A 71,838-nucleotide genomic window follows, 5' to 3' on the forward strand; every position below is an offset into this window, starting at 1 on the left:
AAATCTGTTTTACTCATTTACAGGACGATGCTCAAAACCTAATGCTAGTGCTAGAGGCGATTAGTGCCAGAATAGCATGGCATTAGAATGCACAGAATGTTCTAATGGTTTTAGCAGCAATGCAGACCACATATAAATGCATTTAAATGTGGTCAATAGTAAGCCCACCATATGCTTAAATGAGAAAAAAGAGCTGCCGGTGCTTTCAGCGTCACAAAAACCAATGCCTGATCCAGGGCAGCATTGAGAATTGGTTGAGAGCAGGGATGTCTAATGATACCCCTTCTCTCCATCCAATCTGGCCATCTTGCCCCAAACAGGGTTCCTAAAACCTTGTAGTCCAGTGGTACCCTAAACCCTCCCAACCCCCTCCGAGGTAGAACACCAACCCAAGCCCCCACACCCCCCTCCGAGGCAGCAGCCCAACCTCGAGGCTGCAACCTGACCCAGTCTCTTCCCCTTCCCTCAGCAGGACCCCAGTTAAGCCCCCTCCCCCCCCCCCCCCCCCGAGGAAGGACCTAACCTCCCTGGTGTCCTATGGACCCAACCCGCAGTCCCGAAGTACCGACCCACACTAAAATGCTTTACTGCGGCTTGATAAAAAGGGCCCTTAGATACCTGACCACAGTTTTTGATGCTTTTTTATAGAATAAGTATAAAATCTTGTGCATACGTTTATAAAATTAGAAGGATAGTAGGTGACATAGAATATTCCGGTTTATCCTTGACCATGGCAGCCATTGTTTAAAGACTGACCATTAGGCTGTAAGGTACACAATTTCATGTAGTCAGTCTTGTAAATGCAAGCTGAATAAAACGGCTGGCTATTTGGTTCCTGACAAGATTAAAGCGAAAAAGGAAGTAAATCAGGAAGAATCTCATAAGTTGTTGCTTGCCTGGTTTTCCTAGGGCTTCCTGGTTTTCCTAGGGCTTTGCCTCAGTCTTTTCATGGTTCAAAATTGTTTGTCCCAGTGACATGTTTACGGTGGTTTATGTGGATGTGAGCAACAGGTGCCTCGTGGCACTGGCTCTGGTTAAAGCAAGATCTCTTACCAGGAAATGAAAGTCAGACAGGGGAAGTTCATGTGGGGTTAAAAATCTGCACCGTGGCCAGTTTTAATGGCTCTGTGGTCAGAGCTGCAAAATCTTTTTTTATCCTGAGCTTTGAAACAATAAACTAGTCATGTCGGTGGCCAAAAGGTTTGAATCATCAAGCTTTGCATACTCGTATTGACAATAAAAGGAGTTATAGTAAATAAGGTCTGACCCAGTAAGGCTATTCTTATGTTCTTATCATTAAAGATGTTATTTTATCACCAGCTCATGCTATTTTAACATAACAATTATTTGTATACTGTAGAAGTCTTATAGTTCAACATCTACTATGTTACTATGATGATCTTGGGGTTCAAGGGTCTCTCGTACGAAGAGAGACTGAGCAGACTGCGGCTCTACACTCTAGAGGAACGCAGGGAGAGGGGGGACATGATTGAGACATTTAAATACATCACAGGACGTGTCGAGGTGGAAGATGACATCCTCTTCCCCAAAGGACCCTCGACCACAAGAGGGCATCCGCTTAAACTCAGAGGGGGGAAATTTAGTAGTGACACCAGGAAGTATTTTTTCACGGAAAGGGTGGTAATCACTGGAATAAGCTTCCGGTGCAGGTGGTCGAGGACACCAGCGTGCTCGACTTTAAGAGTAAATGGGACATTTACGTGGGATCCCTACGTAGGACGAGTCACTAGCATCTAGACTTATTGGGGTGGGTCAGTAGAGTGGGCAGACTTGATGGGCTATAGCCCTTTTCTGCCGTCATCTTTCTATGTTTCTATGGTTTACACACAAAATGCTGATCTCATTTTATGCAATGAAAGAGGTCTACAAAATCCTGAGTGGAGAACAACAGGTAAAGGTGAATCATGAATCAACTGTTTACTGTTTCAAAAAGTACAAAGACTAGGAGACACCCCCTGAAGTTGCATGGTCATAAATGTCCAATCTTTGTCATAACTCGCGGTAAAAGTCACAAGTATTGTAAAGGAAATGGCAGTGCCTTCTTTGGAAGATTCTAAGTTTCAAGTTTATTTATTATTTGATTAATCGCCTATTCCAAATTCTAAGCGATGTACAAATCAGCAAAATACATATTTAAAATATACATGAAATAAACATACATAATTAATAAAGGGCTAAGTTTTGTTTTTTTTTAAAAAAATAATAATAAACTGATTAACGCAATATCTGGCACAATAGGGAAGGCAGGAAAGAAATACAATCTTAGAAAGGAAAGAGTCAACAATTAAAGGTTAAGCACAACAGGATTGGAAAGACAACTAAATAGGTAAGTTAAAAATAAACTAAACTAAACTAAACCTTAGGTTTAGGTCTTTGGAACGACCTCACCACCCCGCTGCGGAACCTGAGCTCCCTTCAGTTATTCCGCAAACAACTGAAAACCTGGCTTTTCAGCAAATTGTAGCTCTATCCTTCCCCCCTTTCTCTCCCCCCTTCTACACATAAGTTCATGTAATCCTTTTTCTTCTTCTCTACCCACTATTTTAAGTTCTTGTAAACCGTGTCGAGCTCCATTCTCATGGAGATGATGCGGTATATAAACTTAAGGTTTAGATTAGATTAGATATACCGCACCATCTCCATGGTTGTGGAGCTCGGCACGGTTTACAGGAATTGTAATGAGAAAGGAACTACAAGGTAAGAGCTAGATGAGGGTCAGAGGGAAGTTAGAGGGCTAGGATGTCAAAAGAGGAGGAAGAGTTAGATTTTTGAGAATAACCAGGTTTTCAGAGCAGTTGACAATTCAATTAAATATTGAATGCATCTTTAAAAAGAAAACTCTTAAGTTTGCTCTTAAACTTCTCCTCTCTTAAGTATAGCGGGAGTGAGTTCCAAGAAGGCCATAAGATCCAGACTGTCTTGCAAGAGAGGGGGAAGGGAGGCCACCCCTTCTCCCCTATCAGATGTAGATTCTTTAGTAAAAAAAAAAGAACCCCACGCTTTCCACATATACCCTTAAATAATTAGAATACAGTACTCCCCTGAAATTCACGGAGGTTCCGTTCCAGGAAACCCCCGTGAATTTAGAAAAACTGCGAATATGTTTTTTCGCCTATCAAAAGGCAGGGGAGGCAGAAGAGGGCAGCTGGAGTGCCGGCGGGTGAAGAAAATCACTCGCGGTCTACTCCCACCGCCTCTTCCTGTAGTAAAGTCGGGCTATACCAATCAGGAGCTGCTTTGACACGCAGCTCCCGATTGGTGTAGCCCAACTTTACTACAGGAAGAGGCGGTCGGAGCAGACCGCGAATGAGTGAGTCCGTGATCCGCGAATTCGCGGGGGAACCGTGTACTGGCATTTAGGCACACTCTGAACGCCTAAAACCAGGCAGCTGCTTAAGGAAATTCCCTCATTGATTCCGGGTTGAGAGCCCAGGATTGTAGGTTCTGTAAGGAGCTTGACCCTCACTGAAGACTTTCACTGCAATGTTTGAAGTAAAGCAAGCTGGATGTAAAATGAGGAAAAACTCCCGGGTAGTCACAAATGAATTAATGTGCTGCCAGATCCTTGCAATGAATCTAAACCCCTCTCCCCCTTTTACAAAGCTGTGCTAGCAGCTGCCACTGCGGTAACTGCCCCAAAGCCCATAAAGATCATATAGATTTAAAAGGCTTTGGAGCTTCTGTCAAGCAGCTTTCTAAAAGGGGGATAAATGAGAAAGAAAGAAGTCAACGCCCCTTTTATCTCAGAAATAAAGCAGTTTATTTCATTTCAAAATGGCTGATTTTTGTTCATTAAGGCAAGTTGGAAAAAAAAAAAAAGCACCAGTGCTGTTACAGCTGTTCCCAAACATCTGCATTTAAACTACACCTCTTTGTATATCTAAATGCACACGTTACACATTCCGACGGCACGCTATACATTTATGGAAAATTTTAAATGTCACTTTGCATCAAAGAAGCAAAGTTCATAAGTGTTGAGGGTCAAACTTACCAACTTGCAAGGAGAAAATGGGAAGACTCTTTTGCAGACATAGTTCCGAGTTACACTCCTTTCGGATATACGAGGGGCCACTGAAAAGTTCTCAGCCCAACCAAGAAGAGAATGATGTGCAGCCGTGAAACTTGCATGTTATTCCACACTTTTCGTTTCAATGAGGCAAATGCATCTAGTAAACGGGCACAAGTATAGGGAAACCAAGCCATTGTGACATCACCGATGAGGTTGGCTCTTAGGCATCGGTGGAATGAGGCATTATGACATCACAATACGAGAAGAGAGTGATGTGGAGCCATGAAACGTACAAGTTGTTCTACACTTTTCTTGGCACTTTTCGTCTCAATGTGGTAAATGCATCTAGTAGATGGGCCCAAGTACAGGGAAACCAAGCCATTGTGACATTACCGATGAGGTTGGCTATTAGGCATTGGTGGAATGAGGCATTATGACATCACAATACGAGAAGAGAGTGATGTGGAGCCATGAAACGTACAAGTTGTTCCACACTTTTCTTGGCACTTTTCGTTTCAATGCGGTAAATGCATCTAGTAGATGAGCCCAAGTACAGGGAAACCAAGCCATTGTGACATCACCGATGAGGTTGGCTGTTAGGCATTGGTGGAATGAGGCATTATGACATCACAATACGAGGAGCCACTGAAAGGTTCTCAGCCCAACCAAGAGAATGATCAATAGTCCATCAATGGTCCATTTCAATGGTCCATCAAGCCCAGTAGCCTGTTCTCACGGGCTACGATGGATCATTGAAATGAAACGTGTCAAGAAAAGTGTGGAATAGCTTGTAAGTTTCCTGGCTCTACGTTATTCTCTTCTTGGCTGGGCTGAGAACTTTTCAGCAGCCGCTCATAGCAGACATAATTTAGAACACTAAGAATTAAATTTAATTAAAGTGCGCTACCCTGTTAGCACACTCTGCCATGCACCAATGCACATTATTTACCACAGCTGCTATTTTATGGAAAGGAACTGATTTACTACTAAAGTATATCGATGTCACTACGACATGCTAATGAGGTAGCAAGTGTAGGGCCCACCCCCCTCTTCGGCAAAGCCAATGGAATAATCCCAGCCACCAATCCAGCAATAAACATTCACCCTATGAGAAGTCCATGAGGAAGACCCTGAGCTAGTCGAACAGGACAGAGGAAGGTTCATCTTGAGAATCTGATCTGCATTCTGCAGGACATGGTGTCCCTGCACTTGAAAGTCCCAAAAAGTTAATAAGAGAACATAGTGCAAGAAAACTGCTCAGCTGGTTTTCTTTCCCTAGTGAGGGTACTTTTTACAGGCCTTCTGCATTTCTTGCAAGAAAGAGGGAACACCACTCTATGGAAAAAAAAAAAAAAAAGAAAAACAGGTTTTATAGCCATAGAACCTTTTACAGAATGATTTTTTTAAGTATTTTAGAAATTGCCTCTTTAATAGATTTAAATGCTATACAAAGTCTTTGGGATTTCATGTGCCATGATGTCTAAACTAAAGAATTTTCCAAATGCTTAACAAGTGGGGGAAAACATGCAGAGCATGGTTCGAGTGTGTGTGTGTGATATACATGTGTGTATGTGATATATTTGTTGTGTACGCCCGTACTTGTGTTTTAGCTATGAAGGGAAGCTGGGGTGGTGATGCAGTTTTTAGAGGATAGTTTTGGGGGGGTTCGACAGATTGCAGGATGGCGAGGAAGTTGCGGGGGCTATTTATTGAGGGAAGAGCAGTTTGCATGGTGGTGGAGCAATTGCGAGGCAATTTGGGGGTAGGTCAATTAGCTGGGTGCCGAGGCAGTTGAAGGGTAAATTCTTGGAAATGGGGTGGTTTTTGCGGGGGTGGGGCAGTTGTGGTGAGGTCATTTTGAGGTCAGGCAGCTTGCAGGAGAGTGGAGAAGCTGTGTCGGTAGATTTTAGGGGGTCGCAGCAGTTTGTGAGATAGTAGGCCAGGTTGGTCAGTTTTTTGGGGTGGGGAAGTTTGCAGGGGATAGGAGGAGTCATGCAGGGTAGTGTTAGGAGATTCAGCAGTTTGTGTAAAGAGTATTTTTTGGGGGGGAGGGGTGTAATTTGGAGGGTTGGGAAAGGAGAGAATGGCGAGAGGCAATTTGAAAGAAGAAATTTCCTAACAGTTAAGTTACACTTCTCCCTAAGGATTCGCGGGGGATAGGGGCAGAGCCGGACCACGAATGGTGAAATACCGCCAATATCTTCTGGTCCGGCTCTGACCCACCCCCGCCTCCCTCCTGCCTTCCCCCCAGCATCCCGGCCTTACCTGGTGGTCTAGCGGGCTTTCGGGGCAGGAGCGATCTTCCTACGCTCCTGCCCCGTGCAGATCGCCAATAGGAAATAGCTGCCGTGAGTTCCCGTAGTCTCTCGAGACTACGATGGGAACTCCCCACAGCCATTTCCTATTGGCGATCTACATGGGGCAGGAGTGTAGGAAGATCGCTCCTGCCCCGAAAGCCTGCTAGATCACCAGGTAAAGCCAGGACGCCGGGGGGGGGGGGGAAGGCTAAACTGTGTGGGGGGGGTTGTTCTTTTTTCCCCCTCCCCCAAAAATCGCAAATATGTGAATTTGCGATTGCCGAAACCGCGAATGGGGAGGGGGAAGTGTATACTGTATGTAAGTTTCTGATCTACAGAAGCTGGGACTCCTTCTCACATAGAAATGCACTGGGCAATTTTTGAAAAGGCTCATTTCCCTAGACTCCTCCATCCAATTTAGCCCATTTACGAACTCAAAGTGTCATTTTACCAGTTTTCCTACATGGAAAGCTTCATCCTATTAAAGTCTCTTTAGCTCTCAGATGCCTGCACTGATTATAAATCAGTCAAAGCAGGAAGATGGTATCTTTCATCGAGCTGAGAATTAATTCGTTTTTTTTTTTTTAAGTGCTCTGTGCATAAATTAAATCTTAAAGTGTTAATATATAATGCAACTATGTAGCAAGAAGTCCAGCACTTATCTTTTTTGCCTTAATCAGGGGTTGAAAATTGAAGTGTGCAGCTGGCTTCAGTTATGAAGCACCATTTTGCTTCATAACTGAAGCCAGCTGCACACTTCAATTTTCGACCCCTGATGAAGCCGTTTTAAAGGCGAAACGGGTCCCGTAGGGCTATCAGCTATAACAGCTATGTTCTTCGAGCAGGAGTACCGGCTAAAGATTAAGGCAAAAAAGATAAGTGCTGGACTTCTTGCTACATAGTTGCATTATATATTAGCACTTTAAGATTTAATTTATGCACAGAGCACTTTTTAAAAAAAAAACCGAATTCTCAGCGCGATGAAAGATACAATCTTCTTGCTTTGACTGATTTATAGTCAAATATATTTTACTGAGCTCAACAAGAATACAACAGTAGTAAACATACAATAAACACTAGCTCAAGTTATATCCAATAATCCATGACAGCAACCCAGATACCCAACCTCCTAAAACCATCCCCCCCCATCCTCCACCCTCGGTCCTCCTTCTAAGTACAGCCCCACAATAATCCAGAGGGGGTTACAAAGTGCAAAAATAGATAAACAGAGCAAAATAATGGAAAGACAAAGGAAATACAATAGACCAGCAATTAAGTAAACGGCTACGAGCCACGGGAGTCATAGTAGTCCAAAAGGGTTCCCAAGTACGTTGAAAAAGGCACCCTGAGAGGGAAGAAAAATCTTGGACATCCCGACGCTCCCACATCAGGAGAGTAATCATCCGGCATCTATATTTAGTGCAGGCATCTGAGAGCTAAAGAGACTTTAGTGGGGCATTCTTCGACTACAATTATTTACAATAAGTCCTGTTGAATTTGTTTGTCTTGTAAGTTTGAGGACTTAGTCCATTGTGATATACTCAAGCTTCATCCTATTCCATTAAATTTTCAATTATCTTGCCCTTAGACTTGCTTCCATTGAAATGCTTTTTTTTAGGGGGGGCAGGCTTATTTCTGTAGAACTCCTGGTCCAATTTTGCCCATTTCTGAACCTGATGTGCCTTTTTACTGTTTTTTTTTTTTAATGTGCCAAGTTTCATTCCATTCTGGTACATTTTTGGAGAGTTATTTTGTCCCCAGACAGACAGATAAATAAACAGACATTCTTGGCTCTTTTTGCATGATTATTTCCAACTTCCATGGAGCTGAAAAGAATAAAAAGTCATGCTATGTTCTCTCTTATCTTTATTTTCTATTATTTAACTAATTTTATTTCTGGTACATGTTAACATTTTCTCTTTCCACTCCATTGTCAAAGAATGAACCAGTTCAATTAATTTAATTCTGCTTTCCCTGACAACTGACAGCTTTGAAAAGAAAATCGGCAAACATTATTTTTTAGGATTAAAGATTTTGCCAGCACGGAATGGCTTTGTCTAATAAATTAGATTCCCAGAGGGCAGTAGTCGCTAAGCCCCAAATGCATCACTTACAACAGCTAAATTATGACATTCCCTTTGGGCTCTCAAAGGTTTTTTGGATTTTGAGTCATTACACATAGCAATTCATGCTTTCCTCATTTCTAAAATTGACTACTGCAATTCAATTTACGCAGGCATACCTATGAATCAAATCACAAATGTCTACAAACATTACAGAATTCTGTGGCACGCTTACTTGACAGATCCACCAGATTTGAACATGTAACTTCTCTCCTCTCTCAGTTACACTGGTTGCCCATACATTTGAGAATTAAGTTTAAATGACTTATTCTTGCGTTTCAGGATTTCACACAGGTATGCTATCATATCGCATCTTCCACCATTCCATATACTCCTTCCCGTATTCTCCGATCATTAGATTCAAATTGGTTATTCCAAATCCTCGGCAAGCCCATTTAAGAGTGTACTAGGTATTCAACATTCTCCCACCCCCATCCTTTCACAAAAGTACGATAGCGGATTTTAGAGCATGCCAGCCTGCGCTAAAACACTTTATCATGGTTTTGTAAAAGGGGGGGGGGGGGTCTATTTCTTGGCCCCAACTCTTTTGGATGCTTTACTCGATGTCATCAGAGCTGAACAATCTTTTGCCTGTTTCAAGACTCTATTGAAAACACACTTTTTCTCCCACCTGAATAAACCTGGTTGAAGGCAGGGACGGGTCCCCTGGAGAGTCATCAGGAGATATTAATTCTATTTGAATTTAGTAACTTTTATTTCTGGAACTTTTCTTTTATACTTCCCCCACCTTTCTTGTTCAGTCTGTCTGTCTTGACTAGATTGTAAGCTCTTTTGAGCAGGGACTGACTCTTCCATGTTTTGATGTACATCACTGCACTATGTCTAGTAGCTCTATACAAATGATTAGTAGTAGTATATTGGCGTTCCTTTCCTTACTGTGGTTTCTTTTTAGCAATTATGTTCACCGCTGAGGTCCTTAATTGTTAAATGCGGTATATCAAATCAATAAAGGTGAGTAATAATAATAACCTCCACCACCTGCATGAATACATTTTGGATGTATAAAGTATTATACAGTCAAAATGTGTGTGATCCAGCACTTATGCAACTGGCACTGGTGACCATTGATTGGACTTGGAATATTGACTGCATTAATTATACAGGAAGTGGCACTCTCTGTATTTGCATTAAGATCTGGAAACATTTCTGCGAGAAAGTATCTAGAGCGACAGGACATCCTGAAAAGATGAATAAGGGCAGAGTTGTCCTTAAGAGGTCACAAAGAGCCTCGAAAAAGAGGGAGATTGACTGCGAAGGCTTTCCGTCTACTTACCTTGGCTGCCCAGTTAATAAGCCACGAGGGGATCATCCCACCTGGATTATCAAAGTAGTTCATGAAGACTTGTAAAAGAACAGAAAGAAGAAACTGAATCCACAGGACTTTCAATCATCAGCAGAGCTTTCCTATAAACCAAACTATTGGTGCTGCTTGTGAAGGTGTTGAACTTCTTCAAATCAGTTCTGGTACTAACACTGGCTGGCACAGTCAAATATCTTTACCCAGTCTTCCAAGAAATGGGTTGGTAGTTTAGTTTCATTTTTATTTTACTGATCTCTTGATTGGGAGGCTGTTATCCTCTTCCTGGACTCAGATGTCCTGAGTACACGATAAGGCCAGAATCCAGTGGTGTAGTAAAGAGAGAGGCAGGGGGGCTCCCCCACACCACACTCGCGCCCTCTCTTCCCTCCCATACTTATTTAAATCTTGGCCAATGTGAGCAAGTTCTCTGGCCTTATGTTGGTGCCTGCTCGGCTCCCCTATGAAATCATTTCCTGGTCGCGGGGCCAGGAAGTGATGTCAGAGTTCCCTCTGACATCACTTCCCGGCCCCGCCGGCACGAGCAGCAGACCAGAGAAGCTGCTCGCGTTGGTGGATTTTAAAGAGGTATGGGAGGAAGGGAGGGCATGAGTGTGGTATGGGCGGCAGAGAGGAGGGCATCACTGTCCCAGGCACCTCCTACCCTCGCTATGCCACTACCACAATCCATTTGGATTTATCAAATATTACGAATAGCGCCACTTAATTTATATCGGACTTTATTTATAGCAGATACCAAACAAACTGAAGGAGCAAATGTTCTAATTACTTGTGTTGAAATAAACATTCAGAAAAATCTCCACAAGTTACTGCTGTAAAAAGGCTAAATAAAGTGCAAATAGTGCTGTAAACTACTGATCAGTTATCATAAAGTGCCGAGTCACCAACCAAAAAGTGCTTTAGTACCATCATATGTGCCAGCGCTGGTTGTAATGAGGGACCATCATTGCACTAAAGAGTCCCTCTTACTGCCATCCAATAGAAAAGAAACAAGAAAATGAAATTGCTAATATGTATTATTGTACTAATATTGATCAATTAATTCCATTCAATATGCTGTGAACGCTCTAGAACCCCAAGTTCTCTGAAAAGCTGGCCTCCCTTTGACTCAAGTCTCGCAATTTACCCCACCCTCCACAATTGGTTTTTGCAACGATACTAAAGCAATTCTTGGTTTTTTCCCAAGCCAAAGACAGTTCTAAATCTAATAGGTGCTGGCACTGTCATCTCGATATAGGGACACTGGATCATTTGCTAAATTATTGTCCCTTGATACTCAAATTCTGGAAATCCATTTGGGGTCAAATCATTACGATATTGGAAGTTCCATTATCGCTATCATATAATATAATATTGTTTGGAACGATATTATTCCCCCAGAAACCAATCAAGGCAAATCAGAATAAATTGCTCCACATTATGACAGGAGTAGCCATGCAGTTGATAATGAAAAATTGGAAAAGTTGGGATAACAACTTATAGTTTCTGGTGGGAATCCTTATGTCAGATTTATAAGTTTGAAAACATTAATTCTTTACGGAGGGGACACTATAGCAAATTTAAGGAAATTTGGGGCCCGTTAACAAAATATTGTAAGATATGAATGTGAATTATTAGCATTATTTCCCTTTGATTCATGAAAGATTGTTATACATATCCAGGACATAACATAAGAATATAAGTAATGCCTCTGCTGGGTCAGACCAGAGGTCCATCATGCCCAGCAGTCCGCTCACGCGGTGGCCCATCAGGTTCAGGACCTGTATAGTAATCTTCTATCTATACCCTTCTATCCCCTTTTCCTTCAGAAAATCATCCAATTCCTTCTTGAACCCCAAAACCGTACTCTGTCCTATCACGCCCTTTGGAAGCACATTCCAGGTGTCCACCACCCTCTGGGTGAAGAAGAACTTCGTAGCATTGGTTCTGAATCTGTCCCCTTTTAAATTTTCCGAATGCCTTCTCGTTCATGTAGTTTTCGAAAGTTTGATGAATCTGTCCCTCTCCACTTTCTCTATGCCCTTCATAATTTTGTAAGTCTCTATCATATCCCCTCTAAGTCTCCGCTTCTCCAGGGAAAAGAGACCCAGTTTCTCCAATCTTTCTCTATCTATCTCTCTATGTTTCTGTGTCTCTCCCTTTCTCTCTCTCTTTCTGTCCCTCTCTAATCTCTCTATGCCCTTCATGATCTTATAAGTCTCTATCATATCCCCTCTAAGTCTCTGCTTCTCCAGGGAAAAGAGCCCCAGTTTCTCCAATCTTTCAGCGTATGAAAGGTTTAACCCCACTCCCCCGCCCCAGGAGGGGTGGGGAAGGGGGGTTAAATAGCTGTACATTATATATTGGTATAGGGTGCAGTCTGTTATATTACTTGATTATTCATATGTTTGCACTATGTATTTGATTTTAAAAATGAATAAAGAATATTTTTTTAAAAAAAGGCTATTCTTATGTTCTTACGAGAATGGAAAATATGGCCTGTTGGGTGTAAAGTCATGTAATATTTCCCACTGGTCATAGCAAATATGTAAACACTCTGAATCCTGAATCTATAAGAGAATATAAAATCACATTCAAAAGCTAAATTACTTCACACACTCATGCTGCTCTTACCCCTGGATCCATTTTTGCCATCGCTCTTGATTGCTACGCTTTGCTTATAGCTGCTCACCCGGATAATACCAGGCTTTTCTGGACACTGAGGAACGGTAACACTTTTGGCGAGAATAACCCAGACCTTCTCCCCAGCAACATCCAAATCTCGACATTCCCGGACACACACATACTGAACTTGTAGCTGAGGAAAGTACAATGGCTTCCATGTTGCGACCATCAAAGTTGAGGCCTACATTTTGAGCGTTGTTTTCAGAATGTTCCTACTGAATATGCATGAAATAGAATGGCCTACAGCAGAAGCAATGCATGCAAATTTATCATGCATAATCGTGATGGAAATCTTGCAAACCACATGACTCTTTGGAGCCCTCAAAGACTGCATTTGGGGGACTTCCAATGGCTTTAGGTTTTCAGCATCAATGTTTATCATTGACAGGCCTGAATCAATATTTAACATAACACCTTGTTAGGCAAGCAGGTTGGATTACTAGATTCATCAGTGGTTGAGTTCTTCTATCATTCTCCACCCTGGACAAGGTTGGTCAACCTTTCTCTGAATGGAATAACTGTAAGTGCACTTAGGGAACCCCAAACTTATATTTTAGGAAACTAAGCCACTTCTTTAAGCATGCCACATCTAACCATCCAATTCAGATACAAGCAAAGGAACTGGTGTTTCTTAATAATGTTTTCATTTTTAGAGACAGGCAACTGATAGCAAATAAATATTGCTCCAGCAACGCAATTCAAAAATGATCTTAGGGCTCCTTTTACTAGCTGTGCTAGTGGTTTTAGCGCTAACGCCTCCATTGAGCTGGCGTTAGTTTTTCCACGTAGCGTGGGTGTTAGCGCGCGCTAAAAACGCTACCGCAGCTTAGTAAAAGGAGCCCCTAATCTCCCATTGCTCCAGGTACATTAGATAGAGTGTGAGCCCATCAAGACAGATAGGGAAAATGCTTGATTAACTGAATGTACACCGCTTAAGTTACGAGAGTGGTATATAGAGACTAAGAAATTAATAAGGTGTTCTGTATTTTTTTGAAAACTGACTCCACCAGCTTTACACATCTGTCCGTCTTCTCAGAGGAAGTTTGTTCTTGATCAATCCTGTCAATGCTCCGCAGGTTACGTAAAAGGATACATCCCGGTTTGAGAGGGGGAACGGATACTTCACTTCCCAGTAGATAAATTTTCCTCTCTCACTTTCTTCCTCATAAAGCTCTAAAACACACACAAACGAAAAGAAAACACAAGGTCTCAAGTGAAAAGTTTACAATAATGTGTGCCTGAAATGGCATCTTTGGTGGGAGAAGCTAGGAAACCAGACCAGGTTTCCTCATCATTTTGTTCCTGCGGAAATCCAGAGCAAACTATCAGAGCCTAGGAAAGAGCAGTACAGTACTCCCCCCCCCCCCCCGAGATTCACGGGGTTCCGTTCCCACGAATCTTGAAAAACCGCGAATACGGTTTTTCATGGGGGAGCCTGAAGAGGGCAGCGGGAGAGGGCAGCAGGAGCGCCGCGAGTGCAGGAAATCACTCGCGGTACGCTCCGACCGCCTCTTCCTGCACTTAGTCGGGCCTTATTCAATCAGGAGCTGATCTGAAAATAACATACAGTGTTCCCCCGGTCGTTCGCGGTCGGAAAATACCGCGAATGACCGGGACCGCGAATCGCCGACTGCGAACGACCGGGGGAACACTGTATGTTATTTTCAGATCAGATAGTGTTGCCTCTAAATCTGTACAACACTTCCCACCAGGGGTCTCTGCAGGCTCAATTTTCTCATCTCAGCTGCCCAAGAATGGCTGCTTGGGGTTTTTATTTATTTATTTAAAAATTTATACACCGTATATTATCTATACCGTTTACATAGTCACAGTCATAAATGTAAGACAAACAAACATTTTTCTTTTTTTTTTTTCAGTTCAAAATAAATTTTATTGGTTTTTGGAAAACATAAAAAACATAAGTACAAAAAGAAGAGCTTCTGTCCCATAAAATTTGATCATTAATCAAATGATATATTAGCAGGTATAAATCTCAGCTCAGAAAAGCACTAGCGAACAATTGCGTCTTTTCAACATCTTCTTAAAACCCACGGTGGCAGCGCAAAATCGCAAAACACCTGGCAGAGCAGTCCATAGTTTCGCACCGCCCACCGATAACATAGGGCTCCCTTTACGAAGGTGCGCTACGCGTTTTAGGGCGCGCTAGCTGGAAATCTACCGCCTGCTCAAAAGGAGGCGGTAGCGGCTAGCAAGCGCGCTATTAACATAGAAACACAGAGTATGACGGCAGAAAAGGGCCAACGGCCCAACAAGTCTGCCCACTCAAGAACCCTCCCTCCTCGAGAATCCATCTTTTAAGCATTCCTCTGGAGCGACCCCACCAGACGGTCCCATCGTCCCTTGAAGTCGAACGTGGTACTGGCCTCAACTACCTGACATGGAAGACCATTCCATCGATCAATTACCCTTTCGGTGAAGAAGTATTTCCTGGTGTCCCCATGAAATCTTCTCCCCCTGAATTTTAGCGGGTGCCCTCTTGTCGCCGTGGGACGCCGTGGGATTTCTTCCTCCACCTCAATACGGCCCGTGACGTATTTGAATGTTTCTATCATGTCTAAAGTTTCAAGTTTATTAGGATTTTTATATACCGCCTATCAAGGTTATCTAAGCGGTTTTTACAATCAGGTATTCAAGCATTTTCCCTGTGGGCTCACAATCTATCTAACGTACCTGGGGCTCTGGAGGATTAAGTGACTTGCCCAGGGTCACAAGGAGCAGTGCGGGGTTTTGAACCCACAACCCCAGGGTGCTGAGGCTGTAGATCCAACCACTGTGCCACACACGCCATACATGTCCCCCCTTTCTCTGCGCTCTTCGAGAGAATATAAGCACAGCCTGTTCAGACGTTCTTTGTATGGGAGATCCTTGAGTCCTGAAACCATCTTAGTGGCCATTCGCTAAATCGACTCCATTCTCTTCACATCTTTTTGATAATGTGGCCTCCAAAACTGAACATAGTGCTCCAGGTGAGGTCTCACCATGGATCTGTATAAAGGCAGTATAACTTCAGGCTTTCGGCTGATAAAGCTTCTTCTAATGCATCCCAGCATTTGTCTAGCCTTTGCTGATGCTTTCTCCACCTGATTGGCAACTTTCATATCATCCCGCGCATTCACGGCCCTAGTGCGGCTTTGCAAAAGGAGCCCATAGTCCCACCAATCCTGGAATGAGAAATCACCACCACCACCACCCCCCCCCCCTCCCCGAGCATACTTTCATGTTATTTTCCGACCTCAAACTCCTCCTTGGCTGATAGATTTTTTAAAAATTATTTCAAAACCGCAGGAGATACATGAGACGTGACCTGTTCCTGGGGCTATTTGGGGCGCGGATTCAGAAAACTACGTTGGATAGATCGCATCAGCTCTAGTTTCCTAGAGGTAGTTGAATTTAATAATTTTTTTTACCGCTATTTAAAAGATCTCTTCTGTAGAATCAGGATGCTATAACAAGCTTTCTTTTTCTGAACGGGAAATTTATGTATTTAAATTACCCACATTTTTATTTTGTGTATAATGACCTTTGTTTCAAAACTATTCAGCTACTTCCTTTCCTCTAATGCACACTGGCATAAAAATATAAAGCTCAAATGACAAAATTGCCTTTGTTCTATTATATTACACTAGTGTTTAAGCCCGTTAGATTAACGGGTGCTAGATGTGAAATGTTAACATTTAATCGAAGAGACAATCTGGACTCTTTAGAGAAACTCATTGCACGGTCTCGATCTAGGGAGCGGAAAGAAAAAAAAAAAGGGGGTTGGGGGCTCAGGGCGATGAAAGCTGTTTAATGTAACTCTTGAGCCCGTCCACGATTTAGGAGCGAGAGAGAGAGGGAGTGCAGGCTGACCACCTCTCCTGCTTTTGAACCTGGGCAGAGGAAAAGCCGGGGGGGGGGGGGAGGGAGTGACATCATCATCCCGAAGTGAATAAGGTGGGAGAGCAATTTCAAAGCCTCGGGCAGCGGCGGCTCCTTGACCGATCCGCGCTTACAACGGCCCCACACTCGCGGTCTGGCTGCCTCCCCCACCAAAGCCCTTCGCGGCGGCAGCCCCTCCCGCATCCGTCCTCGCGTCCCAAGCCTCTCCGAAGGCCGGCTCCCACGAAAATGCTACCCTTCTGTCCAAAGCTGCGGCGGCAGCCTCCCTCAAGAGGCGCACCAGCGTCGGAAACCTCGTCTCTGAAGTTGTGACGTCAGAAAGGTCTCTGACGCTGGTGGGGCTCCCGAGAGAAGCCGCCGCCGCAGCCCCAAACAGAAAAACAACATCTCCATGGGAGCCAGCCCCCCCGGAGAAGCCCCGGACGCAAGAGGAGCCGCCACCGCGAAAACCCCCCGCAAGGGAGCCAGCGAGACCGCGAGTGCGGGGCCATTGCAAACAGCTGGGTTCTTCGGCTTCCCCTATTATCTCCACCGCCGTAGTCTCTTTTTTAATCTGGGGAAACCGCCGTGCAGAAAATGCCATTGCTGGAGAGCAGGGAGTGCCGCGTTTTAAAATTTCTCGGCCGCTCGTGGGGCCTTAGTAAGCGCACATGCGCACACTTGCCGGACCTACGGATCATGGAAGCACGCTGATAAGAGTGCGCATGCGCCACTTATGGTTTTATTATGAGATAATTATGTGCAAAAAATTTAGATGGTAAACATGGGGGGGTCCTTTTATCAAGCTGCGGAAGGGGTATAACGCGCGTTAAACCGCCTGCCGCGCTAGCCGCTAACACCTGCATTGAGCAGGCATTAGTTTTTAGCCGGCCACGCGGGTTAGCGCGTGACGAAATGTCCGACGCGCTAACCCAGCTAGCGCGGCTTGATAAAAGGACCCCCATGGTTTCCTTAGACTACAAAAATTTGTATTTCAAAGATCTTTCAACCTAATCTGTTTAAAAAAGTCATACATAGATTAAGGGCTTCTTTTACGAAGCCGCGTTAGCAATTTAATGCACGTAGTAGCGCGCGCTAATTTGCCGGCCGTGCTAGCCGCTACCGCCTCCTCTGGCGGTAATTTTTTGGGTAGCGGTGGGGGTTAGCGCGCGCTAAAAAGGTGCATGCGATAAAACACGCTGACGCAGTTTCCTAAAAGGAGCCCATAAATTCTAACAGGTTTTTCAACTTTGTCTTCTGTCACCTGGTTTGTGCTTTTGCATAGAAGTTAGCAGATATAGCGAGAGGGTTTACATAGGGCTCCTTTTACGAAGGTGCGCTAGCGTTTTTAGCGCGCACACCGGATTAGCGCGCGCTACCCAAAAAACTACCGCCTGCTCAAGAGGAGGAGGTAGCGGCTAACGTGCGCGGAGTTTTAGCGGGCGCTATTCCGCGCGTTAAGGCCCTAATGCACCTTTGTAAAAGAAGCCTTTAGTTTTACATCCAAAACACTAGATTGTAAAAGGTAAGTAACTTACAAGACATATATGGCTCCAATAGCGAGGTCACAACTTTCGATGTAGAATGGTGCAAAGCTTTATACAGTGGAACCTTGGTTTATGAGCATAATTTGTTACAGAAGCATGCTCGTAAACCAAAATACTTGTATATCAAAGCGAGTTTCCCCATAGGAAATAATGGAAACTCGCTTGATACGTTCCCCCCCCCCCACCGAGGCCAGCGGCGCTGCTCCCCCTCTCCCCCCCCCCCGCTCACAAGAGGGAGAATTAGAAGGCCTTGAGCATGCGCAGAAGCATGCTGATCACCACGGTCTCAATAATCGGGAGGGAGGAGGAGGAGGGGCAGTTTCTGGGAACTGGAGAGAAGCAATTTCTAGATTTTATATCAAATTGCCAAACTTACTGATATTGTTACCAAACTGTAATGTTTTAAAAAAACCACAGTAATTCTTTACCAAATACTATAATTATTTTGTACAATGACATTTTCAGTTCCCTTAATTCAATTTTCATCCTGACAAGTTAACACATTTGTTATCCTGCATTAAAGATGTTGGGGTTTTGTTTTGGTTTTTTTTCCCAAATTGGCATCAGTCAGAGGAAAAGGGCGAAATCGCCTTCTGTTTATGAATACTAAATCATTGACGTCTGTAGAACAAACAACCATCGGCAGCTAGTTTTAATCTAAGTCCCATCTGCACTTTCCAAATCCGCAAACGTGTTGGGACACGGCCTGGTAACGCACCGCGACAGCCTTTCAATAATGCATCTGCTTCACGGGGGAGAGCTGTAAAGGACGACACAGCCACATGGTATTGTCTGCTCTTTAAAATTTAAAGGGTGTAACTTCCAACTGCTTCCTCTCTGTTCCCTTCAGAAAAAAAAAATCATTACAAAACACATTAACGTACTAGTCCTTCACGTAGGTAGCTTTCGAGCAGCTTTAATTGGATTCCTCAAGTAAAACAATAAAATTCTTTCTCAAAAGAATATACAAATTAAAGAAGATTACCGTGTTTCCCCAAAAATAAGACACTGACATATTAATTTGGGGCCCAAAAAAGGCACTCTGTCTTATTTTCGGGGATGTATTTTTTCATGTACAATGATCATCTCTCCCTTCCCCTCCTCCACCCCAATTCTTCCTATTTCCTTTCTCTCCTCCACACGTGCAGCAAATTTCCTCCCCTCTCACCCATCCCCTTGTGCAGTATCTTTCTATCCCTCCCTCCCATCCCTTGTGCAGAACCCTTGCAGCTTCTATCCCTCCCTCCCATCCCCCCCACCCACTGACCCTTCCATTTCTCCCCCGCCAACCATGAGACCGAAATACCTTGTGACAAACGCTACGTCGGCAGCAATTTAGACAGGCTGCTTCGCGGCCTTCTCTCGCCCGGGCATTGCTCTGTTACCGCGGCCAGCGCTAAAAACCGTGGAGTTTTTTCTGAGATCAATGACAGTTGTTAGACCCTGCTATACGTCTTTTCTGGACTAAGTATAAGGGTTGCTGTTTTCCGAGGTCTCTTTTTCTCCACATTGTTCGGGATCCACGCCTAAATATGATTTTTTAATTGGCTTAGTCGGCATGGTAATTGACCATGCTGGTTTTCAGCCAATCAAATAATAAAACCCATTAATTAAACAATTTAAGAGATCGTCTACCAATGCCTAAGTCCCCTTAGGCGCCACTTGGCATGATTCTATAAATGACGCCATTTTTTGACTGACAATCACACTGTTTATAGAATCTGGTACTTAGTTAAAATACAGCAAGATGCGTGACTGCGTCCTATGGTGCTCGTCTTTTGGCGCAGTAAGCCCACGTTAGGGCTTAGCGCACCTTAGTAAATTGCCCCTCAGCCCTAGAATAATCGCCATCCAAAATAAAATTAAATTAATAACAGTTTCAGCAAATCATAGATAAAATTAAATCCCGGATAGAATTTGGGCACCTTTTTTCTTTCTATCTTGTGACCAATGTGGTTCCCCGGATTTCTAAAAGAGTTATTGAGTACAGGGTTTACCGACCTTTCACATACTGGTCCCATTGTTTTCTGTATTCCAGATCCATATAGACATCTACACAGAGCTGTGGGGGACAGTCCGAGAGACCACCAAAGACTTTATATTCATAAAGTCCTGACTGCTGTGAAAAGAGCAGAGGGGGAAAAAAAGGTTTCTCGTGAAAATGTAATCGCGATCATTCACACATGGGTCCTTTCACTAAAGCGTGATGAAATCTGGGCTCGGCACATTTAGCTCCCCCCACCCTCTCCTTTTACAAAACCGGGAGCAGCGCAGAGCATTCAGCACGCCGGCCTGCGCTAAAAATCGCTATTGCGGTTTTGTAAAAAGGGGGGAAGGGGTTTAACGCAGTTCATACTACACAGTTCATCTTAATTTGATATAGCGCCTATAAATTTACTGATCTAAGCGATACACAAGAGAATAATAAAAGGGGAAAATTTGTTGGCAGTTACACTAGGGCGCCTGGGTTACAAAATTTAGGGCTCCTTTTACAAAGGCGCGCTAAGCGTTTTAGCGCGCGCAAACCGTGCGCTAAACGCTAACGCGTGCATGTTAGTCTGTGGATGCGTTAGCATTTAGCGAGCGCGTAGATTTAGCGGGCGCTAAAAATGCTTAGCGCACCCTAGTGAAACAGGGGGTTAGTAGAGATTTTACCGCGTGCTAAGCCCAGAATTAGTGTGGCGCCTTTTGGGGGGCTGTTTCCTCAATTTTTATTTTTTTTTATTGCAAGTCGTGCTTTATCGTAACCATTAGCACACAGTAGCTGAAGGACATTAACACAGGACTGCATCCTATATAAGACGTGCATAGTGCCATAGTGACATAGTGGCGTAGTGCATAGTGGCAAAGTAAGGAGAGGGTGGACCGACCCGGTTGCTGTCTTGGTGGGGGGCGCCGGCACCTCTCCTCCTCTGTGCGAGGAGTATGTCTAAGTTCCTGCTCGCGGTGGTGAACAGCTAGAGGTACAGGGGGGAAGGGGGGGTCATGCGCATGTCGAGAGGAGGAGTGGAAAAAGAGGCTGGGCAGAGAGGAGGAGGGGTACCGGCGCCCCTACCAACATGGCGCCCGGGGCAGACCGCCCCACCCCCACCCCTTACCACACCACTGTCTATACTTCAGGAAGCAGGTAAAAGCAGGCCTTTAATGGAAGAATTAATTTGCTAGACACACACATATGCACGCACACACACACACACGAATGACACCAGCTGCACATACTATAGGACAGGAGTGTCAAAGTCCCTCCTCGAGGGCCGCAATCCAGTCGGGTTTTCAGGATTTCCACAATGAATATGCATTGCTTTCATGGTATGCTAATAGATCTCATGCATAGTCATTGGGGAAATCCTGAAAACCCAACTGGATTGTGGCCCTCAAGGACCGACTTTGACACCCCTGCTGTAGGACATGTCAATCCACTCCCACCCTACCTGAGAATTCAAAAGCACCATTCTAAACTCATATGCAACTCCTTTAACCACCCCCTCCCCCCCTTTACAAAAGCGTAGCGCAGTTTTTAGCGCCAGCGGTAACAGCCCCTACGCTCATAGGAATTCTATGAGCATCGGAACTGTTACCGCCATGGCTGGCGCTGAAACCCACTCTATGGTTTTGTAAAAAGGAGGGTAAATTTTTTTTTAATGGTTTTTAATATTTTTTTTTTTATGGCACTTTCAATTAAGAGTGCCGATTAAGCCAATTCATAGGCCATAGAAATTCTATGAGCGTTGGATCTGTTACCGCCGTGGCTGGCGCTAAAACCCACACTACAGTTTTGTAAAAGGAGAGGATTTTTTTTTTTATGGTTTTTAATTTTTTTTTTTTTTTATGGCACTTTCAATTAAGAACACCGATTAGGTCAATTCATAAGCCCTAAGGATTCTATGAGCGTCAGAGCTGTTACCACCGTGGCTGGCGTTAAACACCACGCTACGCTTTTTGAAAAAAAGGAGGGTTAAATTAATCACCTTATTTTCTTACTATCCTGCTACTCTGTCTTATCTATCTATAAGCTCCATCTTTGCTTACACTCTATGCTGTCTATTAAAATGTTTTTATCATGTATTGTGTCGACACTGTATGCCATATTTTGATTATAATTTGAATATTTTTGCTGTTGTAATTGTCTATTGCCTATGTTTGACTTATTCGTGCTGTACACCGCCTTGAATGACTTCCTTTAAAAAGGCAGTAAAAACGAGTCAATCCTAATTAATGGCTTCTGAGAAGGTGGAGTTGACCTAAATGGAACGCCGCATTAGAGGGACCCATTTTTCTCAAGAGTTGCAATGAATATTCATGGAATTTAATTATAGAAAATGATGCTATAGTATTTGGCTCATTTAGAAACATAGTAACATGAAGTCAGATAAAGGCCAAATGGCCCATCCGCAGCATCCACTATCTCCTCTTCTCTATTGGCTAACACTCTTTACACCTGCATTGTGATGTCATAGAACTTTATAGAAACATTGTAACATGATGGCAGATAAAGGCCAAATGGCCCATCTAGTCTGTCCATCCGCAGTAACCATTTTCTCCTCCTCTCCCTATTGGCTAAGACTATCTTAACATTTGCATCTCCTCTTCCTATAGGCTAAGGCTCTGTGCACCTGCATTGTGAGGTCATAGAGCTGCCTATCTGCAGTAACCATTGTCTCTTTCTCTCTCCGAGAGATCCCATGTGCCTATCCCAGGTCCTTTTGACTTCAGACAGTCTCTCTGTCCACCACCTCTTCTGGGAGACTGTTCCATGCATTTACCACGCTTTCTGTAAAAAAGTATTTCCTCAGATTACTCCGGAGCCTATCACCTCTTAACTTCATCCTATTCCCTCTCATTCCGGAGCTTCCTTTCAAGAGACTCGACTCATGCGCATTTGCGCCACGTAGGTATTTAAACATCAGTATCATATCTCCCCTCTCCAGCATTTCCTCTAAAGTATTAATATTGAGATTTTGGGGTCAATTCCTTTTGTTTTTTGCAAGGTAAAATAGCTGAGCCAAACTTAAAATGGAAAAACTGCGAATAGAGCCGGAGAACGCTGCGGGAACTTGTAAAAACGTCAAACGTCAAAATGAGGATGTGAGTTGATTGGGTCAAAAAACTGTCTTCCGGTGGGCCAGCTCCAGGATATATTGAGTATTTTCTCGCGGGCCAAACATAATTACACTGCGGGCCACATTTGGTCCGTGGGCCTGGGCCTGAGTTTGACACCCCTGGTCTAGATGGATTCAAGGATACAGCTTGGAAGATGCAATCATGTATGATGTATATAAATTAGAGAATGGCACGGTGACAAAACTCATCACCGTTCCCGTCCCCGCGGATAACTGCGGGAAACTATCTTCATGTTATTCTTTAAGGAGAGAGGGAAGAATCAGAGTATGAATGGCCACAACCACTGACCCTCAAGCTTTGCTTTGAAGAATGCTGGTGTAGAAGGACTGAGGTTGAAATAAACACTAAAAAAGTGACATGAGATTATTTCCCGCGGTTATCCGCGGGGACAAGAACGGTGATGATTTTGTCACCGTGTCATTCTCTAACATAAATCCTCTCCGTGGAAACCAGAGACCTGATCAAAAACGTCAATCTGAGCCGCATTATAACATGTCGCAGACTTACGCTATTTAATCCATTTACCACTGGAGACAGCCAGGGAGTGAAATTCCAAGAGGAAAGTTGTTTCTCTTCCAATAGTTGCTCGTTAGAGATCAATTTCCTTTGATTTAAACTTATCTGGGTTTGGATTCCCATTGTTTTATTTTGTAAACATGAATCCTATGTTCCCTGACAGAAACAATCACAGTGATTCCCTTTCGTCTCATTTAATGGTCTAATTCCTAACCTAAGGTCTGGTACTACGGACATTAGTGTTTCTGGACTCTGTCCAGCTTTAGTTTCTTAACACGTGGTTTAGCCATTATTGGATGCAGGAAACTAGGCTAAATGGACCTTTGATCTTACACAGTATGGTGCACAGTGCTTGCTATTGAATGTATGACACATTGCATAACCTAAGATTTTGTACGCTTGCACATGTAAGACAGTCTATGATGCTGTACGTTTGTGTCAACTTTTACGTATCTATTATGTTATATATACATGGCAGTATGATATACAACATTATAATGAACTGAATCTCTTCATGAAAAGGTGCTGAGATAATAATAAAGTGGTAATACAACAAGAAACTACAAATTAAATGCTTATCTATTAATTAGCTATATATGTTAAGAGCCATTAAAAAAGTCAAAAAGAACTGTAGAATATAGTTATTAAATTTAATTTCTATATTGTACAGTTCTTTTTGACTTTTTTTAATGCTTCTTAACATAATAATAAAGTGCATGATGTTGCACGATTCTGTTTTGATGTTGCATGCATGCATGCACATTTTGCACGATGCTGCATGCTGCAGTGGCCGCATTTCCCGTAGGTAGCGCAGCCCCTCCTTCTTCCGGGCTGGGCTCCGGCCAGTACCTGGTCATAGAGGCGGTAGACAGTGAATCCCGTGGACTCCATGAAGAGCTCCCAACCCCCATCCAGCGCCGGCGCCTCCAGCTCCCCCCAAGATTCCCGGAAGAGCCGCTCGGGGAAGCTCAGCTCCATGGCCGGCACCTACCGGCCTGTCCGACCTAGGGCGGGCCCAAGCCGCCCCTCAGCCAATCCACGCTCCTCGTCATGCCTCCGCCTCTACCGCAGCCAATCCGCGCTCGTCCACGCTTCCGGGTTCTGGAGCAGGGCGTGGCTGGAGAGGGCGAGGCGCGGATCAGCTGAGAGTGGCTGCGGCTGTCCTGGGCGACTCCAGCCTTAATCGGTTGACGGGACGTTTTCGAGTATAATCAGTTGCGCGTCGATCCTTCCAAGGATAAAAGCAGGGATTGCATCGAAAATGGGAATTGAGTGTATCCCAAAAGTTTGTCAATTCTTCCCCACCGCAGTTTCAACTCCAGCTTTCCCCAGGAAATACCTGCCACTCTTGGACAATCTCATAATAAGTAGATCAGGGGTGTCAAAGTCCCTGTGGAGGGCCGCAATCCAGTCGGGTTTTCAGGATTGCCCCAATGAATATGCATGAGATCTATTAGCATACAATGAAAGCAGTGCATGCAAATAGATTCATGCATATTCATTGGAGAAATCCTGAAAACCAGACTGGATTGCAGCCCTCCAGGAGGGACTTTGACACCCCTGTAGTAGATGATGGCGGGAAGAAAAGACCAACAAGTCCATCTTTTCTGTGGCCTTATTCCTGTCCTCTGCCAAGCATATACCCTGGCTGCCAGCCAGAGGCTGAGCAAATCTAGGATGTCACTACTTATCCAATCTGAATAAACTAACAATTTTGCAAAACATAAGGTCATAGTCTTATGAGACAGTGGTTCCCAACCCTGTTCTGGAGGACCACCAGCCAGTCGGGTTTTGGGGATAGACCTAATGAATATGCATGAGAGAGATTTGCATATAATGGAGGAGGCAGGCATGCAAATCTGCTCCATGCATATTCATTAGGGATGTCCTGAAAACCTGACTGGCTGGTGGAACTCCAGGACAGGGTTGGGAACTACTGTTCTAAGAGGTGGAAAAGACATTGACATCTGACACCCTTAGAGGCCCTCTTACTAAGCTGTAGTAAGCATTAACACTTGTTTACCGCAGCAAAAATTGCTCTGTCGTCCCGCGGTAATTCTTCCATGTACCTGCATTTCCCATGTGTTTTAGCAAGGGGGGAGGGAAGTCAGGGCAGAGAGTACACGTGTTCTCTGGTAATTGGTTAGTGCAGAGGTAGGCAATTCCGGTCCTCAAGAGCCAGAGCCAGGTCAGGTTTTCAGGATATCCACAATAAATATGCATGAGATAGATTTGCAGTGCATGCAAATCCATCTCGTACATGTTCATTGTGGATAGCCTGAAAACTTGACCTGGATCCGGCTCTCGCGGACCGGAATTGCCTACCCCTGAGTTAGGGCCATTCAATTGCCACATGCTTACCGATTAACACATAGTGTGTGAGCTCATACTGCCTACCAAATGGATGTAGTTAAGTGCTCAGTACAAATGCAATACAATAATGGTAAAATTAGCACGGGGCCTTTAATGCTGGAAATAGTAAAAATCAGTCATTTTGCTCATGCTTTAAAAATGGCCTTAGTATGCGGGAATGGCATATGTAAACACGTGCTAAGGCTGCTTTATTCTGCGGCTTAGTTAAAGAGCCTCTTCGAGAGCAAATGCAAATGACCTAAATAAACAAACCAACCAATCTGGGAGTTTGACAATGGAAATGACAGCCCTTCCCTAAACTGTACAGGGCAGCGCTCCAATGAAGCTTCATTTGCATCCACCCAGGACTTTTATAGCCTCTCCCAACTCACTTTGCCCCATCATCATAGCAACAATCCTTGGACAGTGGTCAGGTGCCAGCGCTCATTCCAGAACCCTGCAACCACAAGCCCGAAGTTTGATCACTAGATATGCCGTTGCACGATGCCAGGGATTCATCCCTCTCTGAGCTGTAAACATTGCCCGTGCCGAATGCCCGGCTGCAGCTGGTAGAGGGAACAAAGGATCTGACCCATCAGTCAAGCCCGGGTCTTGTTTATAACAATGTCAGTGAGCTATTGCACCAGCCCCCAAAGAGCTATTTATTGCACATATATTTTTATGAGCTTTTAGATTTAGGATGCAAATAATATTCTACCCTCCATAAAAAAAAAAGAAAGCATCAACATATCTTTCTTCTTTTTTTTTTTCAAGTTGCATCTATTTTTTTGGAAGGTGGTAATGTCTTCAGGTCTCAATTTGCCAATATGTGGGTGGGCCTTAGAAAAATTCACAGTCAAAATATTTCTTCAATCCAGCAAGTTTGATTGATCTCTGTTGTTCTTAGGCGCCATCAACTTGCATTCAAGTCCTAGCGACTTGATGAGTATCATCAAGTTTCGTGGCAGAATACAGAAGCAGATTGCCGGGCTTTTCTTCTGTGCAGTATAAATTCGATGTTGTCGTATCAAATGTGATCCTCCGCCTCCAACGCTGCTCATCTGCTGCTGCCCGGACGGGTGGCACATCGTTAGTCTGACATCTCCGCTGAAACCTGTCCGCCTTGGGAGGCCCTGCTGGAAGTGAAACTACCGACGGCCAGTGGCATAATAAGAGGGGGGAGGTCCGCCCCGGGTGCCATGTTGGGGGCGACGGCACCCCTCCAACTCTCTACCCCTGTCTCATCCCACTCCCTATCACCGCCACGAGCAAGAACTTCAATGTGCTCCTCGTGACCGCGTCGTCTCTCCCGCTGATGTCACTTCCGGGTGCCGCGCATAGGGAGTGACGTCATGGAGAGCTGACGGGGTCACGAGCACGTTGAAGTTCTTGTTACTCGTGGTGGTGAATAACTAGAAGTAGGGGGGCCGCGTGCGGCAGGGGGATCGGGGAAGGAGCTGGAGGGCATAGACAAGGGCATGGGAGGGAAGCCACCACCCCGAGTCCCTCTCACCCTCATTATGCCACTGCCAACGGCATAGCGTACTGCTTCTCAGATGCACGCAAGCTCCAATGGCATGACAAGCCCATGTCCCATGACTCTACGTAAAGTTAAAAAGAATTGGACTCATTGACCCGGTATCTTACTCTGTTTTACCCCCCCCCCCCTTTTACAAAACCACAAAAGCGGTTTTTAGTGCAGGCCGGCGCGTTGAATGCTCTGCGCTGCTCCCAGCATCTTCAAACTGCTTCTACAGGGAAGGGGGGGGGGGGTGTTATTGATTAAGAAAGGCAGTAAAACAAATTCTGACGAATACCTAAGTATATAAAAGAAAAAGAAACATAAAAACATTTCTAGGTTGTTATTGTTTCCATAAACAAGTAAAAGAGGCGCTCAGGAAATCTGACAATAACATATTGCTATTATCTCGCCCTTCTTTCCTTATGAACAGCATTGCGCGTGAAGAAGGACTAGCGTTATCATATTTTCAGCAAAACCCCAGATGCATGACCCTGCCTCCAGCCCCGCCCCCACACAGCCTCCACTCTTTCTCGATGACCTCGAGCCGTGTCTTGAGGGCCTGGAGTATGCGCGGAGGTGTGCGACGTCATCCACGCATACTCAGAGTCCCTTCGGATGCGGCCAGAGCTCGGTGGGGGCTTTCCAAATCTCAGGCAAATGCCGGGTTTTGGAAAGTCTGTCCGGGAGTCCGGACAGTCCTCTAAAAAGAGGACATGTCCGGGTTTTCCCAGACATCCGGTAACCCTAAGAAGGACCAGTTCCCAGATAAGAAAATAAGAATCGCCGCTGCTGGGTCAGACCAGTGGTCCATCGTGCTCAGCAGTCTGCTCCGGTGTCAGGTCAAAAGCGCGCCGGGACAAAGGCGCGTGCAGACAATTGAGCGCAGCACGGAGGCGCGCGCCACAGAAAATTACTGTTTTTAGGGCTCCGACGGGGGGGCGTGGGGGGGAACCCCTCCCACTTTACTTAATAGAGATTGTGCCGCGTTGTGGGGACGGTGTGGGGGGTTGTAACCCCCCACATTTTACTGAAAACTTCACTTTTTCCCTTTTTTAGGGAAAAAGTTGTTTACAGTAAAATATGGAGGGTTACAACCCCCCAAACCCCCCACAACGCCGGCGCGATCTCTATTAAGTAAACTGGGGGGGCTCCCCAACAAAAACCTCCGTCGGAGCCCCTAAAAACTGTAATTTTCTTCGGCGCGCGCCTCCGTCTTGCACTCAGTTGTCGGCGCGCGCCTTTGTCTTTCGCCGAGTTGTCTATGAACCGTCTGCTCCCGTGGCGGCCCACAGGTCAAATACCAATGCTCTAAATGAGCCCAGTCTCACCTGCGTACTTTCCAGTTGAAAAGGAACTTGTCCAACCTTGTCTTGAATCCCTGGAGGGTGTTTCCCCTTATAACAGACTCCGGAAGAGCGTTCCAGCTTTCCACCACTCTCTGGGTGAAGAAGAACTTCCTTACGTTTGTACGGAATCGATCCCCTTTTAACTTCGGAGAGTGCCCTCTCGTTCTCTCTACCTTGGAGAGGGTGAACCACCTGTCCTTATCTACTAAGTCTATTCCCTTCATTATTTTGAATGTTTCGATCGTGTCCCCTCTCAGTCTCCTCTTTTCAAGGGAGAAGAGGCCCAGTTTCTCTAATCTCTCACTGTACGGCAACTCCTCTAGCCCTTAACCATTTTAGTCGCTCTTCTCTGGACCCTTTCGAGTAGTACTATGTCATTCTTCATGTACGGTGACCAGTGCTGGACGCAGTACTCCAGGTGAGGGCATACGTTTGTACGGAAACTATGCCCTTTTAACTTCGGAGAGTGCCCTCTCGTTCTCTCTACCTTGGAGAGGGTGAACAACCTGCCTTTATCTACTAAGTCTATCCCCTTCAGTACCTTGAATGTTTCAATCGTGTCCCCTCTCAGTCTCCTCTTTTCAAGGGAGAAGAGGCCCAGTTTCTCTAGCCTCTCATTGTACAGCAACTCCTCCCTTAACCATTTTTGTCGCTCTCCTCTGGACCCTTTCGAGTAGTCCTGTGATAAACACATCTCAGCAATCAAAACCTATGAAACAGCATTCTCCAATCAATTAGAAAACATAGAAAACATAGAAAAAGACGGCAGAAAAGGGCTATAGCCCACCAAGTCTGCCCATTCCAAATGCCCGCCCTCTGGTTTCACTCCTCTAGGGATCCCCTGTGAATATCCCATCTTCTCTTAAAGTCCAACACGCTGTTGGCCTCAATCACCTGCAGTGGGAGTTTGTTCCAATGATCCACCACTCTTTCAGTGAAGAAGTATTTTCTGGAGTCGCTATGGAACTTCCCTCCCCTGATTTTTAGCGGATGCCCCAGGGTAGCATGTGCAGCTCCCCTGCAAATCAAATGATTAAAAGTTGCCCTTAGTGGTACTGTACTGAGCATGTTTGCAGAATTATCATCAGTCCCTCCATGTTTTAAGTAATAATTCACTATCTCTGTACATTTAATAGGAATTTAATTGGCTTCAGTGCATTTACCGTGGTGGTATTGCTACTGCAATTTTGTAAAGGGGGTCCTTAGTGTTAGTTATTTATATAAGGCCTTATTCTCAAAAGTGTCCTGATTGCAGGTGGTGGTAGGCATCCTACCGCCATCTAACAGACCAATCGGAATGAAAATTAAAAATAAAATAAAATAAAATTGATGTGGTGAATGACATGATGTAAGTGATTGACAAGCACCTACAGAAGTGCCTATGCATGGTGTAGGTGTGGCTTATGCTGGAAATGGCCTTAGGCATCTGTAGGTGAGCTCAGGTGCTTCCAGAGGTGTGTGTCAGATGCCTTAAATGTATTTTTTTTAATTTTCTATACTGTTCTCCCAGGGGAGCTCAAAACAGTTTACATGAATTTATTCAGGTACTCAAGCATGTTTCTCTGTCTGTCCCGGTGGGCTCACAATCTATCTAATGTACCTGGGGCAATGAGGGGATTAAGTGACTTGCCTAGGGTCACAAAGAGCAGTGTGGGTTTGAACCCTCAACCTCAGGGTGCTGAGGCTGTAGCTTTCCCCACTGTGCCACACTCTCCCCCTGTAAAATGCTGGTCTACATTTAAGGCATCTGTACAATAAATAGATGCAATTCTGGATGCAGTGCCTACCAAAGATTGACATGCGGTAGGCGCCTTTGCCAGAATCAGGCCCATATTGTACATACATATACAGTAGAGTCTCAGTTAACCAGGATTCTCACACAACCAGCAAAAAAATCACCAGAGTGAAAAAAAGAAGAAAGTCTCCCGATGCACCAGCAGAAGTGTCCTGAGCCACAAATCCTCCCTCTGTCAAGCCCCCAAGCCCCAAGTAGCTACAAACCCCCTCCTTTCCATCCCAAAGCACCAGTGCAGCAGTAAAACCATCCTCCCTCCCTCTCTCAAGTCCCAAAGTGGCAGAATCAGGCAGTGGTCCTGAGCCTCAAACTCCCTCCCTACCTCCCTCTTCCTTACCCGAAGCACAGCGGTCAACAGGAGGCAGACTCAAAACAGGCTACTTGCAGCCATCCCCAACATGGCCTTTCTTCTGACTTGTCACTTCCAATGCATCAGAGGAAAGGCCCTGCCAGGGCAGGCCGCGAGCAACCTGTTTTGAGGCTGCCTCCTGCTGACCGCTGTGCTTCGAGTAAGGATGAGAGAAGGAGGGAGGGAGGGGGTTCGTGGCTCAGGATCGCCAACTGCTTCTGCCACTTCGGGGCTTGAGGGAGGAGGTGCTTCGGGGCGGGGGTGGGGGAGAATTGAGAATGTGTTAGCCAAGGTTTCTAACACACTCTCAATTAACCAGAAAAAAGTGTTATCCAGTATCCACCAAACCCCATGGGTGCCGGATAACTGAGATTCTACTGTATATATGAATAAAATGCTAATAGATTCTTAGAGTATGTAAAAGGAGCCCATAATATAGAGTAAAAACTTTCTTATGTGCATAGGGCTGGATTGTTTAAATGGAGCTCAGAAATGGGTCAAATGCACATTCCAAAAAGTTAGGACAATGGTCTCATGGATAGCTCGTCATTCATGTGCAGTCCACTTCTCCCGTCCGTTTTCGCTGTGAAAGGGGATTAACAGACCCGCGAATACAGAAAACCCATAAATAACTTTTTCATATGTTATTTGCTGTTTTCTATTTAAAAAACCCATCGTGAATATGGTGAAACCACGAATAACATGGTGGGAGACATAAGAACATAAGAGTTGCCTCCGCTGGGTCAGACCAGAGGTCCATCGCGCCCAGCAGTCCGCACACGCGGCGGCCCATCAGGTCCACGACCTGTTAGGTGGTTTCTGCCTTTTCCTATGACCTATCTCTAAATCTATCTGTACCCTCTAATTCTATCTGTACCCCTCAATCCCCTTATCCTTCAGGAATTTATCTAAACCTTCCTTGAACCCCCATAGCGTGCCCTGCCCTATCACAATCTCCGGGAGCGCATTCCATGTGTCCACCACCCTCTGGGTAAAGAAGAACTTCCTAGCATTCGTTCTAAACCCTGGACGGTTCCTGAAGGAGAGGCAAAACACGGTGAAGAAAGCGCCGGGAATCGGTAATTTTCTCTGTAAACGCTTGGAATCAGCGATTTCTCTATGCAAGCTGATGTAATTGGGGGTGGGGGGGAGGAGACAGCAAGCTAAGAACCTTGAATAATCGACACCGCGAATACAGAGGGAGAAGTGTACTTTCTAATCTGAGTTCTTATTTTGCTTTTCTCTTTTCACGATTCCTTTACGTTGCAGCTATTTTGTTAACCGAGTCGAGCTCCTTTTAGGTGATGACCCGATATATGAATCCAAGTTTTAGATTAGATTAGATTTTTGTGAAGTGAAAAAAAAAAAGCCTCAGAACGGTATGCAATTCACGGTAGCACTTAGTAAAGCCAAGCTGCTTTATGCTTATCATTGGCAAAAAAACAAAACCCAAACAAACAAAAAAAACCCTCCACTCCGCAAATCTCCAATGATCACACAATTCGACAGCAGCCAACCATGCACTAGAGATTTGCACGGGGACAGAAATCCCACCCATCCCCACCCGTCCCCGCCAGGATCCTCTTCGACCCCACCCGTCCCCGCGAGGAATTACCTCCATCCCCGCCCGTCCCCATAAAAAGCAGCAATTCCTTCTGACAGGATCATCAATTCCAGTTTCTTTTGTGTTTGCGCTGCTGTTTTCCTTGTGTAATGTCTTTGGAGGAACCCTTTTTTTGTTTTCTGTTCAGTAATTAACTTATAAACCCCCTCTTTTACTAAGGCTGACGTGTCCATTATATTATATGGACGAACCCTGCTTCCAAAGCCTTCCATCCCGTGGGAGTCCCGTTGGCTAGAGGGGGGTCCCCATGGGAGTGCTGTAGGCCAGAGGAGGGTCCCCGTGGGAGTCCTGTGGGTTAGGGGGGGATTCCCACGATCCCCGTTCCCGTGCAGACCTCTACCATGCACACAAGCTCGTAACTTATCTGTTATAGCCCAAAACTGTTGCACACTTATCCATCAACTGGTGTTGAAAACAGTCCTTGTTCATACTTCCAAATACTCCAAGGAAAGAACTCCATTTCACCGTAGGTAACAGCTGCTTCAGGGGAATGTAGACTCTCTGTACGCCAACGCTGATTACACAGCAGCTCAGAAATGAGTGCCGTAAAAATCAGTAGAAAGCACTATGCTATAAAGGGTGCCTGCCTTTTATAGAATAGCACTTAGCACCAACTCCAACCCATGGAATTAATTGTTGGAGAATATGGTCAAAGCAGTTAGCTTAGCAGGGTTTAAAAAAAGACTTGGATAATTTCCAAAAACAGAAGTCCAGAGGCCATTATTAAGATGGGGACTTGGGGAAATCCACTGCTTATTTCTAAGATAGGCAGCATAAAATAGGTTTTATATCTAGGGATCTTGCCAGATACTTGTGACCTAGATTGGTGTGACAGGGTATACATCCCATCACAGGGAGGAGGAGAACGTACCTTGGAGAAATCTCCCAGGAAGAGACAACCACATGGGTCTGAGGGTAGTCTCCTAACCCCTTTGTAAACTGACAGAATAACGGGAACCTACCAGTGGGAGGAAGTAGATTGACAGGGAAGGCTACTTGGGAGCTAGCAGGGATGAGCTATCCCTCAAACTCCTGTCATCAGAATTCCCTGAGCATTAGCAAGGGCAGAGTAGTGCCCAACTCATGAATTGAAAGATATCATTCTGGTGCATATATTTGAGGTAGAGCTGGAGAAAGAACATAAGAGCTGCCTTACTGGTACAGACCAAAAGTCCATCAAGCCCAGTATCCTGTTTCCAACAGGGCCAACTCAGGTCACAAGTACCTAGCAAGATCCCAAGAGTAAAATCTATTTCAAAACCTCAGTACAGTATAATTGGATGATTTTTTTTTTTTTTTTTGGGGGGGGGTTAGTCTAATAAAAGGTTTCATAACCCCTAGGACTCCAATCTGAATTACAGAAACATACAGCTCAGTTTAAGCCAGTGGTCTCAAACTCGCGGCCCGGGGGTCACATGCGGCCCGCCAGGTGCTATTTTGAGGCCCTCGGTATGTTTATCAAAATAACAAAAGTAAAATAAAACAGTTTCTTGATCATGTGTCTCTTTAGCTATAAATGACAATATTATTATTAAGACTTAGCCAAAAGGAAAGATTTATAAACTACAAAGAGTTTTACCTCATGCAAAACTGTCATTTCTTTAATAAAACATTAACTATTTTTTTTTTCCAAGGCCCTCCAAGTACCTACAAATCTAAAATGTGACCCTGCAAAGGGTTTGAGTTTGAGACCACTGGTTTAAGCTGTCCACCGCCCTAGGAAGAGAAATTCCAGTAGTGAACACACAGGACTTAAAATTCACCAACAAAATGATCTGATTTCTTATTATCTCCTTTCATTAAGCTTTTCCACTCATAATATATGCCTCATCAGCACTCAAGAAAACAATCCCTGGCTTCCAAGAAGCAAAAAAAAAATAAAAAAAAGTGTGGGTAGTTCCTTTTTTTTTTTTCTAATTTTCTCCAGTCCCTAAATTGTTTCCAAGCTCGGTCTGGTACTTTGCTGACGATCCCTAGAGTTGCAGCTTTGCATCCCTCTCCTGTTTGAGCCCTTTGCAAGGGTCTGCCTTTAGTTCCATTCGGGCAGGGGAGAGGTAAGGACTTTAGCTCTCTCTTCTTGGGTCTTAAAGGAGGGAAGGGAGTCCTGCTCACAGTCTGGCAGCCTGCTTGAGGACCGGAGGAATTTTTAAGCCCAGAACTTTTTAAGCTCTGGTTTTCCGTATTCAAATTCCTGCTCTTTTGGTAAAAGCAGGACACTTTGGCTAAGTGTTACCGTGTTGCTGTGACTTCGATTTGATCCAGGTACGGCTTATGTTTCTTTTATGTCGACTGGAAAGTATTGCGCAGAGGGACAAGTGACTTAGGCTGACTTGAATTTAGAGTTCCAGCTTATTTTCCCTGTGGTTGCAAAAAGTGCATCTTTCCTAAGTCTTCAGAAACGCTTCAGTTTATCCGCGGTATTTTTGCAATTGTATTAAAAGTTCTGATGCTGCACATATGTTCTTATAAACTGATAAAAAATGAGAAAAAAAACAAGAGTAAAAGATTAAACTACCACCGAATTAAATTTCATAAAATACTTATGTCCCCTCTCATACAGTCTTAAACAGAGCAAGTTCTGTTACAGTGTCTTGCAGTGCCATGAAGGACTAAAGATACCTATTCCAACTTGCGGTAAAACAAACAGTTCCTATTATTTACATTCCGGCTTAACCGTAAAAAGGGTCGAAATCAGGGACCCACCGCACGGATTCTCTGGGCTCCTTTTACGAAGGTGCGTTAGGGCCTTAACGCGTGGAATAGCGCGTGCTAAAATGCCGCGCACTGCTAGCGCTACCACCTCCTCTTGAGCGGGTAAAAGGAGCCCCTATAATCATTAGAGCCTCCAGGAGGCAAACTCTTGCCTTTTCCCGTTGATAGCGTGTCTTTCCGTCCGACTGTCTGTCTTACATGAAAGCGTTTACCGGGAAAACCGCTTTCTCTTCCGAGTGAGTTTAAGGATGGTTTGGAATTTGTAAGTTCTTTCCACAGACCCACAAGTTCAGGCCGAGACATGCCAGAGAGTTGTCTTCATTGCCTGGCACTGTCGGAAGCATAAGGTCGCTGACCTTTGGTGACTAGAGCCACACGCTGACCCTGTACCCCAGTGGCAGTACAGGTAAAAGTTGCTTTTCCTAACACAGTAGATGAAAATGCTGTATTTTACTGAGGTGACATCTGAGGACAAGCAGCAGTCTTTCAGTAAATGAATTGATAGGGCTTCAGAGAGATTATGAATGTTCCCAACCCAATGACCAGTGCCACCCCTACCCTTTTATTTAATTTTCTATACTGGTTTCCCAGGGGAGCTCAGGATGATTAAAATGGATTTATTCAGGTCCTCAAGCATTTTTCTCTGTCTGTCCTGGTGGGCTCGCGATCTATCTAATGTACCTGAGGCAATGGGGGGATTAAGTGACTTGCCCAGGGTCACAAGGAGCAGCATGGGGTTTGAACCCACAACCTCAGGGTGCTGAGGCTGTAGCTTTAACCACTGCGCCACTCTAGAAATTGAAATTTAGTAAAAGTGATCCAAGTATAGGACAATCAAGCCATTGTGACATCACTGATTAGGTTGGCTCTTAGGTATTGGTGGAATGAGGCATTATGACATCACAATACCTGCTCTGGTTGTCAGAGGCTGAAACGTTTCACACTCTTTATTTATTCAATTTTCTATACCTTTTTCCTAGAGCTCAGAATGGTTTACATGAATTTATTCAGGTCCTTGAGGATTATTCCCTGTCTGTCCCGGTGGGCTCACACTCTATCTAATGTACTTGGGAAATGGGGGTGGGTGGGATTAAGTGACTTGCCCGGGGTCACAAGGAGCAGTGTGGGTTTGAACTAGAGGTCTGCACGGGAACGGGGATCGCGGGAATCATGCGGGTCCCGCAGAAATCCCCCCTAACCCACGGGACTCCCACGGGGACCCCCCTCTGGCCCACGAGACTCCCACGGGGACCCCCCTCTAGCCAACGGGACCCCCACGGGAATGGAAGTCTTTGGAAGCAGAGTTCGTCCATATAATATAATGGACACGTCAGCCTTAGTAAATGAGGGGGTTTATAAGTTAATTACCTGAACAGAAAACAAAAAAAGGGTTCCACCATAGAGATTCCACAAGGAAAACAGCAGCACAAACACAAAAGAAATTGTGGAATTGATGATCCTGTCAGAAGTAATTGCTGCTTTTTATTGGGACGGGCGGGGATGGAGGTAATTCTTTGAGGGGACGGAGAGGATCCTGACGGGGACGGGTGGGGACGGAGAGGATCCTGGTGGGGACGGAGAGGATCCTGGCAGAGATGGGTGGGGATGGGTGGGTTTTCTGTCCCTGCGCAACTCTCTAGTTTGAGCCCACAACCCCAGGGTGCTGAGGTTGTAGCTTTAAGCACTGCGCCACACTCTCCCCTGTTGCTCTAGATACATATTTATTGTTTAAGATATTAAATTATTTTACATATTGAATTTTCTGTCCACTGCACAGATGGCAACATTTCCACTGATGCTGCCATAAATCTGGAAAATAAAAAAAATTAAGTAAAAAAGATTAAAGGAGTCAAATGAATATGCACACAAGTTCTTTTCCAGCAATTTTACTATTCATCAGTTTCCAAAATTTCCACTGCTAGGTTTACTGCGTCTTGGTTTGCTGCCACGTGCAGAAGATACGCTTGGGGCTCCTTTTACTAAGCTGCACTAGCGATTTTAGCACGCCCGCTACACGCTAACACCTCCATAGAGCTGGCGTTAGTATTTTATTTATGTAGCGCGCGCTAAAAACGCCAGCGCAGCTTAGTAAAAGGAGCCCTTAGTCTTCTCGGTTCATAGTCGAAAACGCGCAGGACAATCGAGCGCCGACAATACAGAGCGCTGGACTTAAACTTAATTTTAAAGTGCTCCGAGGGGGGGGGGGTTTGAGGAGGGAACCCTCATAGTTAAGTTAGTACTGTTTGCACTGCCATTAGGTGGGGGTGTTGGAGAAAACCCCCCATTATAGGGGGAAGAGGCATTTTTCCCTTTTTTTAGGTAAAAATGTCAATTTCCTCTGTAATGTGTGTGTGGGGGGCCCCCTCGCCCCCCCTTCTCACCCCCCAAAGGCTGCGGCAACTGTACTAACTTAAGTGGGGGTGAGAATTCCCCCCACACACCCTCAGAGCACTTTAAAATTAAATTTAAGTCCGGCGCGCTGATGTCCTGCACGCGATTGTCTGCTCTGTACTGTCGGCGCTCGATTGTCTCGCGCGCTTGGGTCCCGTCACCAATCTCCTCTTCTCATTGGTGCACTGTAAATTTATTTGGTTATCCCTCATATCCCCTCTTTTACTAACGCATAGCTTGGGTTTTAACGCCGGAAGCTCACAGAATTGCTATGAGCGTCGGAGCAGTTACCACCGCTGCCGGCGCTAAAACCCGCGCTATGCATTAGTATAAGGAGGGGTGGGATACTGCGTTAACTGAAAATTTCATCATATTTTTTCAGCCTGTCTGGTTTGCTGCAGGGCAAATTTTTCAGGGGGGAGTCCTTAGGTAATTGTTGTATGATGTGTTTTACCATGTATGTGTATTGTACTGATTCGTGTTATTTCTTTTAATTTATTTATATTACCATGTCATTCAAAATGGCGTACAGTTGTTACAGTGTGAGGTTGCACATGGTTGTGAGCATATAGGGTGTCAGGTCAAAAGCGTGCCGGGACAAAGGCACGCGCAGACAATTGAGCGCAGCGCAGAGGTGCGCGCCGCTCAAAATTACTGTTTTTAGGGCTCCGACGGGGGGGGCATGGGGGGGAACCCCCCCACTTTACTTAATAGAGATCGTGCCGTGTTGGGGGGCATTGGGGGGTTTGGGGGGTTGTTACCCCCCACATTTTACTGAAAACTTCACTTTTTCCCTGTTTTTAGGGAAAAAGTTAAGTTTACAGTAAAATGTGGCGAGTTACAACCCCCCAAACCCCCCACAACGCCGGCGCGATCTCTATTAAGTAAACTGGGGGGGGCTCCCCAACAACACCCCCCGTCGGAGCCCCTAAAAACTGTAATTTTCTTCAGCGCGCGCCTCCGTCTTTCGCGCCTTTGTCTTTCGCGGTGTTGTCTATGAACCGCATATAGGGGGTCTTTTACTAAGGCACGCTAGCCGATTTTAGCGCCCGCTAAATGCAAACGCATCCACAGAATATACTGAGCACGTTAGCATTTAGCCACGCTAAATCGGCTAGAATGCCTTAGTAAAAGACCCCCATATATATTATTTATTTATTATTTATTCTTAAAATTTCTATACCGTCTAGCTACCTGGCGGTTTACAGTAGTGTTTCTCAAGTCGGTCCTGGAGTATCCCCATGCCGGTCAGGCTTTCAAGATATCCACAATGAATATGCATGAAAGACATTTGCATATAATGGAGGCAGTGTACGCAAATCAAGTTTATGCAAATTCAATGTGGATATCCTGAAAACCTAACTGGCCAGGGGTTACTCCAGGACCGAGTTGAGAAACACTGGTTTACAGTATATCCACATAACACAATACTTATAACCAGTACAAAAGAGGGACAAATAGTCAACAATTAAGTTCACAGTTAATCCTCAATCAAGACAAGCCAGACCCTATAAAAGAGTATTATCGAACAAAAGTGTTTTGAGGAGTTTTCTGAAAGTCCTTCTATCGGTACATTTCCTTAGCTGCCCTGCCATCGACTCCCATAATCTCACCCCCAGTGATTTATAAAACCGAGAGAATAGGTCACTTATGTATGTTGCTTGATTTGCTGACCGTAATTAATGAGGTGGAATCGAGCAACTTCTGTGCATGCCCTCCGAGGAGGAGGCGGTTAGAGCTGCTGCCTCCGCAGCCTAAGGTTGCAAGTCCAATCCCAGCCTGCTCCTTGTGATCCCGGGCATGTCACCCATTGCCCCGGGTGCCACAGCTAAACTGTGAACCTGCCAGGACATATAGGGAAAATACTCAAGAGTACCCGATTACTAATCAATGATTTGTAAATTACTATCTTCTCGGTCACTGCGCCAACTCTCTAGAACAAGACAAGAAGACTGCTTATCAAAATTTAAAGCTAATTTTAAAACATTTATGCTTAAAGATGCTTTTGATGCCTAAATAATTTTCAACATTTGCATTCAGGTCTATTTTCTTCCCCCCCCCCTCCCTTTTGTGTTTCCTCTAATTTCTTTTCTTTTCTGTAGCAAGTATTTGTATTTTTATTGCATTTTTATTATATTTCTCTGTCCATTATCATTTTAACTCTGTATGTACACCGCTTAAACTTATAGATAGGCACCATATCAAATTAAAAATAAACTTGAAACTTGACCTGATCCTGGGGTTATTTGGGGCACCAATTCAGAAAATTAATTTGCATAGACTGCATCGGTTCCAATTTCTTAGATATGGTTGATTTTATTAATATTTTACCACCACTTAAAAGATCTCTTCTGCAGAATCGGGATGTCATAACAAGCTTTCTTTTTTGAATGGGAAATTTATGTATTTACCGTAAATTACTTGTAAGGTGCACCTAGACCCATTGTATAACCTAAGCTGTCCATCCTAAGCATTAGACATTAACACATCTTCTTAGCACTTCTTCGCCCCTCTTAGCTGCAAGTTGGTTTGTAATCATGATTTAATCAGGGCTATTTGAAACCGTCTTTAGGGCTGTTTGAAACAGTCTGCCTGTGATCTATTTGCATCAACATCCTAGAGTCAGATTGATATAATTTCCCATAGGCCTTTGCTGACATTAGTTATGCCAACTGAAAATGCAGATTGCTAGCAATAGCTATGCTGACATTACTCGCATTTTCTTTGTATATAATCATCTTTGGTAGCATAAGAGAGAATCACACTGCTAACACTACATATAAGCTAGGCCTGATGAAACCATTTGTAAAGGCTTTGAATAAAGGCGGTTCATGCATTGAATACGGTACATAGCACATATGTAGGGTTGACAGATTTTCCAATTGGAAAATCCAAACCCCTAGACCTGCCCCCCAGGCCTTCCCAGTTCTGCCCATCCCCGCCCTAATCCCGTCCCCAGTCCCGTCTAGTCCAGTGCCCGCTGACTGCTCTTGTTGTACAGGGAGGAAGTCCGCGCAGACGCCAAGCGATGTCATGCGCATGCATATATGCGCGCGACATCATCGCGTGGTGTCCGCGCATGGATGGACTTCCTCCCCGCCCAACGCGATTTGAGGAGGCTTTTCAAAACCCGGACAAAGTGCTCAAAATGCATTAATTTAATCACTACAATAAAATATCCTGTTTTTTTTTAATGGGCGAACAGAATGAAGAGTCGTATATGACACATGTTGCATATCTCAAAAACCAGAGCTGATAGGAGAAAACTGGTGCCATTTTTGGAATTGGCAGGTCAAATATACCCAGAAACAGGTTTAACATTTGAGGCACCAAAATGAGCGTTGGCCAGGGTTATCAAAATGGCTCACCGCGGTCTTTTCCGAGCTTTCTAGCGGTCTCCGATTCTGCCATGCAAATGTAGTAAAATGGGATCATTGATAGTCAAAGGAGCACTCCTGGCAATTCTCTAACATCGCCGTGTAATTCCCCAAGCTTGATGCTGGCTTTTTGTGACCAAAATCACTGACCACTCCTGAAAAATTTGCATCTCAGGCATGTGTTCCTGGCTGTGAGTCATGATAAAATTTGACATTAAAACAAAGCTATAACAAGATTCACATGAATTATAGTAGTTTTTTTGGGGGGAGGGAAAACAGAAGTACGCTTCTTGAGTGTGTGTATTATAGGAGTGTCTTGTGGCTCACAATAAAATTTCAAAACGATACTGTGGGGTGGTGCGTCACGAAGATGGTCCTACCAGCCACCGAAATGGACCAGGGTACCACAAAGATCGGGTGATTCTAACGAGAAAATGTGGAACCAGTTCCTGGACTTCCAAGAGTATAAAATTATGAAGTTTATTAATACAACAACATTCAAAAATATCACAATTTTTTAAATTTTTTTTTTTATTACAATATAAATCCACTGACTGAATAGTAGCCAGACCCTACACAGGCCGTGTTTCGGCTTTATTAGCCTTCCTCAGGGGTACTTCAAATGCAGTAACAGGCAATCAAAGCAAATAAAAATCTTTTTGGTGAGTGTTGATGATGCTCACACTTTCAAGCCAGTGCGAGCATCGTCAGCACTCGCCAAAAAGATTTTTATTTGCCTGTTACTGCAGAAATGAATAGCAATATCATTAAAAAAACAAAAAGAGCAATAATACATAAAATAAATAATAAAACACTTCAAATCAACTAAAATAGATACGACATATAAACTACATATCAAATGTCATCATCAAAGACACCATTATCAAATTATAACAAATAAAATGGCTAAATATATCATAATATTTAAAAATACGAACGGACTAAGCAAATCAATTTCATAATCATAATAATCATGCAATCCATAAGCATAAATCTGATGGTGAATATAAAATATAAACCTAATTTTGATTACCGGCGCTAAAGACGCACCCCATATTTAAGCATATTTTGAGGGGGAAAAAGTGTGTCCTATACACCGGCAAATACGGTATTTAATATTTTCTTTAACTGAACATGAAACTAAATTCGGCTAGTGGATTTTTCTTTAATTATAATCAAGTTTCTTCATTGACCTCTCTTGCGCCTCCTCCTCTCCCTTTCTCTCTCTCTCTTTTTGTAATTACAGTGTGTTATTATCCGTGTGTTCCATATTCATGGATTTGCTGTACCATGCAAATTCATGTGAAAATCATGCAAATTCATGCATGGATTTGCTTAATCATGCAAAATTCATGGATTTGCTTAATCATGTAAAAGGGTAAACCATTTTTGCTATTCACGGACATTTTTGCTTATTTATGGTTCTTTTTTTCTTTTTTTCCCTGTTGTGTTTGGTTGGTCAAAAGTTGTATTAACTGTCTGGTTTAATCAATGTTTTATTTTTTACCCTGATTTTATCGTTATTTGTAAATCGCATTGGATTATGATTTTGAGATCAAATCAAATTTTTAAATAAACTTGAAACTTGAAAACTTGATAAACTTGATGCACATGTGTTCCCATGAAGCTGAAAATACTCATAGAACTGTGTGTGAGTATTGCCACGATAAGCTCAGCAGCCATGTCTGCTTGCAATGCGGGCCAGCATTTTGATGGCCTACATCAGGGGTGTCCAATGTCGGTCCTCGAGGGCCGCAATCCAGTCGGGTTTTCAGGATTTCCCCAATGAATATGCATGAGATCTATTAGCATACAATGAAAGCAGGGCATGCAAATAGATCTCATGCATATGCATGCCCTGCTTTCATTGTATGCTAATAGATCTCATGCATATTCATTGGGGAAATCCTGAAAACCCGACTGGATTGTGCCCCTTGAGGACCGACATTGGACACCTCTGGCCTACATTGTAGGCGTCTATTGCGGGCCTAGAGAGGCAAGTAGAGCCTTTTAGGCCCGCCTGAGGCTACTTCTGGGCCAAGGCACGCCCATGCCTTGCCTTAGACGAGCTCAGGCGGGCCTACGTGCCTCCCTAGGTTTCTGGAGACGCCTACAATGTAGGTGGCCTGCCTCGGGAGGTTCTTTTTATAAACATGCATCCTGAGTTGCTGGTTAGGTAGCAGTTGGCCGCCTACAATCGGGACGCCATTTATAGAATTTAACCTTATGTGTATAGCCCTCGATGGAGACTTCTCCAACTTTGTTGATTGAGCTGCGAGCTTTTCAGCGGCCCCTCAGATCATTTGGATCCGGTTTTTGTTTGTTTTTTTTAGCTGCACCGATGTGAACACTGGGGTATAATCAGTACATGTCCCCATTTTGCCCGACTTGAGCCCTCAAATTTCGTTGGCCCTCCAACTTCTTCAGGGGCATAACCTGCAATTAAGACAGATAGGGAAAATGCTTTAGTGCCTGATTTGTAACTCATTCTGAGCTCCTTTGGGAGAATGGTCTAAATCAGGGGTGGGCAACTCCGGTCCTCGAGGGCCGGAATCCAGTCAGGTTTTCAGGATTTCCCCCAATGAATGTGCATGAGATCTATTTGCATGCAGTGCTTTCAATGCATATTCATTGCGGAAATCCTGAAAATCCGACTGGATTCCAGCCCTTGAGGACCGGAGTTGCCCACCCCTGGTCTAAATAAATACCTGGAATATTTCTCATCATTTCCTTGACAGATTAGGATAAAAAGTGTTTTTGTGAAGCAGTTTTTTTTTTTTTTAATTTTTCATAAATACTGTTAGTTTGCAAATCAGAGAGGTTCTGCAGAGCCATCAAATGATTATATCACATTTGAAACGTATAATCCGTATATACCACATTAATTCCCTTTTTTTTTTTTTTTTTTTTACAAAACCGCAAAAGTGTTTTTTAGCGCAGGCCAGCGCACTGAATGCTCTGTGCTGCCCCCAACGCTCATAGGAACTCTTTTTTGTAAAAGAGAGGGGTGGGGGTGTTGTTAATGCGGGGCACAGAAAAAGATGCCAGATAATACTCAAGGAATTGCAGAACGATAACAATCATAAGAATTTAAGAACCCATAAATTTCCTAAACATAAACGCTTTTAATATTTTTTATAAATAAAAAAAAATAGTCCTTTATAGACCGAGTTCAAGTTTCAAGTTTATTAATGCTTGATAAATCGCCTATTTAATTTCCTAAGCGATGTAAAATACATATTAATATATAACAACTAATACAATAATAAATAAAAGACAAACTAAAAAAGACAATACACGAATAGGGAGGGAAAAAAGGGAGAAGTTACAATTTCTTTTCAGGAGTTGAAGAACATATAAAGGAAAATAACATAAGGGGGAATAGGACTTTAAAATAGCAAGTTAAAAAGAAATTTTGGTTGAGAAAATCATAGATTAAAAGCTTCTTTGAAGAGATAAGTTTTTAAAGGTCTTTTTCGTTTCTAATAAATTGAGGAATGGAGTTCCATAGAAGAGGTGCTGTGACCGAGAACAGATCGAATGGAGCAGGGGTGTCAAAGTCCCTCCTCGAGGGCCGCAATCCAGTCGGGTTTTCAGGATTTCCCCAATGAATATGCATGAGCTCCCCAATGAAAGCAGTGCATGCAAATAGATCTCATGCATATTCATTGGGGAAATCCTGAAAACCCGACTGGATTGCGGCCCTCGAGGAGGGACTTTGACACCCCTGGAATGGAGCATAGTGATGCTGCTTGATGCATCAAAGAGGCCCGCAGGAATTTAGAAAAGATAGTTCCATGTACTTTCGGAAAACAAAGCAACACCTGGGACTCCTTTTAGCGCACGCTAACGTGCAGGTTAGTCTATGGACGCGTTAACTCGCGCTAAAATGCATAGCGCACCTTAGTAAAACAGGGGGCTAGTTTTTTTGCCTAATATTGGTGGATGTTATTTAAAGATTTAAACCAGTTAGCTAATACCAGTGCTGAGATCAATTTTTAACCATGAACTAAAAATGCTGGGGGAGGGGCAGGAATCCTGAATGAGATCAGTAACAGAAGAGTTGGACGTTTGACAGGGTTAACTTCTGCGTGCTGCTCCACAGCTGCTCTGCGCTGGATTTAAACGCTCCCAGGCAGTCGGCCTCGCCTTTGACTGCTCAGGGCTGACTCGAGGGTCTAAGGATCATTCCGAGCAACCAATAAATTCAGAGACCCTTCAAGAGAATTTGCAAATAATAAAACAAACATCTTTTGGCAAAGATTTATATTTTCTAAGATATATGAACATGAGGTTGTTTTGTTTTTTTTATCCCCAAGCGAACACTTTTGTAACAAGGCTCAGTGAGACCTGTTTGAAAGGAACTCCATATCTCCATATGTCTTGCAAAACTATTTCTATCCCCCCCCCTTCAAATTAAAGCCTCGACCCAAGTTGTGCTTTTGCAAAGCTGTGCAACATGAGGGCTGTTACCCCTTTTGCCCCATACATTTATGGGTTGCTTCATTAAAGACTTTTATCTGGGGACTCCGAGGCTCTTTCATTAGAAACTCAAAAGAGGAGCCACAAAAATAGACAGGCTACATTTGTCGTTATTAGGGGAAACGCGCTGACTTTGTTCACTGTCCGCTTCACGTGGCTTGGGGGTGCTTTGAAAGGGGGAGGGAGGGAGGCTGCTTTTCAACGGAGCGCCATCGTTTTGGCAAAATGTTAGGAAGCTGCAGAAGGAGAGAGAATTCGCCCAGATTTATTCGGACGTCCCGGCTTTCTCCGAGAGTTAGGGAACAAGAAAGAACTTGGGCTTAGAAGAAAGTTTATTTCTAAATTTCATAGATTAATTTCTCATTCATGTTTTTTTTCGTTTCTTTTCTTGCCACAGGAAACCTCTACACTAAGATTGTCTAGTTTCTAATTCAGCATCAGCTTACAGCTTTTCTTTGAAATCTCTTATCCGTAAAAAGACTTTCTGGGCAAATAAGATTTATGCTAATCAGCAGCATGATGGATTGTAAAGGCGTGTGGTAAGTATGTTAAGGCATTTGTGACCTTTCTTAAAGCTTCTGTTTTTCTATTAGTTCTTTCATTTTACAAAGTAGACTCATAGGTTGGGGTGATCATATGGCTCGAGAAAAGGAAGGACGGATTGAGACATCCAGGTTTGACTTCCATTGCTTTCAATGGAAGTAAAACCCAGATGTCTCTATCTGTCCTCATTGCTTTCAGTCCCTGCTCTGAAGAGCTTATAATCTAACTTGGACATACAGACATGACATATAGGGTTGAAGATGCAGAACCCAAGGTGAGGGGAGTTAGGAGTTGAAAGCACTCTTGAGGAGGGGGGCAGGCCTTTAATTCGAACGCTGCCAGTGACGGAGCGTGCTGTAGGGATTCGGACAGTTTGTTCCAGGCACACAGCGCAACAAGATAGAAGGGATGGAGTCAATGCAAGGTTTGAGAGTCAGTGGCTGTGTCCATTTATACTCTGATTCTTCTCTCTTTCCTTAAAGAATAAAAAGGGGATGATTTCCTGCGGTTAACTACGGGGATAAATTCTGCCCCTCTGTCATTCTCTAGTTTTACCTTAAATCAGTATGTGGATGCATCATATATGGAAATCAGTTGCAAGCATGAATCACTTCATATTTTTTGTAGCACTTTATGGCTGTAGTTGCTTGTGCTGCCCAATTCACTTTGGTGCATCAATTTGAATCGATTCATTGTCCGAGAAAATCGGACTCACTGATTCAGCGACCCCCCCCCCCCCCCCCTGGTGAGACCTGACATATTTCTGAGGTTCCCTAAAACAGCAGCAATGGCAGCACTCTGAATGGGCTGCTTTGCGGCCTTCCCCGATGACATCATCGGTGATGCAGCAGAGGTAAGCCCTAGTGGGGCAGGTCACGAAGCAGCCCATTCAGAGCGCTGACACTGCTTTAGGAGGCCTCAGAGGTATGTCAGGTTTCATGGTGGGAGGATCAGTGGGATGCTGCTGCACAGGAGGATGGGAGGGAGGGATGAAAAGCTGCTGCTCAGGGGGATAGGAAGGGAGAAAAGATGCATAGGGGCGGAGAAAGGAGAGAGGAAGAATTGGGAACGGAGAGATGAAACTAAGAGGTAGAAAGGGGTGAGAGGGAGAAATCCTTCATTTGATGGAGGGGAGGAAGACATGCATGGAGAATAGAGAGGGAGAAATGTTGGACAGAGTGGAGGGCAGGGAGAGATGGTGAATGGGGAGAGAGAAAGAGATGTTGCACATGATAATGGAGGGGAGGAAAGGAGAGAAGTTGCATGGAGGGGAATGAGAAGTTTGACCCAGGGCACAAGGCAGAGAGAGAGAGTTGGTAGATAGTAGAAAAGAAACAAATGTTGGATGTGACAGTGGAAGGTAGAAAAGAAAATAATTTTATTTTCTATTTTGTGATTACAATATGTCAGATTCGAAATGTGTGTCCTGCCAGAGCTGGTGTTAGACAGCAAGCGTGAACTAGGACCTAACAGAGAGAGGAAAAGTATTTTTAATTTTGTTTACACCACAGCGCCAGCGTGGGGTTGGAGAGGGTAAAGGGGGCTGGGGTGGGTGGTAAGACTACAAAATAAACCTGCCAGAACGTTTGAAAAAAAAAAAAAATAAAAATGCCCGATTGAGCAGGAAAAGTGAATCGAATCAAAAAATTGATTCAATAGGCTGAATCGAATCGAATAAATTTTCCATGAATCGGGCAACACTAGTAGTTACTAATTTAAATGAAGAATAATGTCATGTACAATGTTGGAATACTCTTCGGTTGAATATTTGTATATTTTTATCACTGTTCCCCAGGTTTTGCTGCGCAACAAATCTAGTCTAAGGGTTCAAGGAGGGAAGTCAAGCCCGTCGCCTCAAGATGACTGAGGAGCCCATCAAGGAGGTCCTAGGAATTCCAAAGTATCCAGAACCTGTAACGACGGAGAAGGCCAACAACAATGACTGCACGATTATTGCCGCACCTCGGCTTGGCGAATCCCAGCTGTCCGCCGCAACTGGGGGTGCGGAGCTGTCCTGTTACCGCTGCACCATCCCCTTCGGCGTGGTCATCCTCATAACGGGAGTGGTAGTCACAGCAGTGGCGTACAGCTTCAATTCCCATGGCTCCATCATTTCTGTCTTTGGACTGGTTGTCTTATCGTGTGGACTCCTGTTGGTGTTCTCCAGCGCTCTGTGCTGGAAAATCAGAGAGAGAAGCAAGAGAGCTAAGAGGCGAGAGAGTCAGACCGCATTGGTAGCCAACCAGAGAAGCTTGTTTGCCTAAAGCTGCGTGGAAATCTCTAGAAACTGAGTAGAGAGTTGCCGATCCTTTCCATCTCCAATATACCATTTCTTTACAGATAGAGCTGCAGATGTTAGAACGTGGCGGGGGGTGGATGACAGAGGACTTTGACCAAAAAACCTGCTTAGATTTATGGAAATGCTTGTAAGTCTATTGTATCAGAAACTAAGAAATGGTGGTATTTCCTTCAAAGCCAACCCCCCTCCCCAAGAAGAATAGCGTTGCTTTAACTTTGACACTTGCAAAAGCAATAATTTTGTAATTCTGAGAGATCCAGGTCACTTGTCAGCACTCAGAGAACTGGCGAGGTGAATTAAGGCAAAAATGTGATCACGCAGAAAGTTCCAGGAACTGTATCAAAACATGTTAACAAAAAAAGACAATGGGGTGGCAAGACAACACAAAGATTAAAACCGATACACAAAGGCCCTGATTCTCTATACAAGTGTATCGCAAACTGTATACCGCGTGAGATTGCAGATGTTCTGCGAGACGCTGGCGAAGAGGAGAGGTGCCAGCACCGGCTGACTGCCCACAGGACATGCCTTTTGTGGCGAGAGGCACATCCTGCAGGCAACACCTCTCCACATGTCTTCCCTTCCAGCACCAACCACTGGCGGCTCAGGGCCAGTCTGGAGGGCCGTCGCGAATACATGGATGTCGCCGCATGCACATGGCATCATCGCGTCCACGTCCGTGCACTTCCGGGATGCCTCGAGTCGCGGCCGCCGCGTTTAGTGTGCTGTGGCTTGGCAGAGTTTGCGAGACGTCGCTCTGTACGGTGCCGCAATTGGCGGCCGCCTAAAAAGTAGCCACTAATCGCGTGTAAATCATGCGACGGCGCCGTACACGGAATCGTGCCTCTGGGAGAGATAGGCCGCTGGAGATGTAGGCCAGAGTTTTCCAGGCCTACATTTCTAGCGCCTGTCATCGTTGTGAACGCGTCTACGAAGGCACTTTAGGGCACCTAACGCCATTTCCGGCATTAGCCACGCCTACAGTGACATCATCTTGCCTACCGGCACCTAAATGTAGAATTTGCCCCCCAAAATGAGAAGAATGCAGAAAAACATTTTAGCATCTAAAATACGGCAGTGGTAAATTTTTTATTTTATTTGTATTTTTTCTAAAATGAACGAACTGGTTTATGAATGTCATCGTATTGGTTCGCATGAATGATTTATCTGTGGTACTTTATTTTTGTTATTGATATTAGTATTGTTATTATTATTAATATTAAAGAGTAATATTACCTGATTAAGTTTAATTGTACATCCTTGTGTCCAATCTAGAAAACCCAAGGTATGACTTTAGTTAAAATGCAACTTTTTTTTTTTTTTGTAAATCAGCATTATCGTTTTCAACCAGCACTTTTTGGTCAGTTTTTTTATATAAATTTTTTATAATGGACATTTCCTATAAAATAATAAATATTCAGTGCTGCTACTGAAGTTCTGTTATTTTTCACTAGCTTTGAGGTCTTACTGTATGCACAGTAGCTATGATTTGCCTGTTGAATGCTGCTTTTCGCAAAAAACGAAAGGAATTGATCCCAAAATATCCACAAAGAAGAAAATCCAGAGAAAACCAAAAAATCTCTGTGGAGTGACGATGTTCCTAAATGGACTTTATTTTAAAGTATCAAAGTTCCAAAGGTACACTGAAATCATCCACATAAAATAATTCCATCCACATAAAAGTAAATCATCCACATAAGAGCCTTAAAGGACCTAGTCCGCTAGGGATACAGGACCCAACACGGTCCGTGTTTCGACAAAAAGTCTTCTTCAGGGATCCCTTGTCTCACTTCCGGCTCATCACACAATTGTTTCCCACGTACTCACCTTTATAGGACCCCCAGGGACCCCTGAAGAAGACTTTTTGTCGAAACGCGGACCGTGTTGGGTCCTGTATTCCTAGCGGACTAGATCCTTTAAGGCTCTTATGTGGATAATTTACTTTTATGTGGATGGAATTATTTTATGTGGATGATTTTAGTGTACCTTTGGAACTTTGATACTTTCAAATAAAGTCCATTTAGGAACATCGTCACTCCACAGAGTTGTTGTTTTTTTTTTTGAATGCTGCTTTTCAGCATTATCCATCATGGAGATGATTAAACCTGATTAGATGTTATCAAAGGGCACACAAAAAAGGGTGACGGGACTAAAGCGCACTGGACAATCGCGCGTGGACAAACCCACTAAGACAAATGCGCGCAGGACGTCAGCGCGCCGGATTAAAAGGTAAGTGTAAAATGCTCCGAGGGGGGATGTGGGAGAGGGGACGTGGGGGGGGAACCCCCCACTTTACTTAGAACAGTTGCCGCTGAAACTCCCCCCTCACACACACACACACACACACACTTACAGAGGAAAGTGTAATTTTTCACTAAAACACTGGGAAAAATTACACTTTCCTCTGTAATGGGGTCCCCCCCCAAAAAAACCCCAACGGCAGTGGCAACTGTTCTAAATAAACTCCCCCTCCCTCGGAGCACTTTAAACTTACCTTTTAATCCGGCGCGCTGACGTCCTGCACGCATTTGTCTTAGCGGGTTTGTCCGCGCGCGATTGTCCAGCGCGCTTTCATCTATGAATCCAAAGAAGTGGGGTACCATAGAAGTCAGAGAGGTCATCAGTGGGTTTGAAATTTTAAAGATAGTCACAATCTTCAAGGAAACCAACAGAAAAAAACATAAGCCGAAGTAAAAAAAAAAAAAGTCTCTTATTCTCAAGGATATCAAATGGATGATGTAACATGGCTCTGTTTCAGCTATGTAGTCTGTGTCAGGAGTCAAACATCCTTAAATGTATATAATAAAACAGCAAGCAGCATATATAATGCAACAAATTATGTCTAAAAAAACATACAGTACAAAGATGTTCTCCAAGAAATAAAGCAATGCATATAAATATAAATTTCATTACAAACAGAAAACATAGATAGAGACATCACATTTTGTATTCACAGGGTACAAATTTGTGCATGCAATTTTCAGTGATTTTTATACAATTAGGGGTACTGTGGGGACATATATAAGAAAGCATGTATGAAGCTCCCTCCTCCCTTTCTCTCTCTCTCTCTCTATTTCCTTTCCTTTCTCCATTTCCTTCCCTCCTGCCCTCTTTTTCTCTATACTCTCCCTCTCTCTCTCTATTTCCTTCCATCCCCTCTTTTTCTCCATGTTCCCCCCTCTTGCCTTCGCTCCCTCTTTATTTCCTTACCTTTTTCTCTCCATGCTCCCCCTCTTTTCTTCCCTCCTTCTTTCTATTTCCTTCCCTCTTTTTCTTCGTGCTCCCCCTCCTTCCTTCACTCCCTCTATTTTCTTCACTCTTATGCTCCATGCTCCCCCTCTCTCTTTCTCCCCTCTCCTTCCCTCTTTTTCTCCACACACACCCGTGTGTCCCCCCCCTTCCCTCCCTTTCTGTTTCCTTCTCTCTACTGCCCTCTTCTTTTCCACACTCTCCATTTCTCTCTACCCCTCCTCTCTATATATCCTTCCATCTTTTTGTCTATACTCCCCCCCTCTCTCTGCTGAAGCTCTAATGCTTGGTACCTTGTCATTGCTAACTGATGAAACAGAAATCTGGATTGGGAACTGGATCTGGGGTGCTTCTATTGTAGCACACTGAGCCATCAAGGGGATACCCAACCCCGTCTCATAAATTTTAAGGCAGCGTCTGCATCGTAAAATTATTTTGTAATTGAGCTTCATTTGGGAAAAAAAAACTTTCACATTTATATAGGCATTGCTGTTCAATGTGATTTCACTGGGTAGCAGAGCTTCTTCCCAGTTAAACCATGTTGACTGCTGGATATCGCGTGTGTTCACAGTGGCACTATAGTTGGAGTCATAGCTATCCGGTTGGTCACTACCAATGTTCAGTGCCATGGCTAGATAGATATCCTGGCTGCAGAGACCACATATTACATTACATTACATTAATGACTTCTATTCCGCCTGTACCTTGCAGTTCTAAGCGGATTACATCAAAAAATAACTGGACATTTCCAGGGTGAGGGATACAATTAAAGACATTGGGCCTAATACATCAAGTAGATAGCTAGACGTTTCCAGGAAGATGAGTATAAAGCAGTCCTGACATGCCTGGGTAGCTATGTGCATAGAAGCGCTGTATATCAGTGGTGTCCGGATAACTTCCAGGCATTGTTCCCTCTGCGCTGTGCAGAAGTCTTCCACCTACAGTGCTGCCTGTAGGGGGTGCTGTTTCACTATCACATTTTCAATAGTGAGGCGCAGGCAAGCTCTGCAGGACTTGAGGGAACCTGCCTATTCCTAGTGATTGAAAACATAATATTGAAACACTACCTCCTACTGGCAGCGATGCAGTTGGAGGACTCTTGCTCAGCTTCCAGGATATGCCAATAACCAGCATATTTAGCACTGTGGCCAGTTAACTCTCTGGGCTGGAGGGATCACATATAAAGCAGTCCTAACCTGCCTTAATACCAGTGGTGTCTCGATAACTTCCAAGTGATACCGATGATCCATATATTCAGTACTGGGGAGGGAGGATTTGTGCTGAACGACACCCAGAGAGTATTTTATGAACTGCAGCATTACAAATTCACAATTTTATTTTACCCAAATTCAGTTTTAATACATTTTAAGGGTTAACAGCATCAGCACAGTCTGTTAGGAAGTGATGAGCCCCTTTCTGCTTCAATGAGATCATTACTTCAGCTGTTCGCTCTGGTTTCATTATATATTTTGCATGCTGCTTTCCATAAAGCTGCTCCAAAGTGCTTACAAAAACAAAGAATTTCTTTTGTTTTATGTTCGAGAACAGCTGTGCTTTACCAGCACGTTTTACCCTTGGCATGTGAACAAAAACCATGGGATGAGCTTGATATGTGAGCCAGGGATGGATTGTAACCAAAAATCACCCTAACCCATGGGGTTCTCAGTCTCTCTCTCTCCCTCCTCCCACCCCCATCTAACCTTGATGCTGCAGCCTGCGTTGCTCCGGTTCCTAGAAGCACGGAAACGGAGAAAAGTGAAGGCAGAAAAAGACTATATGGCCAATCTTAGGGTTACCCCCGGACATGTCCTCCTTTTGAGGACATGTCTGGGGATCCGGATGGCTCTTCAAAACCCGGCACTTTGTCCTGGTTTTGAAAAGCTTCTGGCAATGAGGCGACGTGAGGACGGCATTCGCGCATGCACGGATGCAATGCGCTGACATCACGCATATGTGCATGAAGTCATCGCATCACACCAGCGCATGCGTGAATGCCGTCTGATGTCACTCGTTGCTCATGCAGGTCGAGGAGGGTGGGGCGGGCCTGGGGTTGGAATGGGGCGGGCATGTGGGCAGGCAGGGCCAATCTAGTCTGCCTAACCATGCCATCTACTATCCCCACATCTCCCCGACTTAACTGTTACATTAAAAAAAAAAAAAAATTTCCGCCAGAAAAATGTCCCCTCCATGTTTGCTCTCTTAAGGGCTCATGAATTGGAAGCGCTTCCTGTGTTGGTGGCTTAAAAATCCCTTTAAGAGAACAGGCTGAGAGGAGACACACTGGAGCCGATATTGAGTGATTCCAAGAGAGGGACATTCCGCAACACTTAACAGAAGAATAGACTGCCCAGCTAAAAAGTGGGATGGTCAGGAGTGACACTGAAGAAGCTCCAGGTTATTTGGGTGTTAGCATATTCACTGCCGGCATAACAAGTTTTGTAAAATCAAACTTCCCTCTGACCCCCCCTTCCCCCGGGGCCTCTGTAACCCCCCCCTCCCACACCACCCTATGAAATTCCAATTTGAAATTGACGTGTTAATCGTTACTGCAGTAATTTCGCGATTGCAAAGTCTAATGACGCTGCCACATGAAGTCTTGGCAGCCATCTTGAAACTGCGAGTGATGGTGGCAGCTATTGTGGCGGCAGGGGCAGGAAAGAGTTGGTGAAGGGATGAGGATGAAAATGCAAGGACGGTAAGCAAATGGGAATAAATCTTTGTCCCTGTGTCATTCTCTATTTCAAAGTCTCCCCCCCCCCCACACTTAATCCCGATCTAAACCCCCGCCCTTCCCGCCCCCTCTGATGTTCAGATAAGCCCCCCTGGGCCTTCCAGTGCACCTGGTGGTCCAGTGGGGATCTTTGGGGTCAGGGGCAGGGTACCCTCACTCCTGCCCCCTTGCAGCAGCAATCCAAAATGGCCGCTTTGACCTCTCACAGCAGCTCACGAAACTAAAAGAAGTACCGCACGCCGCTGCGCAGCAGCCATTTTGGATTGCTACCATGAGGTGCCAAGAGGAAGGATCCTGCCATCAAAGACCCCGGATGGACCACCAGGTAAACAGAGAGGCCCAAGGAAGCCTTCCTGGAGATTGAGAGAAAGGGAGGAGGATGGGGATGAGTGGGTTCATTCATTCAGGGAAGGGGAGGGGAGTTCATGGCACCTCATAGGGGTTGAGAAGCCCATGGGGGGTGGAGGTCAGGAGGTAAGATGTGTTTAAAAAAAAAAAAAAATAAAAGTTATACGGTCCCAGCCCAATATTTAGCCAGCGCTGCATAACTCGCTCATGAGGGACAGGCTGAATATCGACCTGGCCCACATAAGCTCTGACAGCTTGCCCGCTTACACTTAGCCTCCAATATCCAGTGATGGTGCCCAGTGCCCATGAAATTCTTTCTGCATAAGGCAGCAGATCTTTCTATTCCAATGTATCAGAGATAACCACTGGAGGCTTCCCATGGGCTGAAACATTTTTGAAGACAAAATAATCAAACACATTGAAAGTAAAAGAAAGGACCTAAGAGGGTTTTCTAACAGTATAAAATGCCACTGCCCTGTCCCCTTCAGGTCAGCCATCCATCTCCCCCTCCTCCTTTCAGTCTAGCATTGGAATAGTCTAGTATTGTCAGTCTTTGCTCTTACTGCCTTGCCCTAAGACGAGGGATTTTAACAAATGTATTGCTAGTCCAATAAAAAGATATCACTTTTATGTTACTTAAAAAATCAAACCAATTTCTCTACATTCTAGTGGACTAGCATGGCAACTGCCTTACCCAAGGGGTGGGAGGGTGGAGTGGGGTGGTTAGAGCTACAGCCTCAGCCCACACTGCTCCTTGTGACCCTGGCCAAGTCACTTAATCCCCCCCCCCCATTGCCCCAGGTACATTAGATAGAGGGGAGCCCAACAGGACAGACGGGGAAAAATACTCGAGTACCTGAATGAAAACCACTTAGACCGGGGGTGTCAAATTAAATCACATAAGGGGCCAAAATCTAAAACATAGGCTAAGTCGCAGGCACTTAGGGGTCCTTAAATTAAGGTACCCGAACCGATTTAGTGCGCACTAAATGCGCACCTTAATAAAAGAACCCCTTAGTCTTAGTAGAAATATAGGGTTACAACCTCTCCAACCCCACGCCGGCTCTGTAATATAAACAAAATAAATAAAAAAGACGTTTCCTCTCTCTGTTAGGTCCTAGTTCACGCTCGTTGTCTAACACCAGCTCTGGCAAGATATACATTTCAAATCTGACATATTGTAATCACAAAACAGAAATTAAAATTATTTTTTTCTACCTTTTGTTGTCTGGTCATTATTCAGATCATGTTGTGGTCCCAGGCTCTGGTTGTCTTCTGATAACTCGCTTGCCAGGGTCTCCTTTTTTCTTCTTCCCTTCCCTTCCATTTCCCTTCCCTCTCCCGGAGGTCTGGCATCTTTCCTTTTGGCCTGAGATTTGGCCCTCTGTTCCTTCCCTCCCTCCATCTCACATTAAAGCTGCTTGCAGAGGATCCCTGGTCAGCTGTAGCGATCTTAGCAGGCTGCTGTTGGCCACCGCAGCATGTTCCCTCTGCCGCGGTCCCGCCCCTCATGTGACGTATGGGACCGCAGCAGAGGGGACATGCTGCTGAGGCTACAGCAGCCTGCTAGGATCGCTACAGCCACCCAGCAATCCTCTGCAGGCTGCTTTAATGTGAGACCGGGAAGCCGCATGAACCTACAGCTGATGTGGCGCTTGTACCTGATTGGGTAAAAAAAATGTCTGCCGGCAGACCAGCTTAAATACAAATTTGTAATTGTCTGGCGGGTCAAATTTTATTACACCGCAGGCCAGATATGGACTGCGGGCCAGAGTTTGACATGTCTGACTTAGACCAGTGGTTCTCAACCCTGTCCTGGAGGACCACCAGGCCAATCAGGTTTTCAGGCTAGCCCTAATGAATATGTATGAGAGAAATTTGCATATACTGGAAGTGGCAGGCATGCAAATCTGCTCCATGCATATTCATTAGGGCTAGCCTGAAAACCCGATTGGCCTGGTGGTCCTCCAGGACAGGGTTGGGAACCACTGACTTAGACTATAAACGGTATATAAATACTAAAAATAAATAAATGTCAGTCATGAAGCTGTTTGTCTTCTTATTCCAACAGCAAGGGCAAACAGATACGGGAAACATGGGGATGGGGGCGAAGAAAGCACTCATGGAAAGGCCACAGCACATCCTGAGTTTCTAAATAGAGCGTGCTATAGATGTTGGCGGGGCAGGATATTTAAAGTCAGCATTTGCGTTGCTAGACACCTCAGTTACCAGGAGCTGACCACACATTCGATCACTTGCAGAGCCCTAAACTAACGATGACAGGAAGCTTCCCCGCAGCTGGGAGCACGTGTTGCGTCATTCGAGTATCTGACCTCGGTATCTAGTGTCAATCCCTTCCCTTAAGGCCTTTAAAAATATTAGGGTGTCCGCTTGCAACCTAAAAGTCTGTGTGGGAGTCACCACTGACAGGCAGCGCAGAGGATGTCAAATTATTTGAGTGAACGGATTCAATAAATGGTTTTTTCCTTCTTCAAAACGAAGAAAGAGGATTGCTTCTGACAGGTCTGAAATACTCAATTGGGTTTTTATTTTTATTTTAAATTTATTCTAAGGAAATGTACTGTTACTGCATGTGATGGATAAATAGGGTTACCATATGGCTCCAGAAAAAGGAGGATGGATTGAGACATCCGGGTTTTCCTTCTATTGAAAGCAATGGAAGTAAAACCCAGATGCCTCAATCCGTCTTGCTTATTTCCATTGCTTTCAATGGATGGAAAACCCGGATGTCTTAATCCATCCTCCATTTCCTGGAGCCTTATGGTAACCAGTGGCATAGTAAGGGGGGGGGGGGTAGGGGGAGCAGTATGCCCTGGGCGCCATCTTGGTGAGGTCTCTGTCTGCTCAGTTGCAGCCCGCCACTTTCTGATTAAAGATCCTCTATGTTTGTTCCATGCTACCTTGAATTATATCACCATTTTGCTCTCCACCCTCCACCCCCCTTGAGAGGGCATTCCAGGCATCCACCACCCTCGCCATAAAAAATAATTTCCTAACATTACTCCTAAGCCTACCACCCCGTAATTTCAATTTATGCCCTCTAGTTTTACAATTTTCCCTTCTCTGGAAAAGATTTGGTTCTGTATTAATCCCTTTTAAATATTTAAATGTCCCCCCTGTCCTCCTTCTTCTCTTAAATATATTCAGATCTTCCAGTCTCTTCTTGTACATCTTTTGGTTCCAACCCCTTACCATTTTTTGTCACCTTTCTTTAGACCAGTTCAAGTTTCCAAGTTTATTAAAAACTAGTCTTATAGCCCGTTACATTAACGGGTGCTAGAATATATGTGTGTGTGTCTGTCTTTATTTCTTTCTCTCTCTCTCCTTAGCCTGTTTCTGTATTTCTGTCTTTCTTTCTTTCTTTCTGTCTTTCTTTTTCCTCGGCTGTCCACCACCACCCTTTGCCTGCTCCCCACGCAGCCATAGGGAAACAGTGATTTAATTCCCAAAACTCACCAAAATATATCCACCTAAATTTCTGCACATCCCCCCATCTACTAAAACAAAACGGGACCACAATCCATTCATCTTGAGTCAGTTTCAAAATCAGAATGCTGCCTGCACTGAACTGTGAGCAAAAAAAAAAAAAAAAAATTAATGAATCAGGCAATGTGACATGAGCAGCAAAATATGTTTTTGCTGAGTGAGTTATTCACTATTAATGTATACCGTTGCTGGCTCTACAGCTGAATGTGCATTCAGATACACTAGTTATTTCCCTGTCCCTGAAGAGCTTACACGCTAAGCTTTGTACATGAAGCAATGGACGGTTAAGTGACCTGCCCAGGATTCCAAGGAACAGTGGTGGAATTTGAACCCTAGCTTCCCTGGTGCTTTAACTCTAGGCCTACTACAGAACCACTAAACTAGACCCTGAGACACTTCATCTGCGCACCACCGTGTCACTCAAGCGCCCTTTCATTGCAAAGGATGAAAAAAATTAAAGTTCAAGCCCCTCTCTTCCTTAGAAAATAACTTTCCACCATATTTCACATCACTGCTCGTACTTCTGCTGTGGGAAGGGATCGGAAAACATTTTCCACAGCAGAAGAGCAAAGAAGTGAAGAGTTATTTTAAACGCTGGAGCTCTTTAAGCTGCGGTGACGTGAAACATGGTGGAAAGCTATTTTCCAGTGAAGACATGGATCCACGTTTATAATGTACTTGAAATTTATGTTACGAAAAGCATGTATATTTCGGTCACTCCAAGAACATAACCCCTGTGAATTTCGGGGGAGTACTGCATTATTATAAAACACTGAAACCCTGGCCCTCGGAGCTACTTTTCTGTTAAAGTTTCCAGCTAAATGTTTTATTTCCTATCAAAATAAAAATTTTCTTATTTTTTTTAAGCCTAAACAATTAATAGATTTTTTAGGACCAAAGGAAGGGGCGGTTTAGTCCATTGGTTTATGACCTGACCATCGACTGTAGCGTGGAAAACCAGGGCTGTTACTCTATTTAGGATAATTTTCTTATTATAGTGGAATGTATTATTATTTCCATGTCTTGAATACATTTTTTGTGGACTAAATAATTGTTTTGTGTTTCTTATACATTCATGCATATGCATATGCTAATTTTATTTCCTATTTGTGTATATTCTGATCCTTTGTCAAGATTGTTATGCTTGACGAAAATGTAAAATTATAAATAAATAATTTAATTTAAAAAAAAACACTGACCAAATTATCTGAAATCATTCAAGAATGTAATTATTTTTTATATCAACAAGGCCAACCCCCCTCCCCACCTGCTCAAATCACGTGGTATAGCCTGCAGTGACAGTCTCCCCCTGTTATATTCCCATTCAGCCCATCTCTGCCTTGAACCGCAAGGTAATGGCGGAATAGAAATCACTAATGTAACGTAATGTAACGTATAGTTAGCAGCTTTCCTGGAAAACCGGCCCCATGACATTTATTTCCTTGTGAACTTCAACCACCTGTCATGTTCGGGTTTGGGGCTTGGGGGGGGTGCCAGGGTGGGCAGGAAACAATAGGCAGCAGGATACCGGTGTGTGTCAATAGCCCTGACCCTCCCATTCCTGAACGCTCGAGCGAGTTCCAAGCCCTCGAGTCATCAGCGCTGCAGCTTTGGAACCCGCAGACACGTTTGGGTGGGATCAGATGCAGACGCATTGAAACAACATCCAGGCGGGCATTGAAGTTTGTGAAAAAAGCCAGGTCCTGGGCAGTCCACCAGCTGTTACTGCTCGTTAACACGGCTCTTTGCAGTGCAGCACGGTATACAGACAGAGTTCAAACACAGTTAGTTAAAGAGACCCTTTTCTTCACTGCAGGATGATGGAGGGTGGCAAACTAGGGATCTTTTTCAGATAAGCCCCGCCAAAAAGTTAACCCCCGCCACAGTTTTAGCTAACACCATGCTAAGTGAATACTTGGGGAAAGTGATATACAAGGGGGGGGACAGAGCCCCCCCTTGAACCCCCCGAGTCGTTATTCAAATCATGTGAATAATTTCCTCGGAGGGCTTCAATAGTTTAATAATTTATAAGGTGGCGTGGCTTAAGTTTTCGCCCGTGCACTTTTTGCATTAGTGGTGATGGGGCTTAAGTTTTTGCCCGTGCACTTTTTGCATTAGTGGCGGGGCTTATCTGGAAAAGACCCCAAACTGGACTTTGGGGATGCAATGCTAAAAAAAATTTTTTAAAGTTCCTTCCAGTGCTCTCTTCTTTTTCCAGTTTCATATTCAGCAATGTGAAAGATGGGGGGAGGAGAGGGGAAGGGAAGGGGTAATACGCGGACCTTATAGACCTCATGGATCTAAATCCGCACGTCCTTAAAAATCTGAGGTCCATGCCACTTTTAGTCTCAGCAAAGGTTATGGCTCTGACAAACCTCCATGGCACTTTAGCTCTGACGGACCCTAATGCTTCTCCCTCCCTAGGCTGAAACTAAAAGTGACAAAACTTTTGCCCTGAGGTCCGTGCCACTTTTATTCTCAGTATAGGGAGGGAGAAGCATTAGGGTCCGTCAGAGCTAAAGTGTCACGGAGTTCTGTCAGAGCCACAACCTAGGCTGAGACTAAAAGTGGCGGGATGCCTGGTTAGTCTATTTTGTATTCTGGTTCTACTTTCTTATTATTCCACGGTTGCCTTTACTTTGTAGGTGGCTTTCCTGTTTGAAAATAAAAATTGATTATAAATAAAAAGTGGCACGGACCTCAGATTTTTAAGGACGTGTGGGTTTAGATCCGCGAGGTCCGTAAGGTCCGTGTTTTACTCCTTCCCGGAGGGGTAGTATGAACAAATCACGGAATGCCCAATTTGATTCTGCAGTGTCCAATCAGCTGGAACACTTAGGTGCCAATCTCCTAAAATAAAATTTTTAAATGCCCAAATTCATGAATTTAACGTTCTTAAGCTAATATCTCGTATTTCAGAAAGTTATGCCTCTCCGCTAATGACGATGTCCCCTTCTTATTTTAGGCAGGGAATATATCCGATCAGATTTATTCTTATTGCATGTTTTGCCTTTTTCAAGAGAGATGATACTTGGTAAATGGGTGAAGTGTCGTGTTGTTATAGATCCTAAGATATACGCATGTGCCCGTGTTTTATGTTCTCCACTGCAATGTGTAAATTGGAATTATGCTTGTGAAATTGTGAGCTGCCTTGCATAAAGGCGGATTATAAATGTTTTAAATAAATAACTCTTCAGTGTATTCATATAAATGATTCCTTTTTAACCAAAGTCATCAAAATCCTTCAAAATCTTATCAGAATAATAATCCCTCTTTGGCTTCCTGCTTTCAGCTTCTTCAGGCAGGGCATTAACTCTCCAGGGGTGATGATTGCTCAAGGAGAGGAAGCAATGATGCGTATGAGATTGCAACTCGACCGTCTTAATTCCATCAGATTAATTCTTCGGGGTCCATTTTATTGAATGTCTTAAATTGGCCTCTTTGGATCTTGCATTAGTCATCAGAACCAGCAACTAAATTGCACTCATAATTCTGGGCAAGAGAATGGGAGGGCAAAATGTAGAAGCAAGCCACCAGATTTTGTATAGGTCGCTCAAGTTTAGGTGAGAATTGCAGATCCATGTGCAATCTAATGAGGCAACAGCAATCAATTATTGAGGTTAATTAACTCTTAATCAACATCGATTACGAGTTATGCATGGACCTGGCCTATGCTCTAGCAGGGCTGCCCAAGTCCGGTCCTCGAGATCGACTGGCAGGCCAGGGTTTCTGGATATCCGCAATGAATATGCATGAGAGAGATTGGCCTGCACTGCCTTCTTGCTATGCAAATCTCTCTCATGCATGTTCATTGTGGAGATCCAGAAAACCTGGCCTGCCAATAGATCTTGAGGACCGGACTTGGGCAGCCCTGCTCCAGAGCAGTGTCTCGCAAACTCTCCGCAGCTGTGGCCTGCTACACGCGGGGCCGTGGCTGGAGGGCATCTGGAAACGCACGGACATCGACACGATGACACCACACGCACGTGCGACATCATGGCGTGGTCTTTTATTGAGCACTTCGGAAATTTCTCTTTCACCTACTACAGGATTGCATTGTGCATGTTTTGTGATAAATGAAACGTAAAGTATGTTACGGGAAAGGAAATATTATTTATGTAGTGAGGCATGAGTCAAGCGATGCTAGGATGGTATTCTCGGTTTGTAATCCTCCCAGGTCACATCCACTGTTCCAAAAAGGAACCGTTAGCAGGCAACTCATAGTCTGACTGCTACGCAAAGTTCGGTAGCTAAAAGAAGCCGTGTCATCCAGCACTAGGCCCACATCCTAGGCAATGTTCCCTCTGAGGATTGATGAGGTGTGTGCAAAAAAAAATATGCATGAGCGACAAGTTACATACTCCACAAATTTATGAGCAGGCGCGCATGCGCACTCCTATCTGCGTGTTCTGTGAGGTGTGGGTCTGTGGCCGCAGGAGTGCGCATGCGCGAGTCACCAGCCTTACTGGTATGTTCATGCTGTTCTTCGGTCTGCCCTGCTCCTTGCCTTGCCTTAGTGTATATTTAAGCTGAAAGACGTGGCAGCGGCTCCTCTCACGATCCCCAGCTGCGTCGGAAGTCCGATGCAGTCGGGGATCTTGAGAGGAGCCGCCGCTGCATCTTTCAACTTAAAATACACTAAGGCGAGCAGGGCAGACCGAAGCTTCCAAAAACATTTCAGGCGGCGGTGCGGAGCGGCGAATGGAAAAAACAAGGCTCCGAAGAGGACGCGCAGGCATGGCGTCGCCCGAGGAGAACGACAAGCGCCGGGCTCGCGCCGCTTCCGTCCCCTTTCGCGGTGCCGCGTCGGCGCTTGGCCTGAGCCACCGCCGCCGCTTCCTCTCACCTCCACCCGCGCTCGATTCCAGTCGCGCCCACTGCGTATTTTAGTGAGCGACACGGGAAAAATTATGAGCGATGCCAATGAAAATAGTGAGCGATCGCTCATGCGCTCAGCTTAGAGGGAACATTGACCCTAGGGTAGGTATGGAAAGTTCCAGATGAGTGCTAGCCTCATTGTTTGACCCCATGCTGATTTTAAAAATATATCAGGTGGGTTCTTGTTTTTAACTAAAGGCTAATTTCCAAGAACATAGTCCTGATTTTCCATCAGAAACATTGTCAGGCGCGGTGGCGTAGTAAGAGTGAGCAGCGCCCCTCACCCACCCTCTACCCCTCCCCCCTTCCCTTTCCCCACACCTTTTTCATTTCTCTGGCATGAGCAGCATGCCCACGTTGGTGTCGGCTCACTTCCTAGGTGTAGGTCGCGGAAGTGACGTCACAGAGGGCGCCTATGCTGACGCGGAGGGCGCCTATGCTGACGCGGGCAGCAACCTCGTGCCGGGGAAGTAAAAAAAGGTATGTGGGAAGACAAGAGGCACACGCGCGCAGCAAGGAGAGGAGCAGGGGGAGACAGACAGGAGGAGGGGTGCTGCGCCCTTAGAAAGACCACGCCCAGGGCAGACTCCCCCCCCTCCCCCGCACCCCTCTTACTACTCCACTGGTCAGGTGCCATTAATATAGTACAGTGTTCCCCCGTGAATTCGTGGTTCGCAAACCGCGGACTCGCTAATTCGCGGTCTGCTCCGACCACCTCCTCCTGTCGTAAAGTCGGGCCACACCAATCAGGAGCCGCGTGCCAAAGCAGCTCCTGATTGGTGTAGCCTGACTTTACGACAGGAAGAGGCGGTCGGAGCAGACCGCGAGTGATTTTCTTCACCCGCCGGTGCTCCAGCGGCCCTCTCCTGCCTCCCCTGCCTTTCGACAGGCGAAAAACATGAATTTCGGCGGAGTACTGTACCTTTTTTTACTACCCCAGCATGAGGTTGCTGCTCACGTCAGCATCAGCGCTCTCTCTGATGTCACTTCCGGGACACATGCTTAGGAAGTGATCAAATTTATTTATTCAGTTTTCTATACCATTCTCCCAGGAGAGCTCAGATTGGTTTACATGAGTTTATTCAGGTACTCAAGCATTTTTCCCTGCCTATCCTAGTGGGCTTACAATCTATGTAATGTACTTGGGGCAATGAGAGGATCAAGTAACTTACCCAGGGTCACAAGGAACAGCATGGGTTTGAACCCACAATCCCAGGATACTGAGGCTGTAGCTTTAACCACTGCTCCACACTCTTAACACCAACGTGGGCATGCTGCTCATGCCAGAGAAGTTAAAAAGGTACGGAGAAAGGGAACAGGGTGTGCGTGTGGTGGGGGAGGGGGGGAGGGACACCGCTCACTCTTAAGACCCCAATGTTGGTTAATCTAATCTAATATCTGTGTGTCGTGCATACCTGTGCAAGCTCAAGGCGACTTACAGTGTAATGAGAAAACGGATACATATGACATGGAGGGGAATTGGGGGAAGAAGGGAAAATAGAGAGGAAATAGAAAGAGAGAAGCCTGGTCAATATCAAGATAATACTGAGTGTCCATGTTGAGTTAGTTTGTTGAAGAGAATTCAGTTATCAAATAGAAGAGTCTTCAGTTTCTTCTGGTATGAGGAGTGGTTGGGTTCCGTTCCGATTGCCTCTGCGAGGTTATTCCAGGTTTTGACTCCTAGGAAGGTGAGCATGGAGTGGAATATACGCCAATATTTGAGGTTTTTTGTTGAGGGGAAGTCTAGTTGTATCTTATTGAGAGTTCTGCGAGAGGCTGACCATGCCTCGGAGAAGAGTTGGATAAGAGGAGTGGCTGAGTTTCCATAGAGTATGTGGTGTATAATACAAGATATTTTGGAATTTTATCCGAGATGAGAAGGGCAGCCAGTGAAGTTGCTTAAGGTAGGTGGAAATTGAGTCACATTTTTTCAGTTTGAATATGTGCCTTATAGCCGTGTTTTGGATAAGCTGCATTTTGTGGTCTAGGTTGGCGTTGATTCCCATATAGGCAGAGTTGAGTAATCCAGATGGGTAGAATCATCATCTGTACAATGAGGGCAAAATGGTATTGGTGAAAGTATGGTCTGATGAGTCTTAACTCTCTTACGGTGAAGAGGGATTTCTTCCAGAGGTGGGATATTTGAGGACCCATGGTTAGTGCGGTGTCTAGGATACAGCCTAGGATTTTGGAGGTTCGATCTATTGTTAGGGTGTTACCAGAATAATAATAATAATAACTTTATTTTTCTATACCGCCACAATCTTGCGACTTCTAGGCGGTTCACAAAGAAGAAGAGCTGTACAATCAGCGAATTACAGTAGATGAATACAAGGCGGTTGAAAGGAAAATTATACATAGGTTGAATTATAAGAAATTAACTATTTTACATCTTACAATTGAAAATAGTCGGACACCAGCGAGTATCAGGATACAATTATGAAAAGGGAATTTTAGCAGACAGGGAATGTGGATACCTAGTGTGAGGAAGAAATTCAGGATAAGGTGTGGAAGTTATGTATGGAGAGTGATGCTTATCGAAGTTGACTGTTGTGCGGTGTGAAAGTAGAGAACTTTGGTTTTGGAGGTATTTAACTTCAGTTTGTGGATAGTTGCCCAGGATTGGATTTTGTCTACGTTACTTGGGTTTTTTTTGTTAATATTGTCAGTTTGGTTGTCTGTTGCAGGGATAGGAAGCAGTAAGTGTTCCCACATTAACTTAGAGCAAATATTTTACAGTCTAAGGGCTCCTTTTACTAATTTGCGCTAGGGCTTAAACGCGTGGAATATCACGCGCTACATTGCTGTGCGTGCTAGACCTTAATGCCAGCATTGATCTGGTTAGTTCTAGCCGCGTAGCGCAGGGTAATATCCTGCGTGCGCTAAAAACGCTAGTGCGCCTTAGGGCTCCTTTTATCAAGGTACGCTACGGGGGTTAGCGCGTCGGACATTTCATCACGCGCTAACCCCCTCGGCAAGACAAAAAATTAACGCCTCGTCAATGGAGGCGTTAGCGACTAGCGCGGCAGGTGGTTTAACGCACGGTATTCCCTGCGTTAAACCTCTACCGCACCTTGATAAAAGGAGCCCTTAGTAAAAGGAGCCCTAATTGTTAACACTTGATCTGCAAGAATAATAATTAAAACAAAAAAAAACCTGTGGGAACTCCCCTTCTTGATGCAGCATTAGTTCTGGCCTTGCCAGGCATTAAAATTCCGTGCCATAGCACGTTAAGCCCAAAAGAACACATTTTAGTAAAAGGACCCCCCAATTAGCATATATTATTTTCCGTTAAAAATAATTTTTAAAAAATCTGCACAAATGGTGTTTGCAAATATCTCCTGGTAGTTTTTATCCCCGTGGCAAGTTTCAAAGCAAAGGCCCACACATACCTCTCTTTGAAATCTGACGCAAAATGCAGTGAGAAAACAGTTCCTGTGCTTTGCCTCCAGACCATCATCACCTGGCCGCCTGGCATAGGAAAGCCTAGTCGTCCAGCCCAGAGGTAGCTTAAGTCATCTTGGGGGTGGGTTAGGGACCCATAGAGAGGAGGACCCATGCCCATAATAAGCCCCTGTAATCCCTGCATTGATACTGAAACATGTGCACTGCCCTATACACCCCCAAAACCCTTTTTTACTGGCATATAAGTGGCTCCTGCAGCCGAACGGGCTATTGGGGTGGTAGATAAGTGGGTCTAGGGGATTCTGGAGGTGGTTTGGGGGGCTCACCGTCACCTATAAGGGAGCTGTAGTGAGGAGAAGCCGTGGCACTTTTTTTGTGAAGTTCACAGCGGTGCCCTGTAAGGTGCCCCACTATTTAGGTGGCATGTCTGGGTGTGCAGTCCATCACTTTGCAGACCCCTCCCATGTCCAACAGGGCTTGTTCTAGGCGTTTTGGACTTGGACGGAATGTTGGATGGAAATGTGGCTGAAAAATGACCCCGTTAGATCTTAATTCGGGGGTCAGATAAAGATTGATTTCAGGTCTTTCGGATGCTTTGTGGAAGGAGGGAGGGGAGGCGTCAAAAATGTCCGTTTCTTTTATTTTTTGCAAAGTTTCTCAGGAAATGTTTCAAAGCATCTGATGAAAAGAACTGCAGAACTTGCCTTCTGGCTTTTGCATTTTCAGCCACAGAGAGACCCGCTCTCGGTGATTTGCTAGAGTGCTACGTTTCCTGTACAGGATGTTTAAAGAGAAGGATTTCAAATGTTATAGTTTCACCGTCCAAACAGCTGCATCATATAACTAAGAGCAAGCCTCTATAAAGCAACATTTTAACAGCCCTCAGATCTTTGTGAGAAAGGAAGTGGATCCAATTTCAAGCATTTATTTGGAGTTACTAAATGTGCATAAGCATGTTACTCCCTTCCCCTACCTGGGTTGCAACTCTTTTACTGAGCGGAATAAGTAACTCAGATGGCTAATTAGATCTGGTACAAAAAAAACAAAACAAAACTGCAGTCGAATGTACAAGGTGCAGGAATTTATTCAATAAAAATCATAAAAACATGAATGACATACATAAAATAAATAATAATACAGTACTCCCCCGATATTCACAGGGGTTCCATTCCAGGAACCCCCGCGAATGCTGAAAAACCGCAAATACAGTTTTTAGCGGGGGAGATAGGAGAGGGCAGCCGGAGTGCTGGCGAGTAAAGGAAATCACTCGCGGTATTTTCCGACCGCCTCTTCCTGTACTAAAGTCGGGCCTCACCAATCAGGAGCTGCGTGTCAAAGCAGCTCCTGATTGGTAAGGCCCGACTTTATTGCAGGAAGAGGCGGTTGGAGCATACAGCGAGTGATTTCCTGCACTTGCAGGCGCTCCAGCTGCTCTTTCCTGCCTCTCCAGCTGTCCTCTCCTTGTCAGCGGTTCACAGTCGGAAAATACCACGAATGACCGGGATTATGAACCGCCGACTGCGATCGACCGGGGGAAAAACACTGTATATATATATGTACCCAGATGATGGTACGTAGAATATAAAAAAAAAAAAAAAAAAAACAGATTGGAAAAAGCAAACCTCCTCGAAAATAACAAAACCCCAACCATAACAAACCTAGTAATTAACTGAATCGCATACCCCATCCAACCCACTCTAAAACTTCTGAGAATGCTGATAGACAGGCTGTACCATGCAGCCACAAATCAACAAAACAATACAGAAATCATTCGCGGTCATGAGAAACCTAAGGCAAATTCGAAAATTCTTCAACAGAAAACAATTCCAGCTCATGGTCCAGTCCCTAGTCCTGGATTACTGCAACGTCCTTTATCTCCCCTGCCCCGCAACCATGATAAAACGACTACAAACAATACAAAACACAGCTCTAAGACTTATCTACTCACTGAGGAAACACGACCACATCACAACGGCTTACCTCGATTCACACTGGCTCCCAATACAAGCAAGAATACTATTCAAATTCTACTGTCTACTATTTAAAACCATAAACGGAGACTGCCCAGCCTACTTGAACAACCGACTAATTCAAACAACCACAGCCAGACATAGGAGAACCCACACTCCGTTCACGCACCCTCCAATCAGAAACGTCAAAAGAAAAAAAAGGTACGATGGCCTCCTGGCCACTCAAGCAGCAAAACTAGACTACCAGTTCTCCAATTTACTGATCACGACCCCAGACTACAAAACCTTCAGAAAAGAAATAAAAACCCGGCTATTCAAGAAATCCTTAAAGACAAACTAACACAGCGAGAATCATCTCAATCCCCAATAGCAACCCGCTCCACTCCATAATACCATGGGAAATGTCCAGATAACTCCTTATGTAATCCGCCTTGAACCGCAAGGTAATGGCGGAATAGAAATCACTAATTATAATGTAATGTAAATAAATTAAACATTACGTAAGAATTACAAGTAATTGGAAAAATTACAGTAGACTCAATTATAATTTCTGGTGGAACTCATTATGTCACATATATAAAATGGAAAGAACAATAGCTATACAACAAGGGAACTATAAGAAATTTAATAAAATTTGGGAGCCATTAACTTCTTATTTTAATGAGTAAACACCATTTTCTATTGAAATTTATACCGTTTAATGTTTGGGAGGGGGGGGAGGTATATTTTTTAATATTCATATTGGGAAAATAATAGAGGAATGATGGGAGGGGAGGGTGGTAATTTTATGTATTGTAAGATAAATTAGAAAGATTGTCAAGTGATGTGTTTAATTGTATTGTTTCACTGTTTGTCCACTTGACGTAAGATTGAAAATGAATAAAGAATTAAAAACAAAACAAAACAACAACATTACATGAGAACTTCCTATCGAAAACAACTCTGCGAGGCCATGCATTAATTGCAATAAATGACAAGAACAGTTCGATGATTAATAAAAGTTCCAGAGTAAATGAGACGTGGATTTCAGAACTTCCTGGTTCAAAAGTTCAAGTTTCAAGTTTATTCGTTATTTGATTGATCGCCTATCACAATTACTAAGCGATTTACATATACAAAGAATACATGATAAAACAATAACAATAATATAGTAAAAATATAAAAAAACATTTAATAACTAGACAAATTACAATAGGAAACACTGGGATAGAGGGGAAAGAAATACAATTTATGCTAGAAAAGGAGGGACCGTTAAGGATAAAATACAAAAGGAAAGGGGAAACAAAATATTCTTGGAAATAGTATACATAGCTGACTAAAATGAAAAAGGAGTTGTAAAGAGCACTTGGCATTTCAATTAAATATTGAAAGCGTCTTTAAAAAGAAAGCTCTTAAGTTGGCTTTTGAATTTATCAAGATTTTTCTCCTCCCTTAAATAAAGTGGGAGAGAATTCCATGTTTGTGGTGCTGTAACAGTGAAGATATATTGTCTTCGGGTATTTATGAATTTAAGAGTGGGAATGACCAATAAAAGTTGTTCATTGGAACGTAGAGTTTTTTGAGGGGAGTATGGAATTAAGACTTAAAAGCTGTGTGAGATCATGTCGGTTTCTTTGGTCTTGCAATTAGATCTGGTACTACCTTAAGAGGGCAATTCGATAACTGAGCGCCTGCAAATAGGCACCCACAGGGTACCCAGCGGGTGCCTCTCCTATAAAAGAATATATTAGGTGCCTACTTTCCTTTAGAGAATACAGCTTAACCGCGGAAATATATATTTTTTATTCAATTTTCTATACCGTTCTCCCAAGAGAGCTAAGAACGGTTTATATCAATTTAATCAGGTACTCAAGCATTTTTCCCTGTCTGTCCTGGTGGGCTCACAATCTATCTAATGCACCTGGGGTAATGAGGGGATTAAGTGACTTGCCCAGGGTCACAAGGAGCAGCGCGGGTTTGAACCCACCACCTCAGGGTGCTGAAGCTGTAGCTGAAACCACGGCACCACTCTAGAAATCGAAACGTAGAAAAAGTGATCCAAGTGTAGGACAATCCAGCCATTGTGACATCACTGATGAGGTTGGCTCTTAGGCATTAATGGAATGAGGCTTTATGACATCACAAAACCTGCTCTGGTTATCAGAGGCTGAAGCTTTTAACCACTGCGTCACACTCTCCCTAAGTGAGGAATGAAGAATTGTGCTGCCCACACAGCTGCCGTAAGTGTTTACATCTCAGGTCCAGAGACACAGGTGTATCTTGCAGTACAGTGGAACTTTAGTTTACGAGCATAATTTGGGCCTTGAGCATGCCCAGATGCTCAAGGCCCAGTCGGAGGAGAGGCACGATCTATGGGCACCGACACCTCCTGTGGGTTGGTGCTGCGTGCCGGTGCCACATTGGGGGGGGGGTAAGCTTTCAATTTGGGCGGGCGGGGATGCCAGTTCATGCGGGGGCGGGCAGGCGTTCGCAAGGGGGGCCGATGCCGGTTCACGGGGGGCAGCATTTGCGGGGGGGGAGGGCGATGCTGGTTAGTGGGCGGGGGGACTTGCAAATTGAGTCAATGCTCGGTTTACGAGTCACGATTTGCGTGAATGTTTTGTTCATCTTGCAAAACACTCGCAAACCGGTGCAAAATATCCCCTACTACTATAGCACTATTAGACCGCACGCAGCGCTATACATTAAATATGCAAGACATGGTCCCTGCTCACAGTGGCATAGCGAGGGTGAGAGATGCTGGGGCGATGGTGCCCCTCCCCCACCGATCTCCCCTGCTGCACACGCACCCCCCTTCCCTTCCCCCATACCTCTAGTTGTTCACTGCCGCAAGCAACAAGAACGTCAACGTGCTCCTCGCGACCCCCATCGTCTCTCCCGCTGACATCACTTCCTATGCGTGGCACCCGGAAGTGCATCAGCGGGAGAGATGTTGCGGTCATGAGCTGCGCATTAAAGTGGTTGCTTGCGGGGCTGCACGTGTGGCGAGGGGAGGAGTGAGAAGAGGCGGGGGTGAAGAGGAGGAGGGATGCCAGCACCCCCAACAACATGGCGCCCGGGGCAGACTGCCTCCCCCGCCCCCTTACTATGTCACTGCCTGCTCAAAAGAGCTTACAATCTTATCATGACAGGCATACAGGTCAAATGGTGAATCTATGTATGTTTAGGTATGGAATTACAAAGGGAACAATGAGTTTGTCCCCATCCACGCAGGAACTCAATTTCGACGTCCCGTCCCCATGAGTTGTGTTACTGTCCTTGTCCCTGTCTACCTTAACTGCACAAGCCTCCAATACTTATGATTTTAAAGTGTCTGAGGCTTGTGCAGATGAGGACGGAGCTTAGGCATTGGTGGAATGAGGCATTATGACATCACAATGAGCTCTAGAATGTTGCTATTAATGATTTGTTTGAGGCTTGTGCAGATGAGGACAGAGCTTGC

General features: G+C 44.5%; 2 protein-coding genes across 5 annotated transcripts; one reads left to right on the forward strand and one right to left on the reverse strand.

The window, feature by feature from the left end:
* Positions 1-4,226: 4,226 nt before the first annotated feature.
* PCTP (phosphatidylcholine transfer protein) lies at positions 4,227-24,548 on the reverse strand. Of its 2 annotated transcripts, none has more exons than XM_033959967.1 (6): positions 24,366-24,548; positions 19,881-19,995; positions 13,547-13,626; positions 12,403-12,574; positions 9,745-9,812; positions 4,227-5,365 (listed from the first exon to the last, which is right to left on the reverse strand). In XM_033959967.1, exons 1-6 carry the CDS (start codon positions 24,492-24,494, stop codon positions 5,306-5,308), a joined length of 624 nt encoding a protein of 207 aa, XP_033815858.1. In that variant the 5' UTR covers positions 24,495-24,548; the 3' UTR covers positions 4,227-5,305. The 2 variants fall into 2 exon arrangements, with proteins under 2 accessions (XP_033815858.1, XP_033815857.1); XM_033959966.1 differs by having other exon boundaries at positions 19,881-19,998; positions 24,366-24,539.
* A 9,913-nt stretch (positions 24,549-34,461) lies between these two features.
* On the forward strand, positions 34,462-49,548 carry TMEM100 (transmembrane protein 100). 3 transcript variants are annotated; one of them, XM_033961976.1, is made up of 3 exons: positions 34,462-34,558; positions 45,864-46,005; positions 47,805-49,548. In XM_033961976.1, exon 3 carries the CDS (start codon positions 47,869-47,871, stop codon positions 48,271-48,273), a length of 405 nt encoding a protein of 134 aa, XP_033817867.1. In that variant the 5' UTR covers positions 34,462-34,558; positions 45,864-46,005; positions 47,805-47,868; the 3' UTR covers positions 48,274-49,548. The 3 variants fall into 3 exon arrangements, with proteins under 3 accessions (XP_033817867.1, XP_033817868.1, XP_033817866.1); XM_033961975.1 differs by having other exon boundaries at positions 34,504-34,766; XM_033961977.1 differs by lacking the exon at positions 45,864-46,005 and having other exon boundaries at positions 34,502-34,766.
* The last annotated feature ends 22,290 nt before the right edge of the window (positions 49,549-71,838 follow it).

The sequence above is a fragment of the Geotrypetes seraphini genome, chromosome 10 (genome assembly GCF_902459505.1).
Source record: "Geotrypetes seraphini chromosome 10, aGeoSer1.1, whole genome shotgun sequence".
Lineage (NCBI taxonomy): Eukaryota > Metazoa > Chordata > Amphibia > Gymnophiona > Dermophiidae > Geotrypetes > Geotrypetes seraphini.

Excerpts from the sequence above, each read along its gene's own strand:
- PCTP (XM_033959966.1), bottom strand. The coding sequence starts at position 24,494 with ATGGAGCTGAGCTTCCCCGAGCGGCTCTTCCGGGAATCTTGGGGGGAG. Across the intron at positions 12,575-13,546 it reads TCCCCCTCTCAAACCGGGAT|TATGTGTGTGTCCGGGAATG; the intron begins GTATCCTTTTAC and ends CTACAAGTTCAG. Across the intron at positions 9,813-12,402 it reads TGGCAAAAATGGATCCAGGG|TCTTCATGAACTACTTTGAT; the intron begins GTAAGAGCAGCA and ends TTCTTTTACAAG.
- TMEM100 (XM_033961976.1), top strand. The coding sequence starts at position 47,869 with ATGACTGAGGAGCCCATCAAGGAGGTCCTAGGAATTCCAAAGTATCCA.